The 71833-nt window shown below is 48.1% G+C and overlaps 2 protein-coding genes and 1 long non-coding RNA gene across 5 annotated transcripts; 2 read left to right on the top strand and 1 right to left on the bottom strand.

Moving 5' to 3' along the window:
* The first annotated feature begins 22437 nt into the window (after positions 1-22437).
* Positions 22438-29850, top strand: LOC123168085 (uncharacterized). The gene is made up of 5 exons (XM_044585949.1): positions 22438-22834; positions 22955-23546; positions 25268-25675; positions 28853-29046; positions 29362-29850. The coding sequence occupies exons 2-5, from the start codon at positions 23051-23053 to the stop codon at positions 29605-29607; spliced, it is 1344 nt and encodes a 447-aa protein (XP_044441884.1). The 5' UTR covers positions 22438-22834; positions 22955-23050; the 3' UTR covers positions 29608-29850.
* LOC123168086 (uncharacterized) lies at positions 28032-50874 on the bottom strand. The gene is made up of 3 exons (XR_006484205.1): positions 50611-50874; positions 49162-49379; positions 28032-28314 (listed from the first exon to the last, which is right to left on the bottom strand). It is a non-coding gene; the product is annotated as an uncharacterized lncRNA (long non-coding RNA).
* LOC123168084 (protein ROLLING AND ERECT LEAF 2) lies at positions 40597-46162 on the top strand. 3 transcript variants are annotated; one of them, XM_044585946.1, is made up of 6 exons: positions 40597-40773; positions 42654-42734; positions 42822-44427; positions 44517-44734; positions 44818-45041; positions 45374-46162. In XM_044585946.1, the coding sequence occupies exons 3-6, from the start codon at positions 42879-42881 to the stop codon at positions 45975-45977; spliced, it is 2595 nt and encodes an 864-aa protein (XP_044441881.1). In that variant the 5' UTR covers positions 40597-40773; positions 42654-42734; positions 42822-42878; the 3' UTR covers positions 45978-46162. The 3 variants fall into 3 exon arrangements, with proteins under 3 accessions (XP_044441881.1, XP_044441882.1, XP_044441883.1); XM_044585947.1 differs by having other exon boundaries at positions 40622-40766; XM_044585948.1 differs by lacking the exon at positions 40597-40773 and adding an exon at positions 40888-41034.
* Positions 50875-71833: the final 20959 nt, after the last annotated feature.

The raw sequence follows: 71833 nt of genomic DNA, 5'->3' as shown, positions 1-71833 counted from the left end.
ACGGGTTCGAGAACTATGTAGACATGACCGAGACACATCTCCGGTCAATAACCCATAGTGGAACCTGGATGCTCATATTGGTTCCTACATATTCTACAAAGATCTTTATCGGTCAAACCGCATAACAACATACGTCATTCCCTTTGTCATCGATATGTTACTTGCCCGAGATTCGATCGTCGGTATCATCATACCTAGTTCAATCTCGTTACCGGCAAGTCTCTTTACTCGTTCTGTAATACATCATCCCGCAACTAATTCATTAGTCACATTGCTTGCAAGGCTTATAGTGATGTGTATTACCGAGAGGGCCCAGAGATACCTCTCTGATACTCGGAGAGACAAATCCTAATCTCGATCTAAGCCAACCCAACAAACACCTTTGGAGACACCTGTAGAGCATCTTTATAATCACCTAGTTACATTGTGAAGTTTGATAGCACGCAAGGTGTTCCTCCGGTATTCGGGAGTTGCATAATCTCATAGTCAGAGGAATATGTATAAGTCATGAAGAAAGTAATAGCAATACAACTGAACGGTCAACATGCTAAGCTAACGGATGGGTCTTGTCCATCACATCATGCTCCTAATGATGTGATCTCGTTCATCAAATGACAACACATGTCTATGGTCAGGAAACTTAACCATCTTTGATTAACGATCTAGTCAAGTAGACGCATACTAGGTTTCTGGTTAATACAATTCTAGCATGAATAATAAACATTTATCATGATATAAGGAAATATAAATAACAACTTTATTATTGCCTCTAGGGCATATTTTTCAGTTTTGGCACTCAACTTGCTGATTCCCGAGGTGACATTGGGGTAATCTATGCATAGGGGTTGATGCACGTTTTCGTCCTTGTTTCTCCGGTAGAAATCTTGGGGCACTCTGAGGTTCTTTGTGTGGGATTGAATATTATGAATCTGAAGTTGTTTGATGCATATCGTATAATTGACCCACCGATACTTGTGGTGACATTGGAGTATCTAGGTGACATTAGGGTTGATTGATGTGTATCATGTGGTGTTATTTAACTACGAACTCTAGGGCTGGTTGTGACACTTCTAGGAATAGCTCAATGGATTGATCCGAAAGAATAACTTTGAGGTGGTTTCGTACCCTACAAGCAATTTCATCTTATGTTCTCCACAATAGGAACTTTGGAGTGACTTTTGTTGCACGTTGAGGGATTTCCATATGATCTAATTATGTTGTCATTGTTGAGAGAACTTGCACTAGTGAAAGTATGAACCCTAGGCCTTGTTTCCAAGCATTGCAATACCGTTTTTGCTTACTTTTGTTACGAGTTATCTTGTTGTTTTTATATTTTCATATTACAAAAACCTATATCTACTATCCATATTACGCGTGTATCACCATCTCATTGTCGAACTAGTGCACCTATACAATTTACCATTGCATTGGGTGTGTTGGGGACACAAGAGACTCTTTGTTATTTGGTTGAAGGGTTGTTTGAGAGAGACCATCTTCATCCTACGCCTCCCACGGATTGATAAACCTTAGGTCATCCACTTGAGGGAAATTTGCTACTGTCCTACAAAACTCTGCGCTTGGAGGCCCAACACGATTCTACAAGAAGAAGGTTGCATACTAGACATCACAGGCGTGCCAGCTGCAAGTGTGGTGGTGGCGGACGTCCCGGTCAGACTAGAGGGCGAGTTGATCGCTTCGGGGACATGGAGGCTGCAGTCGAACAAGATACGGATCCTGTGGTGGTTTTGGTTGCGCTGCCAGTGGTGGCTAGGCACTGTGGGGACACACTAGAGGACCAATTGCGAGCTGTGGATAACGCGGTCCAGGACGTCCCAACTGGGGGAAGCCCTGAGGCGAGTGGAATCATAACTGCAACAGATGCCAACGGTGGGGTGCGTGGCGAGCTACCCCCACTAGGACTGATTTGATTAGCGGCACGGAGGTTAATGTGGAGACAGGCCGGAGGGTGATGATGGCGCCAATCATTGAGGAGATACGCCCTGCCGCTTCAGAGAACATAGAAGCAGGGGTACCCGTGGCGCGTCGGTAGTAGTTGGAGGCGAACGAGTTGATTCTAGACATACAGAGCGACACATCGTCCAAGCAACATGCAATGGTGGTATGACTGCTCAGGAAGCGGAAGCATATGAGAAGCTCAAAAGTGGTTCCGCTCCCAATTGGTGAACAAGATTGCTCCGCTGAGGGAGTCCTGGATTAGGGGGTCCTCGGACAGCTGGACTATATCCTTTGGCCGGACTGTTGGACTATGAAGATACAAGATTGAAGACTTCGTCCCGTGTCCGGATGGGACTCTTCTTGGCGTGGAAGGCAAGCTTGGCAATACGGATATGTAGATCTCCTCCCTTGTAACCGACTCTGTGTAACCCTAGCCCCCTCCGGCGTCTATATAAACTGGAGGGTTTAGTCCGTAGGACAACAACAATCATACCATAGGCTAGCTTCTAGGGTTTAGCCTCTACGATCTCGTGGTAGATCAACTCTTGTAATACTCATATCATCAAGATCAATCAAGCAGGAAGTAGGGTATTACCTCCATCGAGAGGGCCCGAACCTGGGTAAACATCGTGTCCCCCGCCTCCTGTTACCATCCGCCTTAGACGCACAGTTCGGGACCCCCTACCCGAGATCCGCCGGTTTTGACACCGACATTTGTGCTTTCATTGAGAGTTCCACTGTGCCGTCATCATAAGGCTGGATGGCTCGTCTCGTTGTCAAGGACAACATCACCTCTGGGGGAGCCCTGGCTGTAGGCCAAACTCTCCGGCTATGCGGTTTCGTCATGACCGCCCGTTCGGCCGTTGCGCCGACGATGACTTCTCGGGTCATCGAAAACAGCCTCCAATTCGGCTCAGAATTCGCCGAGCAGTTGGATCCAATGGAGCTCTCTTCCTTGAATGAGCTCTTGGATCGCATCACCGCCTTGGGAGTCGCCACGGACTATGATCAGATCGGGCTTAAACCCGACCAAAGGGAGATTAACTCCCTGCCGGTCACCCATCGGATAGCGGTGGTGGAGGAGCAATGCAGCGATTCTTCCTCTATCTTGAGGACAAACTATGTCCGGATTCCCGAGCTCTCCGAGCCGGATACCTGTCTACGGGAGGACATGGCCCAAGCCTTGAACCTAGAATCAGGCAGCGGGCCAGACCTATTGGGCAACATCCCGGAGCCCGAACTGCCAAGCTCGGAAACTCCTCCGCCCCTGGGTCTCAGATCGGGTCAGGGTTCGGACCTAAATCCACCCACCCACCCAGATATAAATGATCTTTCCCACATTAGACAAGAGCCCCAAGAGACAGTACACCACTATTGGGCCAGATTCCTCCTTGTAATGAGCAAGGTTAAGGACTGTCGTGAGGAAGACGCAATTTCATTCTTTTGCAAAAATTGCACGGACAGGGGAATCCTCAACGCCATAAGTCGTCGTGACATAGCACACTTCGTTGACTTGGCGGCCATAGTACGGAAGTACTGTGCGATGGAAAGCGCCTGGAAAACCCAAACAAAATTCTGGGATCCTCCGGCTCTCACAAAACCCCCCGTCTGAACTAAAAGGGTGTACTCTCGTAAGTCACCCAATCCAATTACAAAGAAACAAAGGCCCACTATAGGGCGCGGAACCGTATTGGAGGGATGGCTTAATCGGACATGCAAAATTCACAGTACGGCGGATACCATGCCAACACACAGCCTTAGAGCATGTTGGGTACTCCGGCAGGTGGCCAAGAGCGGTGATGATCTCCTCATCAACAATACCGCAGAGCACCATCCCGCGGAAAACAGCAATACAGTATTGACAGTCTTCGAGACCTTCGCCTCAAATAATAGGCGTAAGCGAGCACTCCGCAGCCTTGCCGAAGTCTACCGCGTGGCAGCAATAAATCCATGGAGTGATACGGCTATCACCTTCAATGCCAGTGATGAACATAAATTCCGAACAGCCCGAGCACCAGCCGCCTTGGTCCTTAGTCCAATTGTGGACGGCTTCCGGCTTACTAAAGTGCTCATGGACGGCGGCAGCAGATTAAACCTCATCTATGAGGAGACTCTTCGAAAAATGAAAATAGACAAAAGCCGCATTGAGCAAAGCAACACGACCTTCAGAGGAATCATCCCTAGTCGGGAGGCACGATGCGCTGGGAAAATCACACTAGATGTGGTATTCGGCACGCCGGAGAATTATAGGTCCGAAGAAATCACATTCCAAGTGGCCCCGTTCAATAGCGGATACCACGCCCTTCTAGGGCGGGAGGCATTCACGATCTTCCAAGCTATACCCCATTACGGGTACATGAAGCTCAAAATGCCCGGGCCCAATGGAATCATCACTCTAGCTAGTGATCCGGACATAGCACTCCGCGCCGAAAATAAAACAGCCGCACTGGCCCTCGAGGCGTTATCTGAAGCCCTCGCGGACGAAGAATTAACTGTGGTATGCTCCATAGTGGACAGGGACGACGTGATACTCGACAAAAGATCCAAGTCCACCTCTTTTAAACCAGCGGATGAAATAGTCAAATTCCAAGTCCATCCAACGGACCCTACAAAAACAACATCCATCGGGGTACAGTTAAACCCCACAGTAGACGCCGTGCTACGGGAGTTCTTGCGCGCGAATTGGGACATCTTCGCCTGGCATCCTTCAGACATGCCAGGAATCCCACGCAGGCTGGCGAGCATAGCCTTAACATTCTAAAGGGATTCAAGCCGGTCAAGCATACTCTTCGGCGCTTCTCTGAGCCTAAGCGACAAGCCATGGGAGAGGAGCTAGCCAAGTTACTTGAGGCCGGATTCATTCGAGAAATAAAACATCCGGACTGGCTAGCAAACCTGGTGATGGTACCAAAGAAGGACAAATCCTGGCGCCTATGTGTCGACTTCAAGGACCTTAACAAGGCTTGCCCCAAGGATCCCTTCCCCCTCCCTCGCAGCGATCAAATTATCGACGCTACCGCAGGACACGACTCATTGTGTTTCCTCAACGCATACTCCGGATACCATCAAATTAAGATGGCGGAGTCCGATCAAGCCGCAACGGCATTTATCACTCCATACGGCCCCTTCTGTTTTAACACCATGCCTTTCGGGCTCAAAAACGCCGGTGCAACCTATCAACGCATGATTCAGACATGCTTGGAGACACAGATCGGCAAAACAGTGGAGGCATACGTAGACGATGTGGTCATTAAAACCAGACACGTCGAATCCTTAATAGACGACTTGAGGCTCACGTTCGACAATCTCCGAACATACGACATTAAGCTCAATCCGGAAAAATGCGTCTTCGGCGTGCCCGCCGGAAAGCTCTTAGGCTTCATCGTCTCCAACAGAGGAATCGAAGCAAATCCGGCTAAAATCCGAGCTCTGTCACAGTTGGCCATCCCAACAGACCTCAAGCAAATCCAGAAACTAACTGGATGCGTGGCTGCCTTAAGCCGCTTCATCTCCCGATTAGGAGAAAAGGCACTGCCTCTTTATCGCCTTCTTCGACGCACCGAACACTTCGAGTGGACAGGTGCGGCCACAGCCGGATTAGAGGAAATAAAAGCCGTTTTGGCCACAAACCCAATCTTGGCCGCGCCAAATGTCGGCGAACCAATGCTGTTATATATAGCGGCAACACACCAAGTTGTAAGCGCAGTGCTCGTCGAACGAGAGACGGACGGACATAAGTTCCCGCTTCAAAAGCCGGTATACTATGTATCCATTGTCCTCACTCCATGCAAATCACGGTACCCACATTATCAAAAGATAGCATACGCGATCTTCATGGCATCGCGGAAACTACGACACTACTTTCAAGAGTGTTCAATTACAGTGCCCTTTGAAGTACCACTCAACGACATAATAAACAACCGTGAGGCCACGGGCCGGATTGCTAAATGGGCTATTGAGCTCCTCCCGTTCGACATAACATACAAACCACGGCGAGCCATTAAGCCACAAGTACTGGCTGATTTCGTCGCCGAATGGACAGAAGCCGAACTCCCTAAAGAGTACGACGCGTACTCCAATTGGATCATGCACTTTGACGGCTCTAAAATGCTGGCTGGTCTGGGGGCTAGCGTCGTCCTGACATCCCCCATCGGAGATACAGTCCAATACGTACTCCAAATATTATACACAGACTCCAACAACGCAGCAGAATATGAGGCCCTGTTACATGGTCTCCGGATGGCAGTTTCCATGGGCATTCAACGCCTGGAGGTGCGTGGGGACTCGAACCTCGCAATATCTCAAATAAATGGAGACTTTGATGCCAAGGATCCAAAAATGGCGGCTTATCACAACGCCGTCCTCAAAATGTCAGCTCGATTCGAGGGGCTCGAATTCCACCATGTGGTCCGGGAAAACAACCAGGCGGCGGATATCCTCGCCCGCATCGGCGCTAAGCGCGACCCTGTCCCGCCTAATATCTTCTTGGAAAGGCTATTTAAGCCATCCGTGGTATGGGAAGGAGAGACCGGTAACAATAGTCCGGACCCGGTCACAACACCAGACACCGAACACTCTGACGTAATCGGAGGCTCTGCCACCGAAATAACACCTTCGGCCCACGTGATTATGGCCGTCATCGCCCCGTGGACAGAACCCTTCTTGGCTTACCTAACTAGGCAGGAACTACCTGAGGACCCAAACGAGGCACGTTGCATTGTGCGACGGTCTAAAGCCTACAAGGTCCACGAGGGAGAGCTTTATAAGAAAAGCGCTACCGGAGTCCTTCAAAGGTGCATCTCCGAAGAGGAAGGACGGCAACTTTTGGCAGAAATTCATGCTGGACTCAGCGGCCACCACGCCGCAGCTCGGGCCCTTGTAAGCAAGGCCTTCCGTACATGTTTTTATTGGCCGACAGCCCGAGCAGACGCACAGGACCTCGTTCAACATTGCGTCGGTTGCCAGCTTTTCGCAAACCAAAGCCATATGCCACCTACCGCTCTCCAAACAATCCCCATCACTTGGCCCTTTGCGGTCTGGGGGTTTGATATGGTCAGACCCCTTAAAGGGGGAAGCCATAAGAAAAAATACCTATTGGTCATGGTGGACAAATTCACCAAATGGATAGAAGCCAAACCAGTTAAAAAGGCCGAATCCGGACCAGTGATAGACTTCATATCCGGGGTTGTACACCGTTATGGCGTTCCCCACAGCATCATCACCGATAACGGCTCGAACTTTACAACCGACGAGGTAAAACTTTGGTGCAGCAACATGGGCATCAAGCTCGATTATGCTTCTGTCTATCACCCGCAAACTAACGGTCAAGTCGAGTGAGCAAATGGTCTTATCATGAGCGGCATTAAACCTAGATTGGTGCGATCCTTGAAGGAATCTGATACGCACTGGGTAGAGGAGCTCGACTCTGTACTATGGGGGCTGCGGACCACGCCGAATCGCACTACCGGATACACATCGTTTTTTATGGTATACGGCGCAGAGGCGGTACTGCCCTGCGACATAATTCATGACTCACCTAGAGTGCGCATGTATGAAGAGAAAGAAGCCGAGCTTGATCGGCAGGACAGTTTGGACGCCCTGGAGGAGGAGCGTGACGTGGCAAAAGCCTGTCCCGCATTCTATCAGCAACAGGCTCGAAGGTATCAAAGCAGAGAAGTACGGGCCAAAACTTATAACATTGCCGAACTCGTTCTACGCCTACCGGAGAAGAAAAAGAACAAGCTCAAGCCCAAATGGGAAGGTCCCTTCGTTATTGACCAAGTTCTGACCGGTGGAGCGTACCGTCTGCGGGATGCATCGGACAATCGACTCGAACCAAACCCATGGAACGCAGCCAGACTCCGAAGGTTCTACGCCTAGTGCCGGACTCTATGTTCGTCTCCTTACCTCTATCAATTTTTTTATATATTCGTTATCTGTCTTTTCTTTCTTTCTTTCTTCCCTTTTTTCTTCAAGGCCTTAAAAGGCTAAAATGTGTCTTGACTACACAATCTTGACGCGCCAGCCGCGCTCATGATACCTGGGGGCTTCTTATACAGAAGCTTAATATAGCTACGTCCCGGGCTCTAGGCCCCACACATGTGTTACTTTTCACATGTACCTTTTTTCGCCATTATATGCATCGATATGACTTAAGTTTTAGCCAAGCTGGGTTGCCTGGCTCTTGTGTTTATGCCCTACGTTCCCGTTAATTCAGCTAGGGCATAAGGGGAGCACCTCTGCGATTGTTACTGCCGGGTCAGCCGGATGTGTACCTCAGACTGGGTGAAGCCGAAAGCTAGCGTTCTTAAGGGAATATTCGGTCGGTGAACAAAAGACGATTTTTATTTATTGTACTACATGCCCCCAGATGTTTATATCCTACGTCTCTTTTCGCAGTTCGGACATACACATTAATGCATGCGTACCCAGGGAAAGGAACCCTTAACGGAACTATTCTCCCTGGAAGATGTTTCTTACTATCCATGTAATATAACATAGCTGGTTGGGTACTTGTCTGTTCAAGCACTTATGACCCCTACGCCTGGTTTCCACGCATACCCCGGTTTTCACATAACTAAGCGGTTATTCGGATACACTCCGGACTGTCGGGTCCGGAGGTCGAAGCAAAAAGGTCCGCCATGACAAATGATTTACAATCCGGCTAGAGACAATACATGTCACTTGAAGTACACGCTCACATAGACTGACTAAATTCTTCTTCTATACCATCCAACAGGCTGTCTAGCCTACAATCCTGTTGGGAATACTTTGCGGCTAATTCTACCTGGTCATACACCAAACTGACGGGGATCTCTTTCCCATCAGACCCCACAGGTCCGACCTCGACCATGTGGTTCGGGTCAGCCTTGGTATATCGCGTCTTCACCGTGGCCCAGGCTTCCCTTGCACCTTGTCGGCAGGCTGATATCCTCCATAATCAGAAGCGCCGCCGCGCTCCCTTGAGCTTCTTTACAAGCTCCCCCATTTCTCCTGGCAGGGAGGCGGATGGCCACAAGGCTTGGGCAATGCCCTGCATCACCTGCCGAACTTGTTCGTGCAGTTGGGAGAGCTCTGGCAGAAGATCACCTACAGACCCGGGCATTTCCTCGGCGGGACGACCCGTCAGCATACCTACAGATATAACTCTGTCAGTCGGTTTCTTCGCCGAACTCTTTAAAAGTTCATTCAAGCACTTACTGAAAATGCCGCGTCGAAGCCTCTTATTCTCCTTTACGGAGTCAGCAAGCTGGGCTCGAACATCTTTCAATTCAACGCCCAGCCGGGTATTGGCGTCTTGGAGATCGTTTTTCTCCCGCCTAACCCGTGTAAGCACGTGCTCACCAGCCTTTAGCTGTCGTTTAGCATGTTGCTCATCCCCTCGCACGACCTCCGGATTCACTCCGGAGTCATCTGCAGAATCTATTGTTAGATTTGCACGCATGCCGCATACTACCTTGTACATGACATTCTTTGTAATGGAAACAAGTGTTACCAGATGGGGCCTTCTTGGACTCCTTCACTGCGGCAACTGCGGCCTGAAGCTGGGCTTTGCACTCCTCCAGCTCCTGAGACAACTGGGTATTCTTCTTCGTACGAACCTATGCAAACAATGATCCTTAAATCAGTTGTGCCAACTGTTTCAAGTCTCAGGGGCTACTGATATACATAATTATTAGATTTTCTTACCCGTATATCCTTTATATACTGGTCCGTGGCTCTGGCAAGACCATTTTGAGCAGCTCGGATGTACGCGTCTCCTGAGTTGAAGGCATCAAACGCCTCTTGGGGGAAACAAGCGTCGCGGAGTACGGCCCGGCGACGCCTGTGATTCATGGCGCTCTCCACTTTGGAATTCGTAGCGGACAGCCTATCCGCATCCTCTATAGGAGGAACATCCGGTGTTGGCCCCATGTTAGCGTCTGCCCCTAAGTCCGGCTCTGGAGCCCGACTGGTGGAGGCGCGGCCGGCAACCTCTCCGGATATAGCCCGGCGAGCGTTTTTCCTACTAGGAAACATGGACGTTATTATATTTTAAAAGATGACAACCACGGAGCGAGGTTCTTTCTCATACCTCTGCGACGGCGTCTCAGTCCTGACCGCCTTCCTTTTAAGCCTACCCGGCTTCGGTGCCCCTTGTTGGTGAGTCACTGCGGGTTCGGCATGGCGTCCCGAGGGCCTTCCCTGTAAGACACCATATGTGTGCGGTAGGTGAAGTGCGGGAAAAGGGATCCTTCTCGGAAGTTGGGACTCCGGTTTTACTTACATGCGATGCAGGGAGTAGTCCAGGATAATCGGCTATGATGGCCACCAGGGCACCGTCGCAGCTTAATTGATAGAACGTCCTGTCAATGAACTCCACAAATGTGTCCGAATCTTCTTCGAGTCCGGTGTTGAGGGCCCGGTCAGGGTCCTCTGGTTGTGGAGGCGGGCTGTGGACCTCCCTCACAGCTTTTCGCAGTTCCTGCTATGAAATGGCAAGGTAAATACTTATGACGAAGAATGCGGGAAGATTTGGAGTAAGAAGTAGCAGCTCACCCAGTTTGGGGGGTTGTACATGGAGAATCCATCTTGTGGCTTAATGCGGATGAACTCCTCTTCCTCTCCTTTATATAAATCGGACAATATTTTCGCTAGAGCAGCGATGGAGTCCGGTCCCTTACGGCCGCAGCGGGTAGCATCGTCTTCGCCATTGAAGTACCACATGGGTTGACCCCGATATTGAAGTGGCTGCACCCCCCGCATTATACATATTGACATAACCTCGATTATTGTCAATCCTGATTGGGCCAGCGTCTTTATCCGGCCCATCAGGTAAAGGACTTCTCCGTTATCTTCCTCCTGGGGGCTCCGAGGGCGCCAGCTGCGGCGTTTCTTCAAGGGAGCATTGTCGAACTCAGGAAGGCACATCCGAATAGGTTCCGGAAAGGGGGACGTCCTCCATATAAAACCACTCCGAAGGCCAGTCTTCGGAGTACCGGACAGGTATCCGGTCCCGGCGATGCGCCATATCTCGGCTCCGCCCACTTGATATATTGACCCCTCCTGTGTACGGGGTACGAGGCAGAATAGCCTCTTCCATAGCTCGAAATGAGCTTCGTAGCCCAAAAACAGCTCGCAAAGGGCGACATAGCCAGCAATGTGTAATATGGAGGCGGGAGTAAAGCTATGCAACTAGAGGCCGTAGAACTCCAGGAGCCCGCGGAGGAACGGATGAATTGGAAATCCAAGTCCCCTTAATAAGTAAGGGACAAGGCATACCCGCTCCCCCATGGATGGGTTGGGAAAGCTCTCCGCTTGCTCCCCGCCGTTGTAGGTGGCGAGTCCGGCTCGAACGGGGACCATATACGCTGGAGGGAGAAATCCCTGGGTCTGTAACTCAACTAATTGGCTGTGGGGGACGGAACACTTCTTCCAATTGCTTGGCTTTGGGCTACGGGAGCGAGAGGAGGAGCTGCGATGGCCGGCCATGATGGGATGGACTTTTCCGGGCGCGCTCCGATGGATACTCGTTGTAGGATTCCCGTCTCTTTAAATAGAAAATTTACTTACATGGTTAGGGTGGCAAGTGTAAAAATGCCCCGACTTCTCGCATTCGCTCGACAAATGGAGGATAGCCATTATTGGGCGCAGAAGCCAAAGAATGCAACATTTATGGGAAGCCGGACACTACTCGACAGGTACTCAGAATTTGGAGAAGAACCCGCCTTGCAATGCCGAAGACAATCTGCGCGTCGGACTCATCGTCATTGAAGCCTGGTTCGGGGGCTACTGAGGGAGTCCTGGATTAGGGGGTCCTCGGACAGCCGGACTATATCCTTTGGCCGGACTGTTGGACTATGAAGATACAAGATTGAAGACTTCGTCCCGTGTCCGGATGGGACTTTCCTTGGCGTGGAAGGCAAGCTAGGCAATACGGATATGTAGATCTCCTCCCTTGTAACCGACTCTGTGTAACCCTAGCCCCCTCCGGTGTCTATATAAACCAGAGGGTTTAGTCCGTAGGACAACAACAATCATACCATAGGCTAGCTTCTAGGGTTTAGCCTCTACGATCTCGTGGTAGATCAACTCTTGTAATACTCATATCATCAAGATCAATCAAGCAGGAAGTAGGGTATTACCTCCATTGAGAGGGCCCGAACCTGGGTAAACATCGTGTCCCCCGCCTCCTATTACCATCCGCCTTAGACGCACAGTTTGGGACCCCCTACCCGAGATCCGCCGGTTTTGACACCGACATCCGCCCCTTTTGAAAGAAGTGCAAGCGTCGGCTTTGCGTCCGGAGGTAGAGCCATTTACACCTCGGCGCACCACTAGAGGTCCCAAGCGAGCTACGACATCAACGCTAACAAAGGCCACTCAAGCGGAGAATGTTCTCATGAGAGCTCTTGGAATGGCTCCCGATGACTTGGAAGTGGATAGGGAATCATATCCGAGCTCAAGGAGCTCTTTGACTCCCCCCTCAGGGAGCAACATGTGCGAGTCATAGCAGCCCTCTTCGGGAAGGACATGCCGCCTAGGAGCGAGCTTGGGACGAACTTGAGCACGGTGGTGGGCGCGGCCTAAGGGCGCGCTTGGAGGAGGTGGGGATGCAAACCATACATATGCATTAAAACCCCAAGGTACTTTGCTGGAACGTGCGAGGGTTAAACAACCCAGCAAAACGGAAGGCGGTCAAGCAATTTATTACTTCGGCGAGAGTTAACATAGTGTGCTTACAGGAGACTAAACTTGATGTAATTGATCGTTTCATAGTGATGTAATGTATCAGTTTGTCCTTGGACATCTTTGATTACCTGCCGGCGTGTGACACTCAAGGTGGAATTCTGGTGGCTTGGGACACAACGGTGATGGACATTGAAAATATCAGCCGTGATACAAACTTCATGATCGATTCCCCCTCCGGTAAGGCACCGGAAAAGGCCTCCAAATGGGATCACAGAAGAACAGAAGTTTGCGGCGGTGTAAAAAGTGTTTTGGGTGGCTCTCTGTTGGTTTGGGAATATATGTGAATTTATAGAGGTGGAATTAGGTCAATCGGAGTTGCATGGGGCCCACGAGCTCAGGGTGCGCCCTGGGAGCTCGTGGCTCTCCGTAGCTCTTTTGTCCTCCTCCCCAACATTCTAGGGTCCCTTCTGAGCTAGAAAAAATATAAAGTTTCATCGTGTTTGGACTTCATTTGGTATTGATTTTCTGAAACCCCCAAAACAAGCAAAAAGCAGGAAACTGGCACTGGGCACTGGGTTAATAGGTTAGTCCGAGAAAATGATATAAAATAGCATAGAAATGCATATAAAGCATCCAAGATTCATAATATAATGGCATGAAACAATAAAAAAATTATAGATACGTTGGAGACGCATCACTCCTCCCCTCCCAATCTATATATACTTGAGGATTTTGCTCTTTTGGACACACAAGTTTTGGAGCCTCCTCTAGTTCTTCTAGTTCTAGTTCTAGTTGGTCCTAGTTGACTAATTAGAGCCAGGCTAATCCTCTTGCCCTGATAATTAGAAGCCCGTGTGGTTCTAATCTCCTCCCTCTAATTCTCCGGCGACGATTAGCTCTAGATAGTGAGGCGATGTCGGATCGTGAAGGTTGCACGCTTGCAACCAAGTAGAGAGGCCATGTTTTCGGTCTTCCGTTCGAGGGACAGTTCATGGGCGGTTCGCGGGGTCGCTCATCAACGGTTCGAGGGACTCCAAGTACGATCTACACCGACACGTTCTTCTTCCGCTGCAACTCGGTGAAGGTAACGATCGTGAGCCCAACCCATTATGCATCTTCATATTGATCTTGGGTGTGCATAGGCATGACTTTTTTCTGCTATGTTTCCCAACACTCCAGACACTCAGCCAACCCAGGACAAGAGGGGGAAACAGCCAGAGAAGGCATGGACAGTCCATCCCCGTATATGAGGGACCGTACTTCTTGTCGCACAACAAAAGCAACGCAAGAGCCTCAGAAAAGGAAAAAGAATGCATTTTCGTTCTTCCACCAGAGGCACATATTTGCTTCTCCTAGAGACACAGGTTTGCTTCGCGAGACGACACAACTGGGCCTCTCGGAAAAGGAAAAAAATGTTTTTTCTTCCGCGAGAGGCACATGTTTGCTTCTCATGCAGGCACAGGTTTGCTTCGCGAGAGGCACAACTACGTCTCCCAGGAAAGGAAAAAGCTTTTTTTTTCTTCCACGGGAGAGACAGATTTGCTTCTCGTGGAGGCATAGTTTTTGCCTCCGCGAGAGGCAGAGCTATATTTCCTGGAAAAGAACAAAAATACTTACTTTTTTTTCTTTCGTGAGAGGCACAAATTTGCATTTTGTGGAGGCACAGCTTTGCTTCGCGATGTGCCTCTCGAAAAAGAAAACAAAAACTCATTTTTCTTCCGCGAGAGACACAAATTTGCTTCTTGTGGAGGCACATTTTATATGTGCATCTAGAAACAGGAAAACGCGTTTCTTTTTTTCGTGAGAAGCACAAATTTGTTTCTCATGGAGGCATAGATTTGCTTCCATGCCTCTTGGAAATAGATTAAAAAAAAGTATAGAAAAATCGTGCTTCCGGCTCAGTTTATTTTTCTTCTGTTTTTTGGGTTTTTTGTGATTTTTTTCATTAAAACTAATAACATGGAATCTAGTTTCGAAGATCTCGACGTGAGAAATCCAACAATGAATAACGTATGTGATTTAGGCGCATGATTTAAGAAATTAAACATTTTAGATAAACAAATCTATGAAAAAAAATCTCAAGTTACGACAAGTGACACATATGTAGTATGACACTTGTCGCAACCTAGGAAAATGGGAGTGATTTTTGTAAAAAAAGTATCCTTAATTAGTGATTTCGATAGAACTCACAATAAGCGGGATACCTAGACGCCGTGTGCTTAAACATGTCAAACTTACACTATCAGTCGAGAGGGCCGGGGCTCCTATTCTACCGGTCCAGCAACACACGCTCTTTTGCCCAAAAAAATAAGCAGCGCACAAACCCTCCGAGCCGCTGATTAAGAGAACCCGTGACTCATAAATTCGAAAAAAGGTTCATCAATTTAAAACAAAATTATGAATTTTAAAACAAAGAAAAATAAAAAGGAAAAAAGAAATAGAAAGAGAAAAACGAAAAAAATAAGAAAAATTGGCCAAACAAAAACCCATTTTTTTAAAATAAAAAACCAAACAAAAACTGTTGCGTTTTCTAGCATTGCATATCAAAAAAAATGTAATCTAGGCACAAGAGGTCGGGTGTCCCACTTGGTTATCCGTTTGGCACTAAAATCGAGAGTTGCCTAGTTCGAATCATGTCCAGTCCAGCGCTCGTTTTTGGAGCTTAAAACGGAAAGAAGTGAATGGGTCCGGAAGGAGCGGATGGGAAGTGAATGGGCTGCCCAGAGCGGATGGGAGGGGGGCGGGGGTGCGCCAGTTTGTAGAATAAACTATTTGGCGCCAGTATGTTTGGTAGAGTGCATGGAAATGCACTTCCTCCTCGACCCAAAAGTAGCCGTCACGGGGCCTTCTTAGCACGCACGAGTTCAGACCAAATACCCTTGTAGCATGCAATGGGCCAGAAAAAAGCGGATGGGCTGGCCCAGAGCGGATGGGGGTGCGCCAGTTTGTAGAATGAATTGTAATTGGCGCTTATATGGCGCGGGTGTGTTTGGTAGAGTGCATGGAGATGAGTTCAAAAGTTTCCTCCTCGACCCAAAAATAGCCTACACGGGGCCTCCTCAGCATGCACGAGCTCAACCCAAATACCCTCGTAGCATGCATGAAGAGAGAACACCTCAGCAGCCGTTCGCTGGTTTTTGGAGCTTAAAACGATTTGGAGCTTAAAACGAAAAGAAGTGAATGGGCCGGAAAGGAGCAGATGGGAAGTGAATGGGCTGGCCGGAGCGGATGGGGGGGGGGGGGGGGTTGCGACAATTTGTAGAATGAATTGTAATTGGCGCTTATATGGCGCGGGTGTGTTTGGTAGAGTGCATGGAGATGAGCTCAAAAGTTTCCTCCTCGACCCAAAAGTAGTTTGCACGGGGCCTCCTCAGCATGCACGAGCTCAACCCAAATACCCTCATAGCATGCATGAAGAGAGAACACTCAAGCAGTCGTTCGCTGGTCTGCATGCATAGCGAAGCAAGCGATAATGTGTTATAAAAAATGTTTAGAATTTCCGAAAGAAACATAAAATGTTCAGAATACCAAAAAATGTGCAAAGTTTCAAAATTTCTTCAAAATTTGATTATTTTCCCCAGATTTTCAAAATTTGTAAAATTTTCAAAAAAATGAAGGTTTTCAAAAAATGTTTAGATTTTCAAAAATGAATTAGAATTTCAAATTTTGATTGAATTTTCAAAATATGTTTGGATTTCCAGGAAAAATGATTTGCCATTTTTTTTAAATTTTGTTTAAGCTCTTAAAAAGATCAAGCTTTCAAAATTTGTGTAGATTTTTGTTCACTTATTTGAAAATTGGTTTAAATTTTTGTTCAATTATTTGAAAATACTGGTTGCTATAGTGCTGACCAACATGTCTAAAAAGATGCAAGCTGCTAAATAGAATATGTCTCAACACATACGCCGCTGTCAAACAATAGCAAATGCATGTACTCAACATGTCTACGCTCAACATGTTTCAGAGAAGAACCACTAGTAGAAAAAGAGGCTTCCATACGCCCCCATTAGTCCCCAAAATAATCGAACCGCGACCAAAGGGGTCTTTAGTCGCGGTTCGGGAGGAGACCCGCGACCAACTATCTGGGCCCAGCGCGCTCGGTCGACAGCTGGCGGACGGGAGGGGCTTTAGTCCCGGTTGGCCTGGCCAACCGGGACTAAAGGTCCTCAGGCTGGCCCGAAGGCCTTTAGTCGCGGTTGGCCAGACCAACCGGGACTAAAGGTTAGTCCTTTAGTCGCGGTTGGCCAGACCAACCGGTACTAAAGGGCCCATCAAACTCTACCCCCCCCCCCCGGACCGCCTTTTCAGTTTTAGAAAAACCAAAAGAAAATGATGGAAATGTCAAAAAAATAAAATAAAATAAGTTTCTCATGTGATATGTGGTCTAGTTGTTGGGAAAATTAACAAATATGAATTTCGACTTTATTTGCAAAATCTCTCTGGAATTTCTTAAAATGGGCATAACTTTTGCATACGAACTCGGATGAAAAAGTTTTTTATATAAAAAATCATCTACTCGAAAAGTTACATCCGAATTTAACCAGGGGAACTCTGTTAAACATTTTCAAAATCCTCAAAAACCTAACAGAAAAAAAGATATGGGGCTTTTAAGATCTGGAGAGGCAAAAAATTTCAAATTGTGGTCAAACTGTGGTCAAACAATGGTCAAACTAATTATTCTAGAATATTAGTGTTACTAAATAATTATTTTAGTTTTTTTTAAATTTTGGTCAAATCTGGTCAAACTGTGGTCAAACTGTGGTCAAACTGTGGTCAAACAATGGTCAAACTAATTATTCCAGAAATATTAGTGTTACTAAATAATTATTGTTTTTTAAAACAATAGTTTCAAACTCAAACAGTGAAATGTGTCACTTCATGCTCAAGCTAAATTCCTGAGGGTTAATAGAATTGACATCCTACTATTGTCAGGAAAACAACAAGTGCAGACTTGGAAACGAGGGAGAATAGAACACGGAAGTTAAGCGTGCTCAGGCTGGAGTAGTGAGAGGATGGGTGACCGTCCGGGAAGTTAGATGATTTGGAATGATGAGGGGTGATTAGAGATTAGAGGATAAATTGAGCAGTGATGAGGGATGGTGATTAGAGATTAGAGGTTAAAATAATTCAGAAATTTGAAAATAAAAAAAAATAAAAAAATTCGCAAAAAAACCAGGTTTAGGGGGGCTAAAACCCTAAACCTGCGGAGGAGGCCTTTAGTCCCGGTTAGCCACGAGAACCGGGACTAAAGGTCCTCCGCCCCGACGGACCCCTGGCACCCACGTGGACGGGCCTTTAGTCGCGGTTAGCCACGAGAACCGGGACTAAAGCCTTTAGTCGCGGTTCGTAAGAGGCGCGACTAAAGGGGGGGTCTTTAGTCGCGCATATTTAGTCCCGGTTGCACAGCCGGGACTAAAGGCCTTTGCGAACCGGGACTAAAGGCCCATTTTCTACCAGTGAACAACCATGCTAGGTTGGGAATGCTACCAAACACACCCGCGCCATATAGGGTTTGGGCTCTCTCATTGAACGGATATGCTAGTTCGGACAAACCAAGTGTCGTATAGGGTTTGAGGCTCGCCCGCTGGACAGATCTGCTCCCTCACTGCTATTCGGACAAACTAGTAGTGATTTTGGGGAAAAACTTACTCCCTGGTATTCTATAGATTAGAAAAACATATTTTTAAAAAATCATGGATTTGAGAAACAAATGTCCACGGATTTGAAGAAGTTCAAAATTTGATTAAGAAAATCCATGAATTTTAAAAAGTATGCAAATTTGAGAAAAATTGTCCAAATATTTGAAAATTGTTCATGAATTTGGAAAAAAATTCATGAATCTAAAAAAAGCTCACCTGTTTGCGAATTTGAAAAATATTCATGACATTTTTAGAAAAAAAATGTAAAATGTAAAATGACAAAGACGGAAAAAGAAAAAACGAACGGATAAAAAAGAAAAAAGAGAAAGGTGGAGAAGGACAGAAAGAAAATAAAGACGAAAAACCTGAACAAAACAAAACAAACCGTATAAAAAATGCAGAAAATAAAAAAGAAAAACCACACAGAAAACGTCTAGAAGCTTTCCCGTGCCAAACTTGCGCACCGACTTTGCTTAGAGGGAAATGCTTGCATCCGGCCACATAAAAACACATCGCGCGTCGACCACCTCCCATGGACGCCACGCGTCCCAGGGCCCTGCACACCGCCTCTCCTTTTTTCTCCTCCTTATACTGAGCCGCTATGAGCCTCTCTTTAGTTTCCTCGAGTGTGACGCCTTTCTCTCCTACCTCGCTCCCTTTATCTACTTCTGGATCTCACCCGTGGATGTCTATCTTCCTGTGAAGCAGGCTGCCCCTCAGGCACTCCCCCAAACGCTGTTGTTGAAGCCATCATGGGCCTTCCCAAGTTGCGTTAAAACACGGCGACCGTTGATGCATGCTAGGGTGACGACGATGATGCGGGCGTTGTGTTGTTGCAAAGGCTGCAAAGCCGGTTGATAATAATGGAGGCCGGGTCATATTTTTGAAGATTATGATTTAGGTCATATATTTTCAGAACTTTTTAAAATATTATTTTCTAAAAATCTTGCACTCTATCGGTCAAGTCGGCGGGGGCTCCTGTTCTACCAGTCCAGCAACACAAGCCCTTTGCTTGAAAAAATACTCATAAGCAACACACAAACTTCTAGATGGGAATGGGCTGACCTGGATCTGGCCTTGGACATGGCCCTGTGGTCCCATGATCAATAGGTAAGGCCATGGGTCGGCCCATTTCATCAAAATTGCGGCCTCGCAGATCCGTTGGGTACATGAGGCCGACCCAAAATATAGTGATTTCACTCTTACAGCTCTGTTTATACTTTCCAGTAAAATGACAGGATATAATCTTTTCACATATCTAATTCCGTCTACCCGCTAATTTTGTCTGATCCATTGACTCTGTTTATGTAAAGGAATAAAGTCTAAGCAAAAATGCCACACCTTGGGGCGACCTGCTCATTTTAGATACTAAATGATGCCCCGCGCGTTGATGCGGGAAATCTTGCGAAAACAAATGCATAAATAGTTGCTACAAAAACATCTACAACTAATGGAAGGAAAATGTAATCTGAAAACATACAAGGTGTATTAAAATTGAATTTCAGTTAAAATAATATCATTTCAAAGAAAATGTGAAGCGTCAACTACATAGATATGCTACAATCGCCCAACACATTATCAATACAAAATCTAGTGCAAAGTATAAATTGTGAATAATTAACATGCATGAATTTTTGATGTGGCACCATTGCATGCATAGTGTAATGCAAAAATGGGATTGATGACTTGACTTGCTTATGTGGCATGGTTGTATTGTAAGAAAAAATAGGTAGTGGGTTGTAATTATTTAGAAATAGAAGATATAGGGATCACGTACATGTGTGCACTAGGTGATTAGTGCTAGGTGATCACATGCATGGGTGCACTAGGTGATCACGTACATGTTCGCACGTCGTATGCCCAAAACGATTGAAGATTGCCTACCAAATATAAATGAGATCTGAACACGAATTAACAATTTACTTTGTACAGTATTTACTCCCTGTATCAGACCGGGTCGACCCGTCTGACCCATCGGGTTGCACGGTGCCCGCTATATTGACCCGCCTAAACCCTCCTAACCCTATGGTTAAACTTCGTGGCAGAGAGAGAGAGAGGCCAAAAGAGGTCGGCGAGGCGCCGTGTGAGTTCAAGCCCCAAACTCGCCGGCCCCTCTAAACTTCTAGAAGCTTTCCTGCGCCAAATAGGGTATTCCTTGGCGCATAGACTTTGCTTATAGGGAAATGTTTGTACTCGGCCACCTGAAAACACGTCGCGCGTCGACCGCAGAGGCCCCGCACACTGCTTCTCCTTTTTTCTTCTCTTCCTTATCCTCAGCGGCTATGAGTCACTAATTATTTTCCTCGAATGCACCACCTTTCGCTCCTACCTTGCTCCCTTTGTCTACTCCTGGATCTCAGTCGTGGATGTCTATCACCCCGTGAAGCAGGTTGCCCCTCACGCCCCTCCCCCAAATGCCATTGTCGAAGCCACCATGTGCCTTCCCAATTTGCGTCAAAACACGGCGACCGTTGTTGCATGCTAGGGCGATGACTATGATGCGAGTGTTGATAATAATGGAGACCGGGTCATATTTTTGAAAAAAATGTTTTAGGTCATATATTTTTTGATTTTGTTAAAAAATGTTTTTTAAAGAATCTTGCTTAAACAGGTCAAACTTATTACACTCTATCCCTCGAGTGGCCCGGGCTCCTATTCTAGCGGTCCAGCAACACGCACCCTTTGCCTAAAAAAAGCAGCACGCAAACCTTTCGAGCCGAGTCGCCAGCATCGTGAGTAATGAGACCCCATGAAATGGGGGTCCTATTCGCGGCCCAGGAACGCTCGCGAAAAAACCACACCTAAAATTTGCGCCATGGGGAATCGATCTCACACCACACAACCCTGTCGCTGCTTAGCTAAACCACTAGACCATCAAAATGCTAGTGAACAAAAGCAACGCGAATTGTGTTAGAACTAATGCGGCCACGCTATTTATTACTCAACCATTTACTATACCACTTAGATTTTTAAGTTATTTGAAAACAATTTGGAAAATGTCTATTTTTTTAATGAAAACAATTCGTTAAATTTCTAAAAAGGTTCATGAATTTCATAAAAGTTCATCGATTTTGAAAAAAGTTCATTGATTTTTTTTAAAAAATAGTGATGTCATGTGTTTGTTTCTCTGAAAAGGTGGGTTGGCCCTTAGGGCAAACAGTAGTGCCAGGTTCCATTGTGGAACGGTCGTTTGCCGGTGACCTTTGTCCACTGTAGTACGAGTGACTGGCGCATCACATCCAATCTCTCATGTCAATGAGTCAGTTAGAAAACAGCTCCAAATGAATCCGAAAAAATTTCATCGGATTTGAAAGTTCACCGATTTTGAAGAAAAGTTCATCGAAGTTAAAAAGAGTTCACCGATTTTGAAAAAAAGTTCATTCAATTTTAAAATGTTCATCGATTTTCAAAAAAAAGTTCATTGGATTTGAAAAAGATTCACCGCTTTTGAAGAAAAATTCATCGAATTTGAAAAAAGTTCACTGATTTTGAAAAATAAATCATCAATTTTGGAAAAGTTCATTCGATTTGAAAAAAAATATCAATTTTGAAAAAAATTCATCAAATTTGAAAAAAGTTCATTGTATTTGAAAAGAGAAGTTCATCGGTTTGGAAGAAAAGTTCATGAATTGAAAAACCATGCATTTTAGGAAAAAAATAAAAGAAAAAAGGAAAATAAGTAGAAAAAACAAGAAAAAGAATAAAACAATGTGACGAACAAGTAAATAGGGAAACGAAGAAAGCATCCACGAGGTCGCGACTTCGATCCCGTGCCCGACAACTTCTTTTGGAATTTATCGAAACAGAGGCGATGCAGGTTGCTAACAAAAACGTAATGGGCCGAGTCCAGTTAACGCGCTGCAGGCGCCGGCTTGCAGGATACACAGTTGTAACCGGCGCCTGCAGCGCCAAATAGGAGGCCCCGTGAAATCCCTCAAAAACAAAAAAAATCCCGTGACTCCTTCCTGAATGAAAAAGGAAAAGGCAGGTTCAGGGTCCCACCTGCAGGGTCAGAAACTTTGCCGTAGTCCTCGTCCATCCTCCACTATTATAATCGCGCGGACGAGACGACGACAGGCGTCGTACCATTCAGCCCGGTCTCCGATGCACCCCTCGCTTTTGACCATCCTAATCACGCCGTAAAGCGGTAAAATCCCCCACCTGATTCAAAACGGCGCCGCCTAAACCCCTCCTAACACCCCGTGGTTAAACTCCGTGGCCGAGAGAGGCCAAAAAGTGGTCGGCGACGCGCCGTGTCAGTTCAAGCCCCAAACTCGCCGCCCCCCTAAACCTCCCCTCCCCTCCCCTCACGAGGCGAGAGAGTGTGACGACGAGGCTCACCAGGAGCGGCAGCAGCGGAGTCAGAACCAGCAGGCGGCGCAGCCCCTGCAGCAGACGGCGGTCGAATCGCGGGGGAGAGGTCGCCGGCGTGAGGGAGGCCCGTCCCGGCGACGCCGCGCGGCCGTTTTCTCTCCGCGGTCCGGCCCGTCGATCTCGTTTCTCAGCCCCCGCTGCTCTCCACCGGCCGATCCCGCGAGCCCAGGCCGCAGATCGTTCCATTCCGCGAGGTATTTCCGGGCGGCCCCGCTGATCCGCTAGGGTTCTTCTAGCGACGCGCTCCTGTCCTGTTCCTGTTCCTGTCCCTGTCGGACCTTATACGCACCGGGCGATTCTCGTGCTGCTTGCAGGGGAGGCGAAAGGGAGCGCCGCCTTTGGACCAACCGGGGAAAGGCGAAGGGGGGAGTGGAGATTCTTCGGGTTTCGGCTTTAGGAGCTCCCGGCTCATGGATTTCTTCAAGCTCAAGAAGTTCGGCAAGGCCCGGAAGGGCTCCAGGCGTGAGAGAGAGGCCCTGGAGTGCGACGAGGAGGCCAACGGAGGGAATGTGGCTTCGGAGGGCGACGTCTTCGAGGAGAACCCTGAGGTGGCCGCAGGGGCTGGTGTGGCCAATGGGGGAGGGGCTGGTGTGGCCAACGGGGGAGAGGAGGTTGGGGAGGAAGAGGAGGACGAGGACGACGATTTCATCACCAACGAGGTGAAGCGGAGGCTCAAGGAGATGAGGAAGAACACCTTCATGGTGCTCATCCCGGAGGAGGAGAATGCTGAGGTGGAGGAGGATGAGGACGGGGAGGAGGAAGAGGAAGGGAGTAGCTCCAGGGAGTGGATGGAGTCCGACGTCGCCGAAGGGTTCCCGCTATGTGGCTTCGACTCGCTCTATGATAAGTACTCTCAGAGAATGGTGGCGTTTGATAAGATGATTACACAGATCTTTAAGGATTCAGGTGAAAAATATAGCCACATTGTAGTCTCTTGTATGGGTGCTTAGAGTTGTTGCGTGTTGACTTGAATGCCACATTGCCACGCAATGTGTTTTACTTTGTTGCTGCTATCTGACTGGCCATATTAGTTTCGAAGCAACATTTCAGTCTTCATTTGCTACATAACGACACTATTTTATCCACCTAGAAGTGCATACCATCGATTTTGTTTTTTGGTATATGATAGATTCTAAAAATCTGCATTGTGAAAAATATAGCACATTGTAGTCTTTTGTATGGTTGCTTATAGTTTTTGCATGTTGAGTTGAATGCCACACAATGCGTTTTACTTTGCTGCTATCTGGTCTGCCATATTAGTCTCAAAGCAACATTTCAGTTATCGCTCTATTTTTGAAACACAACTGCATTATTTAGCCCATCCAGAAGTGCGCACCATCGTTTTTTGGGGGTATATGATAGATGCCATAAATCTACATGGTGACTGAGCATCATATGAGCTGTAATGATCAGCCACAAATAGATTCTTGTGCTAACTGACGGTTATCATTTGGTATATTGTCATCTTCGACAGATCTATTGTTTGAGCAATTTCATATTTTTCACTTTTTGGTGCTAAGTGTGTGCCTCCATAAAACTTTTGTTGTCTTTGTCCACTCCAAAAATTTGTCGCGTACTCATAAATAACTCTTTCAAACGTCGCTAAAGCGCATACCGTTTCTTTTCTGCATGTGTTGCTGCTTATCAGATTGTTAGTTGGGACTTGAGGATGACCCCCCCCCCCCCCCCCTTTCTTGTGTAATACGCTTCTCTTATGTGTGTATAAAATCTTATGAAATTAGATGATTTGTTTACTACTCTCTAGAGTGCAGATAATCTATAAACCACACCTTTCAACTTTCAAATGGTTGATAACAAACTTCTCAGGGTTACTCAACATCTCAAAAAGGTGAACCACACCTTTCAACTTTCAAATGGTTGATAACAAACTTCTCAGGGTCACTCAACATCTCAACAAGGTCGCCTAAATCAGCATCCAAATTGGCATCTGCTATCTGCACTCTATGTGAAATAGCAGATAGAATTGACATCTTCTATCCTTAGAATCCCACACAATGTGTTCTATTTTGTTGCTGCTATCTGGCTGGCCACATTAGTCTTGAAGCACCATGTCAGTTATCGCTCTTCATTTTTTACATAACTACATTAATTAGCCCATCCAGAAGTGCGCACCATCTATTTTTTGTTGGTTTATCATAGATTCTGAAAATCTACATGGTGACTGAGCATCTTACGAGCTTTGATGGTCAACCATATATAGATTCTTATGCTAGCCGACGGTTATCATTTGGTATGACTGTAGTTGTCATCTCCGACAGTTCTATTGTTTGAGCAATTTCATGATTTTCATCTTTTGGTGCCGAGTGTAGGTTGCCTCCATAAAACTTCTGTTGTCTTTCTCCTTGTACTTAAAAAAACATGTCGTGTACTCATAACTCTTTGGAATGTCACTAAAGCGTGTACTATTTCTTATCTGCATGTGTTGCTGCTATGTGATTGCTATTTGGGACTTGAGGGTTGCACCTCCTCTTTCTTGTGTAATATGCTTCTCTTATGTGCGTGTGAAATCTTATCAAATAAGACAATTTGTTTGCTATTCTGTAAGTGCAGATAATCCACAAACCGTTCCTTTCAACTTTCTAATGGTTGATAAACAAATTTCCCAGGGTCATTCAACATCTCAAAAAAGTCGCCTAGATCAGCATCAAAATTGGCATCAACCTTGCGCAGTCTATCATTCAAAAGGAGGGATGAGCTTCAGGAGGACTGTGAGAATCTTCAGCAGCAGCAGAGCGAGGATGACCCTTACCAAATACTCGAGACTGCTTATGTTGCACAGGTTTCTTTAAGCTGGGAGGCTATTCATTGTACTTACATGCACCTGAGTCTGATACTGGCAGCACAGCCGGAGAACCCCACCACCTATAGCTGTGCTGCTCAAGCATTTCAGCAGTTCCAGGTTCTGTTGCAGAGATTTGTTGAGAATGAACCATTTGAGCAAGGTTCACGTTTTGAGATATATGCACGTTCTCGGAGCTCCTTGTCGAAATTGCTTCAGGTTCCCACTTTTCAAGGTATGACACTTGGATTATAGTTATTGCATTTTTTAACACAAATGTGTCCTATCATTTGACAATGAAATTCACTACTGATGCTAGTGCAATCAACTCTTGAGTCCTTGTGGCAACTTATTTGATTTGTTATTTAATCTATTTGCATTGCCACATTGCAACTTGTTGTGATAGCTGTCATTTTTTGCTTGGTCAAGAATCAGCGTCTTATTCTGAGTTCTGATGGATCACACAGTGACAACCAACACACCACACTTAGCCTTCTGAGTTCTGATATATGTAGCGGGCAGTGACAGGCTCTAACAGTCATAAATACACATCATGATCGACTGTGTGCATTACATAATTGTTTGCCATTGGAGTACATCACAAGACATAAGTACATTGCAGATTTAGAAGTACTACTGCCTAGTTTTACTTGACACAAGGCCTAAACCGTCCATGAGGCAGGGGCCGTGTGACGAAACTAGACGACTGGGATCTGGATCGGGGGTGGGTATGATTGAGGATTCCTTATTGCAGGGGTGGATGTCGCCATAGATACGTCCAAAACCATCGGGATTTGGACTTATAGGGTTTGTACAGCACACGGAACTTCCATTATGGGACAACACTAATATCCTTCGAGCCTTCCTTTTCTCAGCCGTCGCTCCAAGATCTAACGCTCCAGGGGCGATCAAAACTAGCTTCCACTTAAATGCCAAAGTTGACAATCTATAATTTCTAATCTCTGCCCACAATCTCGATTTGATGGCTCTAGTTGCGCCACGTTACCCTCTCCCCTCGTTGCACTTTGTTAGCTCAGTTTGTTTTGTCTCTTTCAAATCTACTTGTAAGGTCCCCCGCCTACCAGCTTTGCAGACTCACCCAATCTCCATACTGGGTCCAGCTTGTTTCATGCTGACTTTGTGCACGTTTTGGAGCCACCACGGTCCATGTGAATCTCATAAGGCCATCGATGGGACTCCTGTGAGCTCTGGACTGAGAAAAGAGTGAGGTCGTTCATTTCACTTTCACCAAGGAGTTTGATAGCTACCCTGAGGGCGTGGAAATGAATAGCATCGAAGATACTATATATAGTATGTTGTGACATCCTGACAATTTTACTTGTTTGCTGTATTGGTTTTTATTTTGTCATGTACCTGAAAGATGAACTATGTTTTTACCGATACATCTTATATCAAATTGTTTTTTTCTTAGTGATCTAAATGATCTTATATTTCTTTACAAAGGGAGTACATTAGTAAGTACATTCTATCTGATTATGTAGACTGGTATTCCCCTTTCGTACATGAACGTGGTACTAAGATGTAATAGAAAGATGTATTTTGAAAATACCGGTAGTGAATGCACAATGGTTTGTGGATACATTGGGTATGGGTAAGTAAACTAAGACGGAGAACAACTCAGATGTCCAATATGATCTAACACTGTTCTGATGTGCATTTGTTGGTATAGTCGGTACTAGAGTAACAGCTTGGATGTTTCAGTGAATAGGTCATATCTTAAATGTCACTTACGGTGAAAGCATGCCTAATAGTTTCGGATTCAAATGCCACTTATTTTCAAATAAGAAGGTGCATATGGCATTGTTTTTAAGGCATCCCGCTTTGGACATAGGCAGCACCTTAGAATTTTAACCACCTTAGGCGCTTAGGCATCAAGGCGGTGAGTGCTTGCCTTGGGACACCTTACCACCATAAGAACATTGGTATATGGTTATAATTGTTTCCTAGCACTTCCTCTAGCCCAAATGGATGCAGTTTCGGGTTTCGTTCAGTCAAAATTTGGCTCCCAATATCTGTTCAACTGTTTAGTTTGGATACATGAATAACATACACCGTCATTTGGTATTGTTTGCGACAGGCGTAAATTCGGTCTTGAGAAGTAACTCTAAAATTTTGCTTGTTATAAATATAGTACAGTGTAATTTACTGGTCACTCTGGGAGCCATGTTGATATCCAGGAAGTTGTATCTGAAAAAATGGCGTGATAAAGCTCATGCTTGTACGAGACAATGTTGATAGTGAGATAATTCTCATATTGTTGTGAGGCTGCATGATTCCTACTGTTGATAATTGCTATGTGTATGCTGTTCTATACATGGAAATATGTCCCCCCATAAGTACAAGCTAATTTGCAACAACTTCAGTTATTCTTACTTCCCCTACAGTCTTGATTATGGTGGAAATTGTTAAGCTTTACTATGTTGTAGGGGAATGGTTGGTAGATCTCAGACATCTTGTTTATGCTTATACACACATGGATTATTTTTGTCATATCAAATGAGATCATACTGGGTCCCTTTGCAGGTTATTTTGAGTGTGGTTCTCTTTGGCTAGTACTAGGTGAATAGGACAGTAAGTAGATTATCATTGAATGGCGTACACATAATGCACATGCTACAAGCCAATTAAATCTTCTGTACACTGTGGCACCATTAATGGTTGATAATGTATGGTTGGTGAATCTGGGTTTTTTTTCTGTTTCGCATTCATCTGTGGCCAGTCAGTTTTGTAACATCATTCAATAACTTGGAAGATGGCAACACTTGAACCCTAAGAGCCACATGTTGCCTACTTTTAAGATCCATACATATGCCTAGCGTATGACTAGGTGGCCAACAAGTTTAGGAGCTGTACCTGCAAATTTAAGATTTGTCAGTTGCCATGCCCATGAACTTCCTCATTGATTGCATATAAATTCCAAGAATTTTGTCAGTCTGGACTGGCCGCAGGACTTGGTTAAAAGTTCTATTAACTAGATGCTGCAGCTAATGTGTTAGTTGAAACAAAGTATTTTACTTCCATATAATGCTTTTGCTAAATGAGCGATGGATTCTTACTGATGTGATGTGCTTATGTGTAACGTAACATAGCAAAATCCTTTGATCTGATTTTAATTTCATCATCCAGTAAGGCAAGTCCTGAGTGCAATACTCTTAATGTTTCTATTTTTGCTGCATCGTAGTTTCATTTCCTTGATATGGAGAAGTAAGCTTTTGTCTGTTATGTTGTGCTTATATTTTAGAGCTATTTTTTCTATCTTTGCATCCTGACTGTCACAGAGTACCCTTCTACCACTGCTTGTCTAACATACTTTTGGCATCTTTTTGTATACTTGCTGCTATACACATTTTGATATGTCATATAGCTTTTTGTTCCTTTTTTGTCTATTCAGTTGCAGACGGGAAAGATAATGCTGAAGACCAAACGGAACCAATCTTGGCACCTGACCTCATGAAATTATTAGAGGAGTGTATCTTAACTTTTCGTGTTTTCCTGAAGAAGGACAAGAAAAAGAGCAGTGTCCTCATGGGCGTTCATGGCCATACTGGAAGTTCGATTCAGCAAGTTCAATCCTCTCTGGATAAGGTTAGACTTAATAACTCCCGTCAAAAATCAGTTCTGTTTGTCACCGGGTATTTTTCCAGTTCCTTGTTGCTACCTTCCATTGCATTGCATTGGTTAAATTAAATATGATCTCTTTGTTCAATGATGATAATACTATTGAAATCCACCTATTAGTAGAATGCATTTTTCCTAACGCACCTGTGACGTTCATTGAATATGGAACGAACTTTTGAAGCATATTTTTATGGATATGGTAGTTGCCCTCAACACATGTGCGGTTGCAGCGATCCTATGATACTATTTGCATTGCTAATGCATATATCTCCAAACCCGCAGAAGGAGATGAAGGTGAAAGAGCTGTTCAAGAAGAAGAAGGGATGGAAGAGCAAGACCTGGCCGACCACAATGGAGGAAGTCCAGCTGCTGTTTGCCCTGACAGACATCAAAGTGGTGTCGAGGGTCCTGAGAATGGCAAAACTGAGCAAGGAGCAGCTACTGTGGTGCGAGGAGAAGATGAGCAAGCTGGACCTCTCCGACAACAAGCTGCGGCGGGATGGATGCCCTATCCTCTTCCCCTGCTGACGCATTCTCTTTGGCATATGCTAGTTAGTGTTCGTTTGGCCCCTCTGCAGAGCAAGCGAGCATAGCTGCTTCCTGAGCTGATATATGTACATCTTAGGCTGGAATGTTTATACTAAAGCCAAGTGTAGTACTCCCGAGCATAGTTGTGTTGCTCTGCATTAGTTTGGGGTTTTTATGCAGCATGGCAACAGCCTATGGAAACCAGCTGGTAAATTCAGAAATAAACATCTGGTAAATTCCGGACACCGTTGCAAGCTGTGAATGGAAAAAAAAATTCAGCTGGACATGCAGGTATTGGCACATGAAGAAGGCTTGTCTCATGTTGGGGCTTGGGACCAGAGCCGTGCTGGACCCCCGCAAGCCAGTTTCTCAGCTGAATGGTGGGCCTCCTTTGCAAGCGAAGCTAAAATGTGCCGCGCATCATCACAACCAGAACCAGCATCAGCCAAAGCTCATGAACGCAGCAAATGGCTACCACCAAATTCCTGCTGCCACGGCCTTCAATGGTGGGGGTCATCAATGCGGCTGTGTGTGTGTGCCTGCACTGCATGCATGCAGTGTAAGCAAACTGATCCTTCACTGTGCCCTGCGATTCATGTGCCATAAAACTTCACTGTGCAGATTCACATCTCTCTCTCTCCCTCCATGGACCACTTTGACATTGACACTATCACACTAGCATTACTCTTTACCTGCCGATCTCATATGGAAACTTTGTTGAGACTTTCCTTGAGAGCCGCATCTGACGGCGATGGCATCTTCCAACTGTAACCTTAATGGAATTCCTCGGTGTAATGCAGGGCTTGCCAACTGGATGGAGCAGGTCATCTGATGAAGGCAGGAGTAGCTATTCTTCAGTGCTGAGTGCTGACTGACAGAAAGAGCAGAGACACTTTACTAGTTCGATCCTTTCTTATACTAGTTGCTCTACAGTTTTCACAGCAAACACGGTTTCTATTTTTTCTCAGAGAGAAGAAATGCAGGTGGTTTGATTTCATAAAACGGCCGTTCTGGTAGGTAACATGGATGAGAAAAAAGAGTAAACCAAATACAGGACATGGACTGGAGAAGTACAGATGAACTCATTTGGATCTTAGCTCTTGTAGCCATGCCGTGAGCAGCCGTACTTGAAGCCTTGGACTTCCTGGCATTACTGGCAGTGAGTGACTTGTGCGTGCACCAATCAGTCCAGCTTGCAGTCCAACTAGGCCAGTACTACACATACAGTGTGCAACAGTACACGCAGTATAACATGAGCAGCAGATCTACTCGCCGGAGGCACAGTGCCATCATAAACCCGTGCAGGTGCGAGGCCCTGGTTTTACTGATGGGAGGAGTAGAAAATAGTTTACTGTCAGCTTTTCTCTTCTGCAGGGTTTTCTTGATCATTTGCACCAGCCCCAGCCCATCTTACAAAAATTGCATGCCCAGTACAACTACACTGGTAAATCGCATTTTCAACGCAAAAGGCGCTGTTAGAGAAAAAAGCGAGCCCGATCCAATGGATGACAAATTGACCGGCAGGCCGAGGCTACAGCACGGACGCATGTGTGTTGATTGGACACTGCACTGCTGGGTGGAGTTTAGTAGTAGGAGTAGTACTGGTTGCTCTCGCAATCGCAGATAATTCGAGTCTTTCTTTTCCTCTTTTTATATTTCACTGTGATGGATGGTCCACATGGTATTGATGGAAAGAGCAAGTTAAGATTCTTGCTGTGTCCTCAGGGCTGGGCATTTGATTAAGGGTAAGTTCTGACCTGTGCTGTGGATCTAGCGGCAGTAAATCAATTAATTAACTAGCAGGGAGGACACATTTGGCCATGTTTCTGGCAATCATGTCTTCTTGTTCTGATGATCCACGAGACTTTGGGGAAAGCGTGCGGTGGCTTGTTGTGCTTGTCATTTCTCAGGTTCTACTCTAAGCTGACTGCAATGCTGACCGGCTGGAGTGATCTAGCCAAGTGCTGGTGTGAGATGAAGAACTGTTACATTCCCTTGTTTGTTCTCTTTTCTTTTCAAGCAAGAGATGGGCACAAACAAATTAAAATAAAAAGCTCTTACTATGCCAGGCAAAGACCTTATTTGTCTGGTTTAGCATGCACATTTTGTGGCATTTCCATGTATAGTGTCTCTTCAATTAATAACCACCTAAAAATTCCAGCTTCAGAGTTATTAGACGGGCAATTCTGAAAGACTATATTTGTTTTGTTTTTTGCATTCTCAATTTGCGCTTGGATAATCTATATATCACTATCCGAAGACGCATAACCATTCATCTGCATGCACAGTTCCGTAATGATCATGGGAGATAGTAATAACTGATCGAAAAGGCCGTCTTTCAGTGAGAAAACCGGGTGAAAAGGGGGGCCATCTTTCAGCCAGCAGCATTCCTATCTTGCCAAGTTTCCTTTTGGGAAAAAGATTATAGTAAAAGACAAATAAGGATCACAGCTCGTTTGTCGACCTATGGGCAGGGGCAGGGGTTTTGGACGAACGGGCAGGCACCAATCTAAAAGCATACTAGGGCAAGATAAAGGCTCGGAAGGAGCAAGGACATGCGGAGGAATCTTTCACCTCTTTTGCTTTTCTTGGTTGCTCTTCTGAGACAGGCATGCAGATGCATGCTAACAAACCGTGCTTTATCTTTTTTGAAAATTCCCATGCACGCTCTTCTCCATCCGCGTCCATACGATGGAAGAGACTTTCCGAGCCGCTTTGGGGGTGAAAAAAGAGAGGAAATATTCTTCTTTGGCAGAAGAAATACCATGTGTCGTGTCATGTCGCAAGTGTCCCGGCTGAGAAAACAAGCTTCGTTTTTAACCATGAGTGCACGTACGGAACCTTCTTGTCGTCGTCGCCGTCGCCGGGTTCGGCCTGCACCTGGTAGGCTGATACCGTGTTCGTGGATAGGACGGCGCGGCGTCCATGCCAGGATATTCTTTTCTTACTTTCTGTGTTTTTTTTCTGTGTTACAAACTACTCCTAGATAGACAGATGCACTGGGGGAGATAAGAGAAGAGAAGCTTGTAGGAGTAGTAGATGGGAGAAGAAGGAACACATGGACGGTGAGATTATTATTCCTTTATTATGCTACAAAAAAAAAGAACTAGTGCAAGCCACACCACTTAGTGCATGCGCATAAACGAACCTTCATCTGAAATTGAGTAAGCCACAAAAGAAAGATGGGCATCTATTCTATTCTCTTGGGTCGGCCTTGCTTTTCCTCCATAATTTTTTTTCCAAGGCCAAAATTGCGTGTGGGGTTCACACCTTACGCATGCATATGCATGCATGGCTGCCAGGTGGCACATGCAGTGCTACTACATTAATTACTTATTTTCTTTCCCTGGTCAGAGTAATCCATTCACGTATAGGAGAGGAAGATGATCAGGCCGGTTTCTTTCGGTTTGCATTTGGAAGTGTTTGTTAGAGCCTTCGAGCGTCTACAGCTGCAAACCCGCCTTATACTTCCGCGAAGGCCGTCCGGTTATTGACAGACTCCTTAAATGGGCATCAATCGTCCGGGCTGACCGGCACCCCTTATATCTAACCCAAATATTGGACAGATATGGGGCGTCCGCACACACTCGCTACGTCGGACCCGACAGTCTGACTCCACCGCAAATTGCATCAAATCCATCAAAAATTTCTCCTCCTCCCACCGCCCTCCAACCTTTCTTGCGCCCGGAGCCTCGTCGTCCTTCTCCCTTGCTCCCAATCCTCACCACCGGTCCCGGTCCACCGCCGGAGATGTCGTCCAGCCCGACCCAGACCGCCGCGATGGAGACACGGTCCGCCTCGTCCGCCGGCGATGTCCCTTCGTCGGCTGCGACCTGCAAGGCGGAGAAGGTCGTCCGAAAGTTGCGGCGACGCCGGAACGAGAGAGGGAGGCGGCGGCGACGGCGCAGGGAGGTTTGGACATGGTGGATCAGTTGTCTCCTCCGACGCGCCCGGATCACCGACCCCTTCCATCCGAGCGTCGACGCAGATTACGCCGTCCGACACTGTTGAGACAAAGGAGGATTCGTCGGCCGGCTGGGCCATTTCGGAGAGCTTTCCGCCCACGCAGATGCCGTCGGTCGACGTATGTGACTTGCCGCAGCTCGTTCGGGCGTGGATGAGCACGGGCATCGGTTGGTTTCATTCTCCCATCGAGAGGTTATGATACTAGCAAGAGTCCTATTCTTCTCCTCTCGATCCTACCTTGGGGGGGTGAACAAAAAAGTTTGGGTAGAGCCGGATCTAAGTGTTGGCTAGGTGCAACCAATCAATTGGGTTGGACGATGTTGTCGTGTCGAATGAAAAAGCCACCGTGCCAAAGGATAACCGCCAAGTTATGGGAAACAAGTGGGAGAAGGGAAGTGCCTCCCGTGACGCCGCGGCTATAGAAATGTCGTCCACATGGACGGGCATTTTTTTGGTGAGGGAGAACAAGAAGGAGGAGAGGTACAAGCTCATGTTGGATGCGCAAAAAGAAAGTATGGAGTGGGATCGGAAGAGGGCGGAGAAGAAACTCAAAATTGAGAGGAAGAAGATCGAGTTGGAGAAGCAAGAAGCAACGATCAAATGGGAACTCGAGAAGGCCAAGACATTTGGCAACATAGAGCTTGAAAAGGAGATGTTGCTGTTAGAGTAGTCATTATGGTATACGACTTCTAGTCCAAGTCAGTTTTGTACCCCTACCCCAAGTCGGTTTGTACCCTCTTATATACTCTTGTATGCCGCACCAAATCATCAATAAGCAACAGTTTTATTCAGCTTTCATGGTATCAGATACCGGTCCCAGGGTTTAGGGTATGGCTCCGCCAACGCCGCCGCCCGGCTAGTTCGAGCGCCGGGCCGCACTCATCGCCAAGGCTGCCAACGCCGCGGCCGCTTCTCTCTCGGCCCTCACCATAGCTCCACAAAACTACCCTGCACCCATCCTCGCCGCACCAATATCTCTTGCTGACACAATCTCCGACGTCAGCCCCTACATCCCCATAGTTCTTGATCTCGCCGCCCACAACTACTATCATTGGAGACATCTCTTCGATCTCCACCTCAGCCGCTGCAACCTGCGCTCGCATGTCGCCGCCAACTGTCTTCCCTGCCCCGACGATCCGCAATGGTTGAAAGACGATCTCGCGATCGTCCAGTGGTTCTACACCCGCATCACCACCGAGATCTTCAACATGCTCGATCACGATGGCGCCACCGCTGCCAACATCTGGCACTCCCTCCGTCAGCTCTTCCAAAGCAACACCGACGCTCGGAAAAACGCTCTCCACACCGAGCTTCGCAATATGGTGCAAGGAGACACCCCGGTAAACCTGTTCTGCCAGCGCGTTAAGACCATTGGTGATGAGCTCCGCGAACTCGGCGATACAGTTAGCGACTCACAGCTAATCAATATCGTCGTCGTCGGCCTCAGCGAAGACTTTGACAAGCAAGCCTCGTTCATACCGATGATACGGCCCCCTCCTACCTTCGCTGAAGTTCGTTCCTTGCTACAACTCGCGGCGGAAACACAAGCTCGCAAGGACTCTCGCCCCAAGGTCTTTCATGCTGCGGCTCGTCCTCCTCTGTCGTCTACACCAGCGCCGCCTTCCAGGCCGGCTCCTGCGCCGGGCCGTCCGCATCGTCATCTGTTGAACCGCCCCCAGGCTGGCGTCCTAGTCCGAACTACCGCGGCAAAAACCCTATCTACAGGCCGCCGTCGACTCGTTCGGTTCCGCCTACGACATCACCAGCACCGAGTCCTGCACCACCCACCAGTGCTCCATCTGCGGTTGCATGGCGGCCTCCTCATGATCCTTGGACGGGGCTTGTTCAAGCATGGCCCATGCCCTGGTCCGCTCCGTCCACCCTCGGTGCTCCGCCGGCATACTCAGGTGCCTGGCAACCCGGCCTTCGGCCGCCTACTGGTGCTCCCGGGGTTCTCAACCCCCGACAGCCGGCCAATGCCTATCACGACGCCCCGACGTATTCTCCTTATGGTCATTACAGCACCGACGGCGGCGCCTACTACACACCTCAGTCGGCCCTGCTCCCGACGCCACCCCCACCACAGCCGGCCAATGCCTACTACACTCCCCAGCCGGCCCTACTGCCTTCACCATCGTATCCGCCGGCACTGCTTCCGACGCCACCCTCACCTGCGACGCCGAGCTGGGATCAAGCTGCCTTTCTCCAGGCCATGAATAACTTTGCTGCACAAGGAAACTCAGGTACGGATTGGATCTTTGATTCAGGGGCCTCTAGTCATATGTCTGCATCTAGTAATTGGTTATCTTCTTGCACTAAATCTCCTTTTCCTTCCATTATCCTTGGAGATGGATCATCTATTCCTATATATTGTGTTGGTCAGGCTCAACTTCCCTCTTCCACCAAACCTCTTTTACTTCGCGATGTTCTAGTTGCACCCGCCCTCATTAAAAATCTTATCTCTGTTCGCCAATTTACTTGCGACAATCTAGTTTCGGCTGAATTTGACCCTTTTGGTTTATCTGTGAAGGATTACCTGACCAAGGCCGAGATCGCTCGCTTCAATAGCTCCGGTGATCTTTATTCTCTTAATGGAGTTCCTGCCGCCACCCCTCCAACATCCATGCTGGCCTCCGTCGATCTCTGGCATCGTCGCTTGGGCCATCCCAACCCCGCCGTCTTAGCTTCTATGCTTAGTGAATTTACCATACCATGTAATAGGGACTCTCATAATTCTGTGTTTTGCGAGTCTTGTCAATTAGGCAAACATGTGCGTCTTCCCTTTAGTTCCTCTAGTTCTTGTAGCACTTATCCCTTTGAATTAATACATTGTGATTTATGGACCTCTCCCATTGCAAGTGTTTCGGGTTTTAAATACTACCTTGTTATCCTAGATGATTTCACCCACTTTGTCTGGACTTTTCCTCTACGCAACAAATCCGAGGTCCATTCTCTTTTCCTTAATTTTCAACGCTATGTGTCTGTTCACTTCTTCCTCCCAATTCGCTTTATCCAATGTGACAATGGTCGCGAGTTTGATAACATTAAAAATCGTACTTTCTTCTTACAACATGGCATCCTGCTTAGGTTCTCATGTCCCTACACCTCCCCTCAAAATGGTAAAGCAGAACGCTCTCTTCGCACCCTCAATGATATAGTTTGCACTCTCCTCATTCAATCATCTATGCCTCCCAAGTTTTGGGCTGAAGCCCTACACATGGCCACCTTCCTTCTAAATATTCGACCTTCTAAAACTAAACCCAACACTACTCCCTATTATTCCCTCTTTCTTTCCCACCCCGACTACTCCGCGGTTCGTGTTTTCGGCTGTCTCTGTTTTCCCAATGCCTACGCCACTTCTGCAAATAAATTGTCACCACGCTCTATCCCATGTGCTTTTCTCGGCTTCTCTGACGAGCACAAAGGCTATCGCTGTCTCGACCTTCACACCGGACACGTTCATGTCTCTCGTCATGTCACGTTTGCTGAGCACATTTTTCCTTTCTCACAACACACTACTACACCATCCAACACCCCTAGCTCCGCAAACACCCCCTCTCCCCGTCCTTTCCAACTATATACTCCCCTACCTGCCGAACACAACTTATCACCACCACCATTAACACCCACCATAGCCAATCCCAACCATACACTCACCCCACCCGAGACGTCCCCAACACCCCCGACCCCTGCTCCCTCCCCAACACCCCCGGCCCCTACTCCCACTCCACCACCCAGCCCTGCTCCCACTCCACCACCCAGCCCTACTCCTTCGTCCGACTCTTCCGCTGCGCCGGACTCACCAGTACCCACCTTACCCCCTCGTGCTATTCCTACAGCAGCCCCGATTAATGATCATCGCATGCGTACTAGGGCCAAATCAGGATTTCATCAACCCCAAGACCGCCTAAACCTTCATACCTCCGTATCTCTCACTTCTCTTCCAAAGAATTACAAAACTGCTCTACTTGATCCCAATTGGGCCGCTGCCATGCAAGAAGAATATAATGCTTTACTTCAAAACAACACCTGGCAACTTGTTCCTCGTCCTCCCAATACAAATATTGTTTCTGGAAAATGGATTTTTCGCCAAAAGTTCCACTCCGATGGGAGCCTCTCATGATATAAAGCCAGGTGGGTTTGTCGTGGCTTTTCTCAGCAACAAGGAATTGATTACGAAGAAACCTTCTCTCCTGTTGTTAAACCTAGCACCATTCGCACCGTTCTTAGTGTTGTTGTCTCCTCTTCATGGCCCATTCACCAACTTGATGTTAAAAATGCTTTCCTCCATGGTTCCCTTCAAGAAACTGTCTACTGCCAGCAACCTCTGGGTTTTGAAAATCCATCCTTTCCAACTCATGTATGTCTTCTTCAGAAATCTCTCTACGGTCTTAAACAGGCCCCACGAGTTTGGTTTCAACGCTTCTCCTCCTTCATTCAAACAATAGGCTTCACTCCATCTCTCTCCGACACCTCTCTTTTTGTGTATCATCAAACTTCTGACACTGCCTATTTACTTCTCTATGTAGATGATATCATTCTTACCGCCTCCTCTCAAAAGTTCTTAAATCATATTGTCTCTCTTCTTAGATCTGAATTTTCTATGACTGACCTAGGACTCCTTCATCATTTCTTAGGCATTGCTGTTGTTCGAGATTCCTCCAGCCTTTTTCTTTCCCAACGCCAGTATATTCTTGATCTTCTTAATCGTGCTGGTATGCTTGACTGTCAATCATCTCGCACTCCTGTCGATACTAGTTTTAAACTTTCGGCTACCGGTGAACCCTTTTCCGATCCTACTCTCTATCGTAGCCTAACAGGTGCTCTCCAATATCTCACCATTACTCGTCCTGAAATCTCTTTTGCTGTTCAACAAGCATGTCTCTATATGCATGATCCCCGGGTTCTTCACTATAATCATGTTAAACGCATTCTTCGGTATTTAAAAGGAACTCTCAATCATGGTCTCCACCTCAATAATTCTTCTCCAAACTCGCTTACCGCATACTCTGATGCAGACTGGGCTGGTTGTCCTGACACTCGAAGGTCCACTTCCGGTTTTTGTGTTTTTCTTGGTAACAATTTGATTTCTTGGTCTTCGAAAAGACAGGTTACAGTCTCACGTTCGTCGGCCGAGGCTGAGTATCGCGCTGTGGCACATGCCGTTGCAGATACAATCTGGATTCGGCAGTTACTCTCCGAGCTACACAGGCCTATTGAGCAGGCCACTATTGTCTACTGTGACAACATATCAGCAGTCTACATGACCAGCAATCCAGTTCAACACCGACGCACAAAGCATATTGAGATTGATATTCATTTTGTTCGTGAAAAGGTTGCTCTTGGTCAGGTTCGGGTGCTTCATGTTCCCTCTACGGCTCAGTTTGCTGACATTTTCACCAAGGCACTGCCTACTAAGCCGTTTCAAGATATCTGTTTCAGTCTCAACGTCGTCGAGCCTGCCGTTGATACTGCGGGGGGATGTTAGAGTAGTCATTATGGTATACGACTTCTAGTCCAAGTCAGTTTTGTACCCCTACCCCAAGTCGGTTTGTACCCTCTTATATACTCTTGTATGCCGCACCAAATTATCAATAAGCAACAGTTTTATTCAGCTTTCAGTTGCAACTCGCACGGGACGCGGAGGATGCGAGGATCATGTTGGCGGATGGAACCCTCTTGGATGAGCATGCGAAGGAGTGGCTTGCGGACAAGAAGAAAAAGATCAACGACCGTAGAGAGTACGAGGCGGTGAGGGCGGCTGCGGCACGGATGCAGGCGGAGCAAGACGAGTAGGACGCATTCCGCCTGCAGTACGACACATTCCGCTCGGAGCAGGCGCCCGGCCAGTGATCCGAGGCCATCCGCCACGCTCGGACATTGAATTAATTTGGCATGTTCGGTTTGTTGAAATATGATTTGCTCTGCTTTATTTCGAACTTTTAAATTTGGACAATTTGTATCGTATGATCGACGTGCATGGATTTGAGGATGGGAATTTGAGGTATGTGGATGTGCGGCGCAACATATGAGGGGCCGGCGGGCGCAGTCCGCGGACGCGCCCAGACGCGCCCGCGGGCGTATAGGGGGCCGGATTTGCCGATTCCGGCTGTAGATGCTCTTAGATGGCGTTTGTGAGTTTTCTCAAAAAGAAAAAGATGGCTTTTGTGAGTTTTTTTATAAAAATAATTATTATTATTTGGGTTTTGTTTTGTTGGTACAACTACAACTGAATCGTGGCCTAGTAGCAGGGAGCGTGAGAAGCGTGAGGCGTGCAGAGCGGCATGCATGCATGAACCGACTTGATCACCATATACTACTAATACTTAAGCGAGAAGCTTCGTTTGTTTGGCATGAACCAAAACATGGTACTCTTTGATTCGCAAGAATTTAATTTGCATGAATCATACTAGAACTCTTCGATTTGCATGAATCATAGAACTCTTCGATTTGCAAGAATTTAATTTGCATGACCGATCCAATTTCCCACACCCATAACACCAAATCTCCTACTAATGCATTGAATTGAAGCCTGGAGATCGCGAGGCATCTTCCCACTCCCTCACAAGGATCCAAAACCCATGGTCATGGTCATACTTCAGTTCCTAATTTGCGTAGCGCCACAAGTGCTGTCGCATTGCATACCTCCAAACGCCATGAATTTTCGCACTCGTCACAAGTTCTTAGTGAAAAAACACCCCCACCCCCACCCCCACCCCCCCTCTCTCTGTAATAAGTAACAAAAATGTCAAAATTCCCGTGTGAGAAAAGACAGTTCTCCAGGCCGGAAGTTTCCTCAAGTGCACAAACAAACCTACTACTGGGAGCCCAATTTTTTCCATAAAATGGCAGAGAATAAATGGGCAGTAGGGCTAAAAAAGAGGAAAATGAATGAGTAGGGCATTATTGGGAAATAACAGCAAGCGTAGGGTCATACCCCAATTTCATCCACCCCTCCGCTTTTCTCTCCCCTCTTCCTTCGGTGACCTCCCCTCCTTTGGAGTCTTTTGACCGTTGTTGCCCCTCCTCTCTCTCTCTTCTCTCTCCCCCCCCCCTCTGCCACTGCCACTGCCACCCACACTCCTCTCCGCCTCCTCTCTCTCTCCCTCCCCACAAATCTTTCTTCGACCCCTTGTTCTTGTACACACCCACCCAAGGGGTCTGAGAAGGTCCTCCTTCAACTTCAATCCCAGGTAACAGGTATAGACCTCCCTCCCCTGATCCTATTTTTAATCTCTTCTTGTGTAGGTTCGCATTGCCTTGCCCCTCCTTTTGTCCCCACCTCCCCTTTTGTTTTGTTTAATGTTGGCCATTGATGCGGTTGGATGAGAGGTTTCCTGGGCCAAAGTAGAGAGAGAAAGTGCTGCCTGCGTGTTTGTGTGCTCGAGAGAGAGAGAGAAATGTTCTTCATCCCTAGAGAGAGAATTTCGTGATTCCCCTCTTTGAGCGCTCCAAGAACATGTACGTATCTATCTAGTAGTGTGCCCCTGGTTTCTTCTCTCTCTCTCTCTCCCCCTCCCAGCAGTCTCCCTCTGCATCCCTCTCTCTGTTTTCCCCTGTCTTTGCTTCACCCACACTTCAGAATGATGTGTTCCTGTACTGTGCACCTGATCTTTTTCCATGCGATTTTATTTCGCCTGCTCTTTAATGTCGCCAGACGAGAATTCAGCGGCAGTTTCTGTTTGATTATTGCTGCCACAGCTGTGGTGCTCTCTTCTCTTCTTTTTTTACTGCGACAGTTGTGATGTTCTCTTCTTTTTTACCCGAGATTTCGTGGTCTCCACCTTCCCGTCCTGCATCAGAATCAGATACCGTGCTCTAGTTTCTTTCGGTTCTGTAGCGGATAACGGAGGTAGCGTAATGCACTTCCCTCTTCCCAGTATCTGCTCCATGATTTTTATTTTTGTTTTTATTTCCCCTTCAATTCTCCTTGCTTCATCTGGTTCTGAAAATTTCAGAGCCAGGATTGCCTTGCCTTCAAGCGTTGTGTTTTTGGTTGGGGTCCGTAATTTATCCATTCGTTCCGTATCTTGGTTCAGCAAGATGCAACGAGCACCGATGCGCCTGTGCTTTGTCCTGTCCAGCAAATCCTTAATTTTTTCCATTCCCTTCCGCGGTTCCACTCGCAGGTTGGCAGGAGCAATTCAACATTTGGTTGGAGGATTGGAACTAGTACTCTTTCCCCTTGTGGCCTTGTGGGTAGTTTACCCAGAGACAAGTGTTATTATTACCCATCATCATCTTCCCAGCTTTCTTGTAATTTTCTTCTTGTTACAGCAATTTTTTTTTACCTTTTGCCCAACTGCTTAAACACCAGAAAATCAGTCCACCATAGAGCTGTGGGAATTTAGTCCATCCAGGGACAATACTTCTGTTTGCCTGCGGTGCACTTCTTCGGAAGCTGACCCCTCATTTCACCTTCAACATATCTTTGCATTGTGCTTTTCTGGTTGCTTGTGATTTGTGGACGGTAAAAGATTGTTGTTTGTGCTGATTTCACTGCACGAAAGAAAGAATGCTGTTTCGAATTCCAATGTTTCATTAGTTTTACCCAGCACCGTCCTGACTCTGTTATCTTCAGTGTACTGAACTGAATCCCTATATCTTCAGTGTACTGGACTGAATTCCAGTTTCCCGTGGCCATGATTACGCAAGTAGGCAGTAGGACCGTTTATGTGTTGCTGGGCCAAGGGTTACATTCCTAACTTTCTTGCTTTTTTAGCCCTCGTTTAGGAGGAAGGAATGTCGCTGCTAGCAAACCGAAAAATGTGTAGGGTATGCTTTGTCAGTGGGGTATTTCATTTCCAAAGGGACATCTTTCTGTGGTGTTGTAGCTCTCACTGTCTTTTGAGAAGAGAATTTTTTGGGTCTTGTGAGAGGTAGTTGCATTTCACGTTTGATCCCAAGTAGTCAATCTCAACACTCCTGATTGATTGCCTGTTGCTGGTGATTAGCCTATCACTGAGTTCCCTTTTGATACACAATTTGATCGCTCACATGCTTCTGAAATGTCTGGAATTTGCTACTGAATAAATGTCTGGAATTCGCTTCTGAAATGTCTGAAATTTGCCTGATTGTAGGTTGGTACGAATCATCTTCCAATTCATTGGCTTCAGCTGCAATGCACAGGTTGCCAACAATTGACCACTGTACAGTATCAGGTAATTTCTGCACTTACACATGATACTTGGTTTATTGGAGCTGAAACTTACCTGTCGCGTTCCTTTTCTGTGTTTTGACATGTTAAGACTCCGAAGTTCTGGCCCGGGCATGACATATTCTTGACAACACAAGGCTCTGGAGACATGGGATGTGCTGCTTCCAGATTGGAAGATGAGGAGGCTGTCAAGATGTGCCGGGACAGGAGGGACTTCATCAAGCAGGCACTGGATCAGCACAACCGTTTTGCGTCCTCTCACATCGCCTACATCGAGTCCATGAAATGTGTCTCGATGGCCCTGCAGCGGTTCGTTGCTGGAGATGATCGGCACGAGCTCATTTTTGACCCATTCATTTCTCCTGTCAAGCAACAGAAGCCAGAGATGCTCGGCCTTCCTTATGGTTCGTATGAGAAGAGGACTGTTCATGTCGCGAAGTACTTGATGTCAGGACCAAACCCATCAGTGTCAGTTGAAGAGGCTCCACGGCCCGTGGAAACAATCCGTGTTGAGTCACATTACCCTGTGGATGGCTATGCTGGCACAGATAGATTCTTCCCAGCCAATTCCTCACCGATGAGGCCATCTTCTCACTATACACCTTATGACAGGCCAAGCTATGTAGCTCCATCACCCCAGGAACCAGTGAGGAATGCTTATTACATGCCACCTTATGACAGGCCAAGCTATGTAGCTCCATCACCCCAGGAACCAGTGAGGAATGCTCATTACATGCCACCTTATGACAGGCCAAACTACGTACCTTCATCACCCCAGGATCCAGTGAAGAATTCTTCTTATTACATGCCACCTTATGCTCCATCACCCCAGGAGCCAGTGAGGAATTCTTATTACATGCCACCCTATGAGAGGCCAAACTACGTACCTCCATCACCCCAGGAGCCAGTGAGGAATTCCTCTTATTACACGCCACCTTATGACAGGCAAAGCTATCCACCTGCTCCACCCCAGGATCCAAGGAGGACATCTTATTACGCATCTCATGACAGGCCAAACTACCCACCCTCATCACCCCAGGAACCAGAATCATCACCGTGGGACTCCTTCTGGAATCCATTCTCGTCGCTGGACAGCTATCCGTACCCGCGCCCTCGGAGTAGCTATGACAATGTGGTCACTGACGATGAATTGGCACGGTTACAGCGGGTAAGAGAGGAGGAAGGAATCCCAGAACTCGAAGAGGAAGATGATGAATGTCAAAAACATGAACAAATGCACAACAAAGAGGGGGAGGGGGAGGGGGAGGATGATGATGATGAAGAAGAATCTGATGAGGATGATGATGAAGAAGAAGAATCTGATGAATGTGAGCATTCAGATGACCAAAGATGTATGGCTTCTAACGAGGCTCGCCCAGGAAAATCTGAAGTCAATGTCAAGCAAGAACAAAAGGGACATCAATCCAAAGGTGTTCAATGCGCAGGCTCATCCGAGCCCCGAAATGCAGTAGACCATGAGATCAAGGCACATAAGAAAGAACTAATGAGGAACAAAGTAGCAAATGCAGAAGAAACCCCAGGTTTCACTGTGTATCTGAACCGAAAGCCAACGAGTTTGGTCGAGGCTATGAAAGATATTGACAGTCAGTTCTTGGGGATCTGTAGCGCTGCTCAGGAAGTCTCACGGATGTTGGAGGCAAGTCGAGCTCAATACTCAACCTCAAATGATCTCTCTGGTACCACTTTTATAAACCAATACTGAAGTTATTATTTAAAATGTTTCAGATTTCAGTCGCTGAACTTCCTCATGATTTTTTTAATGCAGTAAAGATGCTAAACCCAGTCGCACTTTTGCGATCTGCATCAATTCGATCATCATCTTCCCGCTTCCTTCTTGCTTCCTCTGGCTCAATAGATGATCTTTTTGACAATGATACAAGCAGCTGTTACTCTGAAGAATCTTGCAGCACAATGTCTGGAAGTCATCACTCCACTCTTGATAGACTGTATACATGGGAGAAGAAATTATACAAAGAAGTGAAGGTATGATCTTTGTCACCGTCACGAACCTATACCAACAGATCAGTAGAACCGACTAGCGGAAGTCATGCCTTTGTCACTTGTAGGTGGGTGAGCGATTAAGACTTGAGTATGAGAAGAGGATGGCACATTTGCGGAGCCAGGATGTGAAAGGGGAGGAGCCTTCTTCTGTCGATAAGACTCGTTCAGCGTTGAGAAGCTTACAAACTCGGATGAAGGTGTCAATACAAACTGTTCAGTCAATATCAAGAAGAATTGAAGTTCTAAGAGACGAGGAGTTGCACCCTCAACTTATGGAGCTTATCCAAGGGTATGCTTCTGCTCACCATTGAGAAGTTAGTACAATTTTTATAAGCCGACATTTCATAAATAATATGTTAATTGGTCAAACAATGGGCATAGTCCAATCAAGTAAGAGTAGATGATGGCCAGCCAGGCAGTCACGACTTAAAAATGTCACAGTTCCTATACTTGGAATTTACTGATGATATGATACCGCTAAAATTTTCAGCAAACAAAGGGTGAGTAGCTGTTGGGTTATTGATCATAGTAGGCATGCTGATGTAGGAATGCACGTGAATTTGAGGGATCTTGCCTGATCGTAGCCTTTGATAATGACAGAGCTGTTGTTGCATTGTGCAGACTGTCGCGGATGTGGCGAGCCATGGCTGAACGCCACGAGGCTCAGAAGCGGACCATCGACGACGCCAAGCTTCTCTTCCTGCAACACCGCGCATCGGCCGCGACCACCGTGGCTCTCGGTCCTCCAGAGGCGACGACGCCGCCTCCCGCCGCCGTCGCGCTCGAGTGCGAGGTGCGAGCCTGGCGCGGAGCCCTGGACGCCTGGCTATCGGCGCAGCGCGCGTACGCGCGCGCCCTGGCCGCCTGGGCACGACGCTGCCTGGGCATTGGCGCGGGCGCCGCGGCGCCGCGCACCGTGCCGCCGGCGTTCCTGGTGTGCATGGAGTGGGGGCTCGTCGTCGAAGCGGCTTCAGAGGCGCGGGTGATGGACGGGCTGGACTTCTTCGTGGCCGGCGTAGGGTCGGTGTGCTCGGGAGCCGCCGCGGGCATGGAGGGCATGGCGGGGCGCGTGCTCTGCGCCGGCTTGGGAGCCGTCACCGGCGCCATGGCCGAGTTCGCCGCGGCATCGGCGGACGGGTACGACGCCGCGGTGTCGGCGGCGCTGGCCGCGCGCGCGCCGGAGGGCGGGGAGGAGGAAAACGCGGGAGGACCGCCGCAACAGTAGGAAATTCCGCAAAACCGTGGATACTTTTTTTTTTTGGAGTTGGAACCGTGGTGTTACATGTAGCTAGGAAGTTGAAGCATGCAGTCACATGTGTAATTTTGTAGCTAAAGATGCAATTGCATGGCTGATTATTGGGATGGATGGTTGCCCCAGTTTATACTAGCAGCAGTACCAGTGTTACCTTACCCCTGGTGGTTTTCTTCGTGTTGAAGTCTGAATGGTTTTTGGTATTCTGATTTTCTTTTCTACTGTATAAACTGGTACCTTACCTTACCCCTGGAGGGATGACGCCGGAGTAGTGCCCTAGGATTAGAACTTCTTCGCACATGGTGAGTGTGCGTCATCTGGGCCGCATCTCTATCGGCAACGTCGAATTCAAGGGTAGCGGGACGGGGGAAGCCTCAACAAAGAACATAGGAAACCCAGCAACAAAGATGATGCTCTTCTCCAAAGGATGGAGATCACAGAAGAGTAAGGAGAGGTGGTGGATCTCTCGGGACTGATCGGGACGCCCACACGGGAGATGCTTTGGGCGATGATTCTCAGGCCTTGTGTCTGAACTCCCTTCAGCCATACGATGCTCTTCACAGCCATGCAAGTTGCCTGGGGTTGCTCAAAGGAGGTCAAATTCAGGCCCTTGGATGACTACACATTCATAACTGAGTTCCTATGCTTTGGGAAGTGGAATATTGCAATGCATGAGGACCATGGTTGTTCAGTCATCAGCCGACAAGGTTTAGTTCAATTCAAATGAAACATATACATTTACCCCTATGAGGGGCCTCAGGCAAGGGGATCCCTATCGCCTTGCCTGTTCTTGATTTTGTGGTGAGGGTTTATTTAGTTTTCTAGTACATGAGGAGATCGGCGGTATCCAAGGGCTTAGGGTGTGCCGTAGTGCACCATCAGTTTCATGCTTGTTATTTGCTTACGACTCCCTAATATTGAGGAGAGCGGATGCGTCGAATGCCACGACACTCCCAAATGCTCTAGATATGTATCGTGCAAGCTTTGGGCAGTTGGTTCGCAATGCAAAGACCATTGTTTTTTTCAGCCCTAATACGACCATGGAGGTACGAGATGAGGTATGTGCATAGCTTAACATTGTTTTAGAGGCAGTGACTGATAAGTATTTGGGATTACCACCATTTGACCATAGTGATTGCTTCCAACATCTTTTTGATAGGCTTTGCGCACTTATCAATGGTTGGCTATCAAAGATGTTGTCTCTTCACTGTAGGGGGGGGGGATGTTATCTATTAGTTGGAAAGAGATACTTCTGAAGGTAGTTTCATAGGCAATCCCAGTCTATGATATGTTTGTTTTTAATATCTCGGAGTATATATGTAAGGCCGTCTATGATGCTATTGCTAGATTCTGGTGGGTTGGCACTCAAGGTAAACGAAAATTGCATTGGAAGGCGCGGTGGAAAATGCGTGTTCCAAAAATTAAGGTGGCATGGGGTTTGAAGACTTACATTGTTTCAAAAAAGCAATGCTAGCAAAACAATGTTGGAGATTATTGTCTGAACCATAATCACCATGTTCTCAGGTCCTTCAAGCTAAGTATTATCTAGATTAGGACTTCTGTAAGGCTATGTTGAAGAACAAATCGTCATACACATGGCGGAGCATTCTATTTGGTTTGAAAACTCTTAAACACGGAGCTATATGGCGACCTAGAGATGGTGCAACAATTAATTTTTGGAAGGACGATGGATCCCGATGAGCCAAGATCACACCATAATTACTCATGGGGGCAGTGTTTGTTACAGACAGTTCATGACTTAATTGATCCAATTTTAGGGAACTAGGACGTGCAAATGATCGAGGATGGTTTTGGCCAGTTGACGTTGTGAGAATTCTTCAAATCCCTCTACCTTCACATGGTCAATCAAACTTTATTGCATGGCACTTTACCAAGTCAAGATGCTTCACCATGAGATCGGCGTACCATGTGGCTTGGAGGAAAGAGAATATAGATTGAGGGTCCGACTTAATGTGGGAGAAGGAAGCATGGGTCCACATCTGGTTTGGAACTTTTTCTGGGGAAGATCTATATCCTCGAAAGTTCATATTTTCAATTGAAGGGTTTTGCGCGACATAGTTCCCAGGTGTTGCACGTTGGCGGACCAACATATAAAACTCTAGTTGTCTATACAGTCTATTGTACTGATCGGGAGGATCTCTGGCACATGGTTTTTATTTGTGACAGAGCTATGGAGGTGTGGGAGGAACTTGTCTTAGGGACTATACCGAATCAGTTGTTGTTCAAGAGCTATCTGGGGCAACGATCCTTGAAGAGTTGGTATGTGCTGAGCTCCCAGCAGGAACGGGCGTCCCAATTGTAATGGAATTCGTACTATCATGGTGGCATGATGGTACATCTAGTGGGATTGGTGCAAAATCGCCCATGAGGTGAAAACGCCCCCTGTACGATAGGCTTTAAGCATCAAGGGGATTGTGGCGAATGTGTTAGCAACATAGGTAAAGGAAACAACAAGATAAATGAAGTGGATTGGACTGACTTCAGGAACTATAAAACTGAATGTTGATGCTAGCTTCCATCCAGAGTCTAGTGCAGCGGGAGCTTTGCTCTGGGACTCAAATGAGAAGTTCATTGCTGCATCTTGTTCATATTAGGAGTTCTCCATGGACGTCTTGATGGAGGCATTCATGTTGTTCGAGGGGCTGCGCTTGGTAGATGAGTTGAGGATTTTACTCGGTGGTGGTAGAATATGACTCAATGGAGATTGGGCATGCCATCCTAGATCCTTTAGAGTGCCGAGCTTCGGGGTCAATGGTGATCGATGATTGGCTACATTGTTGAGTTCTTTTGGCAGGGCAATGATTGCACATTGTGCCCGAGAGAGCAATGTTGTTGCACATTCACTAGCTCGCAGCAAGTTATAAAGAGAAACTTTCAGGAATGACGTGAACATCCTCCAGACTTTCTAATCCCATCTCTTGTAACAAACATGGCTATTGTTTAATTAAGGTTGACATAGTTAAAAAAATGCATGATTTTAGCAATCTAGAAAACTCACTTTGGAATTTACTTTTAAGATCTAAGCCCAGGAAAATTCTTTGCTATGCTTTGGCTTGGCTAAGACAATTGTGACAGATTGAGTGTAATTTTCAGAGAAAGAATCTTGTTAAAGGTGTGGTTTGAAGCAAGAACTTACTTGGTTATAATGGCGAACTCAGAGGTTGAGGTTAGCCAGGGCGAGGACGATGACAATGCTTGATAGCTTCGCAGTCGCTAGTGATGAGTAGGTGAGGTACCTTGCTCCATTGAATAACCCAACAATAACCCTTGTTCGTCCCAATCTTGGGTCGGACACTGCTTGATTGGTTAAACTTTGTACCATTATGTCTTCTGCAATGGAACCTTGCTAAATGACTACAATGCCATACGAAGACAAACTTGGTTAAATTCCAAATTTATTGAAGTGTGTCAATGTGTTTTACAATATATGGTTAGAAACTAGACAACCTAATTCTACACAAAAATGAATTTATAGGAGCGGCTCCAAACGAGGCCCACATAGATCTTGTTGAAGCTTTAACACCCTCTGGAGTTGCTTATACCATATTTGAGACTTGAGACCGGGAGTTCGATGAAAAAAGTTCATAATAATACTTCTAATGGAAGACTGCAGAATTCTATGATTCTTTTATCTTGATACCAAAATGAAGTAAGCTAAGTCAAATAATCATTTTTCTTGAACCAGCAGGAGTGCTACATGTCAATTCATTATGGGAGGAAAATGATACATCGCCATAGAAGGCGCGAACCATACAACACCAAGAGGCACAACCGAAAAGGAAGAATCTAAACAACCTAAGGATCAAGATCCACAAGCAAGAGATGACCAAACCCAACCTAAGGTAGAGCAAAAGTATGCCATACCGCACGAAAAGCGATAAACATCTGATGCGAGAGCCTGAACGCCAGTCAACTACAACACGACCTAAACACGACAACCACGATCGCCTATGATGACCTACGACGACAACGGCTGACGCACACAAGCACCACAAGGACTAAACAACAACCAACCATAAGATAAACACTTCTTGCAAAATCCAAGGCCATTCTAATGCTACCAGATCGGTCTTTACCAAAGCCGTAGAAGAGGGGTCGAGAAGGTGGACAAGAACCAACTAGAGGGGAGCAAGAGCACAAGAAAGCACCATGATGAAAACCATCGTGACTGATGACCTAAATCTGGAATTGCCGCATGATCTGCGAAAGATATCGAACCGAAATGACGTCCACACCATCACAAACAAGAAGCCCTCGATCATAAGTGACCAATTACCAAATCCCATATTCACCACCGGCGGGAGACGAGCTGACGACAAATGACCAAATCGGCAATGGAATCAACGGGGTGGAGAACCAAACGATGAAATTCCACTCACTACTGGTCGGAGACAAGCCACTAGGAGGAAGAACCGCCAGATCTGGAAGAACCTCCGCCAGATCTGGTAGAACCCCCACCAGATCCGACAGAACCTCCGCCAAATCTGGTAGAACCCCCACCAGATCTGACAGAACCTCCACCAAATCTGGCAAGTAACGATCGAGACAATGTGGTAGGGGGAGGGGCGAGGAAATGAATGCACACCTGAATTAACCTGATACAGCAACCATTGCATCTCGACATGACCCCTGGAAATCCATCGAAGCAACACCAAGAAACCATGCTCAGCTAGAACACACGCGCCCAAACGACTAGAAGAAGAAACCCAAGATGTCCCTCCGCTGCCGTCCTTGGTCGCCGCGTGGGCTTTCCCACCGACAACGTGGCGGTGAGAAGGGAGTGGTGGTGGCAGAGGCCTGGAGGCTAGGGTTAGGTTTGCTACTCCTCGCCCCATGGGGAGCGACACGGGGTTCGGGGACGAAGGTGTCAAATAATTATAGCCAACAAATAGTCTTTGATAGTGGGACCTAAGAAGTAAATCCGTACGGGATTGAAGGAAATGCGCACACTGTGTGAAATAAGGGGGAGAGGACAAGGTGATGCTACTAGAGGCATCGAATTGATTGAGATTGCCGTCGGTGATTAAAAAAGTACAGATTGTCAGCTTGGGCATTTAAGTGGAAGCTGGTTTCATCCGAAATACTTTTTAGGGCAATTTGTCCAGAATAGATGCTTGTGGAGTGTTAGATCTTGGTCGGACCGCTGAGAAAAGAAGGGCTCAAGGGATGTGAATGGTGTCCCATATACGACAACACGGTTTTAGGCAAATATTGGACGCCACGTAACACACGCACACAAACTGAGTATGAGCATCTATAGCCGCAAACAACAAATCCGGGCTCTCAGAAGCCCGTGGACCCACCCCGGGCGTGTTTGCGGAAATGACCGGCCACACCTCAAATTTGCTCGCATCTGATACCTTATGCTTCAAACCTTAAATCCATACAAAACATGCAAAAGAGGAAAACTTGCGTACTACATAGATTAAATAATCCGCATTACCCTAGTCCTCATCAGAGATGTCCACGATCTCCGTACTCGACTCTGGGTACATGGGCGGCAGTTGCAACTCCGTCTCCTATGGCTCCTCCGCATCGGCCTCCGCGTCTAGTTGGTGAAAAGCGTCACTACAAAAGAAATACACTTCCGTGATGATACATGTTTGTCACAGTAGGTCACGTTTCCTGTCATGCATGTACATCCATGACGATTTTATGACAGAATCAAGATAGTCATACCTGTGCTGTCGTAGAAGTGTTCCATGACATTACCAAAATTATCATCACAGAAGTGTTCACTTCCATGACGATAAATGTTGCATCATGGAAGTGCTTTTGTCAAGGGTGACCAACACGTGGCATCCACCGTAACGGGTCACTGTTAAGCTATCGGGTCCAGTTTTGGATCGGATAACCCGCTAACAGCCACGACCAATGCCGATTTTCCATGCGTAAAATTCTCATTGGCCGACGGAACCACGTGTCAGCTCCACGTTGGCACAGGTGTCACTCATCCAATGTGCGAGATGCGCCTATGATATGTTGACACGTGGACCGGCCCAAAAGTGGCCCATAAAGATTAAATGGGCCGGCCCAACTAAAGGCCCACAAGATTTTGCGGACCATAATGGGTCGGCCCAGCTAAAGGACCATGAGATTTTGCCGACCATAATGGGCCGGCCTAGCTAAAGGCCCACAAGATTTTGAGGACACTAATGGGCCGGCTCGTTAACAGGCTGCCATGTTTTGAGCCAAATGCCGGCCCATATTTGATCCGGTCCATTAACAGCCTGCCACGTTCCGGGCCTAATAATAGGCCCATATGAGATCTGGCCCATTAAAAGCCTACCACATTCTGGGCCAAATTACGGCCCAGATCAGATTCGACCCTTTAAGAGGCTTTGGGCTAAATTATGGCCCATATCAGATTCGTCCCGTCAACTGGACTCTATGCTTTTGGGCCCACTTGCTAAAGGCCCATTTAGTAATTCGGCCTATTAAAGGCCCGTTTAACATTTCAGCCCTATATTTATTTCAGCCTGTTAAAAGCCCGTCATATAGTTGGGCCTAACTACGGCCCGGTTTGCATCCGGCCTGCTCACAACTGATAATCTGATTGGGCCAAACAAGGATCGAGACAATTTTGGCGTGTTAACGGCCCGTGATGTGATTGGAACAATCATGGGTCGGGGTCTATTTTCGGCTTGCTGTCTTTTCAGCCTACTAAAAGCCCATTGAGTTTTCTTGCGAAAATAGGGCCGACGGTTTACTCGGCCTATTAAAGGCCCGAATCTACTAGCGGGCCAGTTTACATTTAGGCCTGTTAACGGACCAAGATGACTGGGCCCATGATGCGGATCATACATGGTGATTTGCATGACGGCTCGATTATGTACCGTAATTTTACGGTTTGGCCGGTTTACTGCAAAGACAAGATATATATATATACAGTAAAATAACTACATCATCGTGAATAACAAAAAACCTAGACTATACAATAAAGAAATTATGGCATATTACATCCATTGGGCATCAAAGTTCGCCACTATGATAATAAAGCACAAGCAGACAACAGATTACATACACTGGGCATCAAAGATCGCCACCAGTGCAAATAAACACGCCGACAAAATAATATACAAAACCGACAACACTTCAATAGAGGTCAAGAAAGGTTAGCCCTGCTCGGGAGCTGCAGCGCAAGCAGCTGAGCAAGCTGATGAGACTGCGCTTGTTTGACACTTATATCCTCCTCACTCTGAAAGATAAACAAGCAGACAGATGACAAGTTTTGCACATATAAGTATCAGTGCTGACAATTCATCACATTTCTTACTGACAAATAAAGTGACATAGTTTAAAATAGCATTAACATAATATGGTATTGTTCAGGTTAAGATATGGCAGGAAATGACATCGTGAAGGAGTTGGCAGCTTCACGACACCACTGGATTACAGATCAAGAACTCATAAATATCAATGGCTAGTGTGTTGTCAATTTATCCCATTTCAGATTGGCAAATAAAGAGATGGTTTAAATAATAGTAGAATGATATGACATTGTTCATAGTTAAGACATTGCAGAATATGACATTGTGCTGTAGTGGGTAGGTTCACCACACCACTGGATTACGGATCAAGAACAGAAGCATACATGAAGTGCAAAAGAAGATCACTTGCTATGTATAGTTTAATTTACATGGTATGAAGAAGGAACTTGGTTGTACAACTAAAAACTTAAATTGAGAAGGACAAACTTTTCTTTATGAACTACATAATAAACTTTAAACATGCAATTTGATGCAAACACCAAAAAACAGCTGCTGCAGTCATGCCTAACCAAATATACACAACAAAGTTTGAAGGCTTGAGAAGGACAAACTTACATTATTGGTGAAGACAGGCTCTATAAAGCCCTTGTCCATGCTGATGGGGGGGGGAATTCAAGAAGTTTACCACAGAATCTTCTTCATAAGCATTGCCTTTATTCTATATTTTGTTAAGAGTAAATATAGATGTGATAATATAAGAAAAAATGGAGAATATTTAAGATAAGATGAAGAGTGATGCTACATAACCAAGTAGCTATAAATGTAAGTACAGCGATACAGGCAAAAGGTACAGCCAAGAGCAATGCAGAGCTAAACTTCTTCAGTACCATCGGTGTTATCCAACCTTATGGTAAGAGTAAATATAGATCTGATGTGTAGAAAATGGAGGGCAAAGGAAAATAAGTTGCAGAGTGATGGTACATGAACAACTAGTTGTCAATATAAGTACACTGATAAAGGACAACAGGTACTTACAAGAACAATGCAGAGCTAAAAATTCTCATTGGCATTGGATATATTCTACACTAATGTAACCATTCATACAGATCAGATAATTTGGAGCGAACAATTGATAAGCAAGCTATCATGCATACTGCTGTCACATAATGAACCAGGTATGAATGCAAGTACAGTGATACAGGACAACAGGTACTAACAAGAGCAAAGCAGCGGGCAGCATATTTGCGATATCCTGTCGTCCTTTTCAAACCGGAATTCTTCTTCGAGCAGATTTCCTGCAAAAGAGATCCGTAAGGCACATGCGGAAAAGTAGAAGTTCAAATTGTCATGTGATATCATAGACAGTACCTCATCCTGGGAACGAGACCAGTGCATAACAAGGTTTTTCCATTCAATGTCTTCTAAATTTAGCACAGGAGACTTCACCAGAAATTCGTTTATAGACTTGCCATCAAAGTGTGATTTCCTCAGGTAACACCGATACTGCTGCAATGCTTCCTTGAAAAGCGCAAGCAAGCTTTGCTCGTCATGACTATCCAGATTGACCCTCGCCTACTTACAACAATGTAATGTAAATCATTGATGTGTTCAATCAGCAGAAAACAGGAAAATAATCACCATGAATAATAGCACTTACACGTAAGTGGGACAGGAAGATGTGAAAATGGTGTTTGTCTTCACTATAATCTTCCCATGATGGGAATATATGCACGTAGTCCCTAACAACATTGAAAGCATTGTCTTTTAAACTGGGAATAACTGGAATGGGGTTCCAATCTGCAGGAATTGGCCGTCTCTGCAGTTGGGATAGGTCTTCGGCCGGTGGACTTGCTGTACTTTTTGCTGGAGTGGGATTTTTCTATGGTACGGCTGGTGCTATGGCAACTGAAATCGGCATACCTTTTGCTGGAGTGCAGGTCCTGTGTGGTGGGGCTAGTGGTGTGGCCAGTGAAGTATGGGTACAGTCTGCTGGAGTCGGTCCTACGTTTTGTGTCACTGGTTGTAGAGCCAATATAAGTGGGGTGCTGTCTGATTTCTCCGGCACCACCACATTTTTCAAGGACTTTGCTGGTGCTCCTTTAGGTTCGGCAATCACCCTCTTCCTTTTTTATGTTTGATGCACAAGAATAACATTTGAGTGAAAAACATGGTATGATGACAGATGGAATATGTATTGATAATGGATGGGCATGGCATCTTGACATATATGATGAGTAAACTAAGCATATGGCGGTGCAACAAAGTAGAAGAAATGCAAGACAACTTATGCAAGATACGTGCAATCAATAAAACCTCGCCAAATTTGAACAAGCACCTTGATGGGTGAATAGGACATGCCATCTGCCTTTGACTCCTCGAGGTCAGAATAGTCATTAGGATCATATTCTGAACAAGAATCTACAGGTGGGGAGCGTATGAGTTTCATTGCATCCAGAATGGCACTCAATGCCTTGGTGCAAATTTTGTAAGTCGTGGTAGTGTTCCACAATATTCTTCTGATGTGCGGATTCTGATATTCACTGTGATTACGTATAATATCTGAGAAGCATGAAAACATAAATAGTAGTGAGATTATCTTTGTAATGCAGAGGATATTCTAATATAGGGGCGCCCTGTAAACCCTTGTGTGCTATCACTGCATTCTGATGAAAGAGCCCATGTGTGCTGTAATATGGTGCGTGCATTAATATAATCTGGCACAAGTACACAAAAAATAGGCTCCAGAAGTAAGGATAGTTGGCAGATGATAGGTTCATAATATACTGTATAGAGAGTTTATTGCCAAACCATGATAACAAGAGCACACAACAACTAGGCAGATCATAGTGTACATAAAAGCGGTACACCATAACCAGGATATATAAATCAGGAAAGTGGAACTGGCTGGAAAATACGGTGTTGTATTGCCACTAATAATTGAAAGCCTATCGATCACGTACAGGCCAGCTCTATCAGCTGTTGACTGTAGATGTCCCTACTCCCCTTCCTGACAAGGAACATACTGTACGTACTAAATACAGAATAAAAAAAAGAGGAACATGTTAAAGAATAGAAGAGGAAGCATATTATTGAGGTTCCGCTTCATTGCATACAATGTTGGTTGCCCACTCATGATGAATCACAGCACCCAAAGAAATGCAATTCCATCCTATCTCTCTATATGTGGCCACTTGCATTTGGAAAATCAAGTGGGAGCATTACCTGACCAATTAAATGTGTGTCTGTTAACTAATATCAGTATCATATCACAATTCGTATTTGAAGAAGTAAGCTTTGGACGTATGATTGGTGTGTTGTTTAGCTTTAAAGGGCGAACAACTGCTAGTGCGACACAAAGTAGCTACACAGATCATAGTGTAGATATAACGGGAAAACCGTAAGCATCACAAGTAAAATCAGCAAAGTGGAACTTGCTGGAAAATATGGCTACTATTGCCGGTACGGCTAGAAAGGCTTCGGATACCAGCTCTCTTCAACTGAAGGTGCGGTACTATTAATATCAGTGTAACTCTCAAAGGCGACACAGCTCCCCGCATTTCCTTGCTAATCTTATAGGATTCAAGTGGGCAGGCCACTACAATTCCTATTCCTATGTTTACAAAATCCTACGAATCAAAGAGGCCCGAAGAGTTCAAAGTGTCCATCACAACCGACCGTATAGACCTCTACACTGCAAATGTCCCTGCTCATCTTCACTACAAGGAACATACTGTACTACTATCATACTCCCTCCGTTCCAAAATATAAGTCTTTGTAGAGATTTCCACTATGGATCACATACAGATGTATACAGATACATTTTAGAGTGTAGATTCACTCATTTTGCTCCATATGTAGTCCATGGTGGAATCTATACAAAGACTTGTATTTAGGAATGGAGAGAGTACTTATTAAAGAAGAACGGAAGAGGAACATGCTAAAGAAGAGCAAGCAGACTTTGGATAATAAAATGTTCGTTGCGCAGTGCCCACACATGATGAACCAGAGCGCATTAAGAATGCAACTCCCTGCTGTCTCTCTATATGTGGTGCACGTGCTTTTCGAAAGTAAAGTAGGAACATTAGCTGACCAATTAAACATTATCTGTTTTAGTAATATCAGCATCATATCAGATTTGTATTTGAGCAACAAGTTTGGAATTATGAGTGTTGTTTAGCTTTATGGATTCAGGAGCAGTGCTAAGCAACTATGATGATGGTACTGAATATAAAGGCATGTCTGCATGCAAGTCGCGTGACTTTTGTCATTTGGGTTAGTCGACCATTTCAGGCGGTTGGATGAAGATCCTACGTCTCCTAACCCTTCTTCTTCCTCGTCTCTGATTCTTCCCATACAGAACACCGCACGGGCCGCCGGCCGAACCACCGGCCCCGAACCCCCCGCCCTCCCCTGAACCGCCCCCACCGCCTGTGTTCCTCGGCCACCCCACCCCCACCCCCGCCCCACCCGCGTAGAGTTTACTTTGTTCGGCGAGGCCCCACCACCGCCCCCACAACCACCATCCCCACCCGAGCCCCTTCCTTCCCACCGGCGAACTCGGGCGAGCTCACAAAAATCGACTGACCCAATTTTGAAATTTAGTCTACTGTCATTTAACTAGTGTGGAATATAAAAGGGGAAAACCATAAGCATTGTGAGTATAGTGTTGAGTGTGCCACGACGGATCTGAAGGTGCAAACCGGACAAAGGCAACTTCGCAACCAATGTTTGCTTTCAACTAACAAGTACGTGATGGACAAGAAATCAGAGTAAAGCAGTGGCGATCTATTTTCTTGATGCGATAAATAAGTTGAGCAGATACGAAATAGTACCGCCTCTGGTGCGGCGCCGTGTATGCATCTGCTGAAAATTTGACAGTGCTGCAGTAGCGATGGCTGTCGGCGGCATGGAAGCAGATCTAGGAGGGTAGACGGTGGCAGCGGGGCGCGGTGGACGAGACGGTCGTAGGAGCGGCACCGGCAAAGTGGACGACGGCAGGGATGAAGCGAGTGGACGGGATGCAAGGATCCCGGTCCGAAGCCGTGGATGAGAGAGGTCGATCTCTTGTAATGGACGACGACGTCGGGGTATCAGCTCTGGCATGGTGGAGGAGGACGGCGGTGGATGGGGTGGCGGACGGAGGAGGCTGGGGTGGAGAGGGTGTTTTGGCGCCCACGGAGTACTAATGGGGAAATGGAGGGAGAGAGGAAGGGGGGAACCATGTCTTTAGGGCGCGCTTGTCCAAATGCGAGGCAATTTACAAACTTAGCCCCCGTTTAAAATTTCCTACATCACAGCAATATTAGTCGGTTGGGGATAGGACGGTAATCTCGCATACACCGAATATTTGCCGACAAGAGTTTGTTTTGGCGCCCACCGTGTATGAATCGAGGAGGGAGTCAATTTCGGCCGAGGAGACACTGTGTTTTGGCGCCCACCATGTATGAATCCGGGTGAGAGGCGGTTATGTCACGTTTGAGTGAAATTACAAATCTACCCCTATCGAAACCTATAGAAATCGAGCCGATAGGCTTTGCGTGTCAGGGATAGGCAGTAATTTCCATCTCACAGATTTTGGTTTCGGGCGGTTACTGCGACTTTCCCCACTTAGTTCAAATTTTTACAGAGCAAGAGTGCACGTTTACCATGCCAACTCAATTCGAATCCATTTTGTATTCTATTTTTGTTCGGGCAGGATCCATTTTTGATTGGAATAAAATTCTATATACATCATTTTTTTATCTATACTTTCAAAAGCACAACAAAGAATTCTGCTCCTTTATATATATAATATGATTTATAAATACAATGATCTCAAAATCATAAGGTTGAATTCAAAAATTTTAAACCAAATATGTTCTACTAAAATGTATGGATCAGTAATATCTACATATTAAGTAACATAAATGCGCGTGAATTCATATGAGTATGCATGTTTGATAGATCAATTTTGGTTCGAGTATGAATTACATGTATCATCATCTCGAATTCAAATATTTGAATCCCTTTTATGTTGACTCCTTTCACACCCATCTCTCTCGCATGCTCCTTCATGTAGCTATCACTCTCTTTTCTCCAGCTCACCCGCACGCTCACTTCATGTTTCTCCTATTTTCGCAAACATGGTATCTCGACGTCTGCCTTGAGAAGTGTCACACTCTCCCTATCATTATACATTACACGGTTTTCATTATCTCTCACGTCTCTACTGTTCTCTGGTATCACTATGTACCTAAGCTTTCTTTTTCACCGCCACACACACAATCTCACTCGTCTTTCACTTTGTCTTTCTCTCTATGGGGTTCTCTCACACACCCTATATCTCTCTAGATATGACTCATACCACTAAAATTACTCTCTCTCGCGGACACAACATTTGTTGCGGTCTCCTTTCTGTCTCCATCCCAGTTATAAAACTGACATTATTCATTTGTTTACCGATTAGACAAACTCCCCCCTCTCTCTCTCTCACACACACAACTCCTGCTTCCACTCCCCTTCCCGACTACCATCTCTCTCTCACACACACACAACTCCTGCTTCCACTCCCCTTCCCGACTACCGTCTCTCTCACACACACACAAAACTCTCACTTTCGCACCCCGACTCGTATTTATCTCACAAACATTGATCTACTAGCCTCCAGATAGGTTTATACACCCGCACACTCGTGCTTCCACTATCGCATACATGTCTCTCTCGCTCTCCTTGTATCTATGTAGATTTTTCGTCCCTTCTTGAGACACGCCCTCTCGATCATGCACACACACACTATCGCCTCATTTTAAGCTGATACCTCTCGCACACACACTCTTTGTGTCTTTGTCACACATGCACTCCGTCCTCCTCCTCTCGCCCTCTCTCTCTCTCACACAACACACACACACATGGGCTTTTTGCAACAACTAGCAAGATGCCCATGCGTTGCACGGAACATCAAGATGCATTTGTATGAGTAGTTTATCTTGTGGGAGAAAATGATGAACGAGGGAAGGCCTTATTTGCAAATGTGGAGAGGGGTGTGGGTATCTTTTTGCAAAATTGCCATAGTTTCCTTCCTATCCATCAGATATAAATCGGACGGCTTATATTGCAGGATGGCAGGCACACCATCATCACCAACTCTGTTTTTTATCTCTACTCTTATAAAAGGCATAGTCGGTGATGATAGTGTGCCCGCCATCCTGCAATATAGGCCGTCCGATCTATATCTAACGGATAGGAAGGAAACTATGGCAATTTACCCGCACTCCTCTCCACATTTGCAGACAAGGCCTTCCCTTGTTCATCCTTTTCTCCCACAAGATCTTGATGTTCCGTGCAACGCACGGGCATCTTGCTAGTAAGAGTAGAAATTAGAGATATACCACTTCTCGAATCTTGAAACCAACCACATTCCTCCCTTATCTCATCAAAACCGCCAAAGGAATATATTTTGAGTGAAACATAACATATTTTTAGTGATATACGTATTTCAAAACTAGACTCTTTTTTCTGTCAAATCGGTCAATATGTATTAATCTACTTTGATCGTGTGGCAACGCATTGGCACATTGCTAGTAGTAATTACTATTGTATAAATTTTTGGACACCAGACAAACGGTGGAGTACATATACGAAGAGAAGAGGCGCACGCACGCAGTCGGTCTCTCGCTGTCTCGCACACATGAGAGTTACGTAAATGCACCATTAATAAATAAACCCTAAAACCCTAGGTGCACGATTGCTGCATGCGCGGGTACCGGGTACATGGTGGAGCGCACCTTTGTAGGAATAGTCAGCTCGCGCGATAATTTGATCCATTGGAGTTGATGGTCAGGACCATAGGTGAACGACCTGGAGGCGGTGGCTCGCCAGTTGCCACTGATCGAGTAGCCACGTTTAAAATATAATTTTTTTAGCGGGGTAAGAGTTCTGATTTTGAATGGTGCGTTATAAGTACTAAGTAGTTTTTAGAACGATTGGTATGGAGCGAAAATGGAATTCATAACTACTACCTCCTTGGCGTATGGTTGTATGGGTTTATGTTACGAGATGTTAAACCTGGTAGTTCTAGGGCAAATACTATGGTTTCGATGTTGGTTTTCAGTAATGAAAATCGGAAGGGGGAAGCCCTTCTTTGATAAAAAAAAACTACTACCTTCGTCCTGGTTTACTAGTCCCCATCATATTTTGGGTCAAAGTTTGTCCATGAATTTTACTTGTAAAATGTGAATGGAAAACGAGATTTTGTTATACCCAAACAAAAAAGGACTGGAGGGAGTGATTGCTCTGACACGGACACGACCTCTCATAGCCCAGGCATTGAACCGGCTCGTTAGCCAAGAGGGCCCCACTCGCTGCAGGCCAGGCTGAACACGCCTCCTCACCGCATGCAACCGGCTTCAGACTGCCCCGCCTGCCTCCATTGAATCCGCGTGTGTGCCCGCAACATGTCCTTCCATGAGCCGGCCGGCATTTTAGAACACAACGTCGGTTGGCTCCTCTCGTCCGCTCGCTATTTAAACGAGGCCAGACGCCTGGCAAGAACCGCACCACACCGCTGCTCCCCATATCCTCCCTGCACCATTTTCTCCACTCTCCATAACATCCGGTGAGCAGGAAGATGAGTTCTCCGGCATAAAAGCCGGTTGGGTGCCGCGACAAGCCAGGCAACTCTCTGCCCCACCTCCCTCCCCGCCCAGGCCGTCAGTACCATGGGCGAGGCTGCAGGCAGGCAAGCGGAGGAGCAAGCCGCCGCTCCAAGCTAGCCCCTGGTGCATCAACTTGACACTCCAAGCCTGCTCGCAGAGGAGTGGCCAGTTGCTGCATGCCAGCACACGGGGGACCACGAGGAGTGTCAAGTTGCTGCATGCCAGCACACGGGGGACCACGACGTCCAGTGCACCGTGGTTGGCCGTGCCATCCGACGCAAATGTTGGCGGAACCGTGACATGCCGGCGGAGGTGGCCAACACGTTTGCAGCCACCGCCGACACCGAGGAATAGTAGACCACGGTAGCCGCCGCCGCTCTGAACCCATGAATGCTACGACCACCGCGTCGCCGGCATAGACACCTGGTGTGTTGCCCGGTTTGGCTCAAAACATCATGGACCTTAACCGCGGCCGGCATTAGAAATTATACCTGCTTCCAAAAATTATTTGCGATTAGTCAAAAAATGACCAAAATATAATTAATTACGCTTGGTCTTGACTTGTTGTGCTCGCACTGGTAGTAGCAACTAGAGGTTTTTCTTTATTTATAACTCTCCTCACAATTTTTTTTGCTTTGAAGTGAATCATGGTTGTGGACATTATCTATGAATGTGGAGATATCTGTGAACATGAGTTTGTTGTGGAAGTTGAACTTGGAATGTTGGGCTTGCGCGTGAACTATACCATGTCCAATGCTTCATCTGTTATTGTTTGGAAAGTAATTGCTATTATTACATGACCCGAAAAAAATTATTTTGTGCCACATCAGTAGATGCACGGACATCACAACAGGCATGCTGACTGGATAAACATTTGAACCTAGCTATTATGAAGGAAAATTTGTATTGACAACAGTTTTAGATAGCAGGAGATGCCTAGCCTGCTCTGCCTCTGCTAGCTTCTTTCTGGCTTCTTCCATCTCTTCTTTGGCTTGGGTGAAGAGAGCATCTGATTGCTCTTTTCGCTTCTTCAGGAACTCAGCTACATTCTCAAGGGCTGCTGCATGCTTTCTTTCAGCCTTTACTAGAGCCACGAGGACACGAACAGTTGACGACTCCACCTGGCTTATGTGTAATCCAGCATCATCTGGGAATTTGCACCTTGTGTCTAATCCAGCATCATTAGGGAACGGGCACCTTGTGTGTAACCCAACCTCATTTTGGAAACATGATCTCGAGGTTGACCATACTTCCCTCCTCGCAGGAACTGCATCCTGACATGAAGTTACTTCTCTTTTAGATCAATACTCAGAGCAACCCAGATCCATTTAGTAGAAGCCAGATAAATAGGACTCGGAGAAGCGAATTCAAAAGGAAAAAAAAAACAGACTACAAGGTGAGAACACCCACTTCCTACAACAAGCTAAAAATGAAAGCATTGGGACGATTAAGACTCTTCTTATTACACATCGAAGAACACGAGGCTAAGAGAAACATAAACTACAACATATACACATCGAAGAACATGAGGCTAAATGAAAGTAATTGAAAGGGTGTTACTTACCAAAGCTTGTTTTACAGATTCGGTGCAACTCCTCTTTAACTTGCCACGCTCCTTGAAGATGTCCCCAATATCCCGTGTTTGGTCTTCATTGCTCCTCTGCATGTCGCACTCGTGGTTTTAAAATCTCAACATGGCAAGAAAAATATACTAGTAATACTCACGCACCTTGTGGGCAACATTAAAGCACACGTCTACCATGTTAGAGCATCGCCAACAGAAGCGTAACACGCGACGCTTTAAAAAAGCGTTTATAGCGCCGGAATAGCCAGTTTTTGCGGGCCCAGAGTGCTGAGATAGAGAAGTAGAGATAGAGAGTAGAGACTAGTGAGTAGAGACTAGAGAGTAGAGACATAGATAGTTCTCATCATAGATATAGCATAGATAGATAAAAAAATAGATAGTTCAACTACTCCTTGTCGTCTGACTCCTCTTCGGTGATGTCCTCCTCCGACGTCTCAATGTAGTCGTGAAGATACCAATTGTCGTCGGAGTCCCAGGGTGACGCTGCTCCTAGCCTCATGTTGAATTGAGCGGCCGCTTTTCACGTATGCTTGTCCTCGCGATAGGCGGCTCGCTCCGCCCTCCTCTTCTCCCTCTCCGCCCTCCTTTGCGCGTAGAGCTCGCGCTCGTCGATGATGTCCTGCGGGAATCATTGGCGCCACAGCGCCATGGCTTCCTCGTCCATCTCGGCGATGCCAAGATGGTGGTTCCGCCTCCGGTTGTCGCGATAATCCCCGTCACTGATAAGCCGCGGCAGAGGCGCGAGCTCCTGTGCCCGCTCCCGCGTTGGCGCGTTGGGGAAGTTCAATGTTCTATGAGGCCACCGGAGGTGCCACGTCGCCGCGTCATACGCGCGGGCTCCCTCATGGGCGGTGTCAAAATTGCCGAGGCCAAGGCGCATCCCGCGGAACCGGATATCGGCGGAGAAGCCGCCGGAGGGGCGCCCGCAGACGCCGTGGTATCCCCAAGTTTCCCGACAACGCGGCGGCATGGTGGCGCGGCGGCGGCAAGGCAAGAAAGAGCGGAGAGAGAGCGGTGGCGAGGCGCAGAGCGGGGAGAGAGCGGTGGCGAGGCGCAGAGCGGGAAGAGAGCGGTGGCGAGGCACAGAGCGAGGAGAGAGCGGTGGCAAGGCACAGAGCGGTGGGAGGGCGTTGGATTTTATAAAGCGCGCCAGACGCCGCGCGCCAAAACTAGCAAGCGCCCGACCGCTTTTCCCCCCTCGCGCATGATCCTTTCCCGACGTCCCTGCTATCTCTACTCTCTTCTCTATTGTTATTTGTCGGCGTCCTGGGAACAGGGTTCCCCAGACTTGCCTGCCTGCGGCCCACGGCGTGGCTCCACCAGCGGCCCCGTACGGCCCATCTTCACCAACGAACACTCAAGACCCTCGCGAGGGGCCAAGCCTCGCGAGGCGGACGACACAAGACCTCCTCGGGAGCGGCCTCACCAGGCTGGCTCGCGAGGGGCGGAGAGATCAAGGCAAGGAACACCTCGCGAGGTTCAAGTGACGCGAGCCATGACGACTGGTGCTAGGCGGGCGACAGCGCGCACAGTGTCCTCGTTTCCTCTTTGGTGCTAAAGGGGCAAGCGCAGGCGAGGAGTCCCGAGGCATTAGGAAAAGGTTTCCATATCGGTGCAACGAGACCAAGACCAGCAGGACGATAGGACGAAGGTCACCGTGGAGCCCAAGACGGCGTCACCACCAGAGCCTTTGGCAGGCGAAGACTACTTTTGTTAGGATAGCTTGTGCTAGCAGTCCCCCTTCAAACTGGCCGTTGTGGCATCCCTTCCCTCTCAATATTTGGGAAGAGGACCAAGGCCTCTATAAATAGGACTAGCCACCACAGTAGGAGGCAACTGATTCAAATCATCCTCACCCACACAAGTTCATCGAGCACAAGAACACCTCCCCTCAGGAGGCTGTTCTTCCCTTGTACTGTTCATCCTCAGCCCGAGAGGCAATCCACCACCACCACACTGGAGTAGGGTATTACACCACAACGGTGGCCCGAACCAGTATAAACCTCGTGTCTCTTGTGTTGCGGGTTCGTCGAGCTAGCCTTTGAGATCGTGGTGAGGCAGAGGGCGTGATCAGGTAGGGAGAGATCTTCGCGCGCACCCCAGTGTTCGAACCTCAATGGTTTTGCCGGAACCCGAAATCCGACATTTGGCGCGCCAGGTAGGGGTGCGTCGAAGCTTTCTTTCTGCCGATCCGCGTCCCGTCGCTTCGTCGTCTCCATGGCGGACGCTCGTCGAGCTCGCGCTGAGCGCCAGGCCGCCCTCGCCACCCGCGTTGCTCAGACGGCCCCTGTCGGTGAGCCTCCCCGTCGTTCTCCGTCACCTGCCACCAACGCCGCCACCGGCCCGACGGGAAACGAGCAGCAAGCATCCTCACTGCACCCCTCGGTGCGGCGGGATGGCCGCACCGCCACCCCGTCGCTGACTCCGGCCGGCTCATCGTCTCACGCTCGTCACGCTCCCACGGGCGCGCAGGCCGTGCTGCTCATGGCACGCGAGCTCCTGCGCTACCGCCCTGTCGACAACCTCTACGAGGACTGGTTGGACCGCATCGCCGAGCTCGTCAGCGCCGCAGGGGGCTCCCCTGCGCCATCTCTCTCGCTGCCTCGCCCTCCGCCAGCTGCAGGCGACGTGTCTCATGGAGCGCCACTGCCGCCGCCTCTGCACCAAGACGGCGTTCTGGCACCAAGGCGCGCGGCCCCCCGGCGTGACCCACCGCGTCGGGCGCCCGTGCGCGAAGAAGGAAGCTGCCAAGAAGTTCCTCGTCCGCAAGAAAACGCTCGCGCGCTCCCAGCACCACTATGACAAGACCGCGCGCTGCCCGCGGCGGCGGTGCGCGGGCATCAAGGGTAGGCTCCACGTCAGCAAAGGGTCCCGGTGGCCACCGCGGGCTGCCGCGCCTTCACCCCTGAGCTGCGTAGCGTCGCGTGGCCATGAAAGTTCAAGCCAGACCTGCCTCCTCGCTATGACGGCACCCCCGACCCCGCGGAGTTCTTGCAGCTCTGCGAGCTGAGCATCGAGGCAGCCAACGGCGACGAGAAAGTCATGGCGAATTGGTTTCCCATGGCTCTCAAGGATGGCGCTTGTTCGTGGCTCCTGAACCTGCCCCCAGGCTCGATCTCCTCCTGGGACGAGATGCGCAACCACTTCGTCGCCAACTTCCAGGGCACTCGCGACCGCCCTCCGGCCGCGAGTGACCTGCGCCGCATCAAGCAGCAGCCAGGAGAGACCCTCCAAAAGTACATCCAGCGCTTCAACAACGTTCGCCTCAAGATCCCCAAGGTGACGGACGAGGCCATCATCTCCGCGTTTTCTGATGGCGTCCGCGACGTCAAGATGAAGGAGGAGCTCGCCATCCACGAGGAGCTATGCACGGCCCTGGAGCTGTTCAACCTGGCGACCAAGTGCGCAAGAGCTGAGGAAGGGCGCCTTTCCCTCCTCGAGCTCCCAGCTGCTGACCCCGAGGAGAAGAAGGCCAAGGCCAAGGACGTGAAGCGCAAGGGAGTGGCCATGCTTGCAGCGGAGCCAGAGACGAAGCGCGGCCGAGACATTCCCGAGTCGTCTAAGAGCAGCCGTCCGTTCCGCGCCTTCCACAACGAACACAGCCACAACACCAACGACTGTCAAGAGCTGAGGGCCATTCGAGATGGGCGCCTTGGTCGACGCCCCGAGCACAATGACTGGGGCTACGGCCGAGGAGGAGGACATGGCGGAGGACGCTGGGACGATCGTGGCCCACGGCAGGAGTGGCGCGACCGGCCTCGCGAGGACCGCTGGCAGGACCAACCTTGCAAGGGCGCCTGGTGCGATCAGCCTTGCGAGGACCGCCCTCAGGGCAATGCTGGGCTTCCACCGCTGCCGCCACCGCCAAGAAGGAACGACGACCACCATCAGGACGAGGGGGCTGGGGGCTTCCAGGAGCCGCGTGCTATCGCCTGCATCTTGGGCGGAGCTTAGGCCCCAGCCTCTCAGCGTATCTTCAAACAGTTTGCTCGCGAGGTGAACGCAGTCCTCCCCAGGCTCGAGGCCACACACCCGCTTAGGTGGTCCCAGTGCGCCATCACTTTCAGCTCAGCAGATCAGCTCAAATGCGCGGCCACCGCTGGCGCCCTCCCGATGCTTTGCTCGCCCGTCATCAGCAACGTGCAAGTCACCAAGACCCTCATCGACGGTGGCGCAGGGCTTAATGTCCTGTCCGTCGAGATGTTCGACAGCCTCCAAGTGCCATAAGATCAGCTTCAGCCTACCAAGCCTTTCTCAGGAGTAACCGACGGCTCCACCACCCCGATAGGGCAGGTCTGCCTCCCTGTCACCTTCGGACAGCGCGACAACTACCGCACCGAGCTCATCGACTTTGACGTCGCCCACATCCGTCTGCCGTACAACGGCATCCTCGGGTACCCGGCCTTGGCTAAGTTCATGGCAGTGACACACCATGGCTACAACGTCCTCAAGATGCCAGGGAGCGGCGGGATCGTCACAGTCCCCTACGAAGAAAGAGACGTGGTGTGCTCCCTCGAGCGCGCCTTCCAAGCAGCGTCAATCGAAGACCCCGACAGCAATGCAGCACAGTACCCTCCTGAGGTCGTCCCCAAGAAGAAGAAGCAACTACTCCAAACCGGGCCTCAGGAGAGCGGCGCCGCAAGTGGTGCCTCGTTAGGATCGGCGCCCGCACCTGGGGTGCCTCCCTCCCTCGCATAGGAAGGCGCGCCCGGCGCCCTCCTCGGGCAGGGCTCGGGGGCTCTCTTCTGGAGGGCCCCCGACCTTGCCAATATCATGAGGGAGGCGCTCGGGCACCACCTGGAGGCGTGCTTCGCCGCCCGGTTCCCTCAGGAGGACACCGGGCGAGGAGCGCCCAACGCTCGGGAGTTCATTGCCAAGACCACTCAGGAGCTGCAGGAAGCAAGAGCCATGCGCGGCGACCGCCGCTCACCTAGCGCGGCTCCCCATCCAGGCGAGGATGGCGGGTTGCGCGTCTGCATCGACATCCCAGGGCTCAACAGGGCCACATCTTAGGAGCTCTTCTGGCCTTCGCGCGTGGGACGCTGCAAGGGCCCACCTCACGGCTACGTACGCATGCCTTTTGGCCTGCCGAGTGTGGCGTTCGCCTTCCAGCGCAACCCGCGGAGCATCCTGGCAGCTCAGGAGGCCAGGCATCACGCAGTCCTGGCGGAGATGGAGACGGTCCTCAAGGAACCGCCTGGACCCCCGGAGCCTCCCGAGGCTCAGGATCCCGGTGGCTCATGAGGAGCAAGCCCTTCACCACGCATCTTCAGCTGCCCCAACATTCCTTCAACGACAAAACCAGGTGACATTTTCCAAGTTTATTTAGCTGGGAGCGCCCCTCAGGCTGCATCATTCCCAGGCCGCATAGGTCCGTCCCTGCGGCATGTATCCTTTTATGCCTTTAGCTTACTCTGTTGGGGGCGCCCCTCGGGCTGCATCATCACCAAGCCGCTCGGGTCCAGCCCAGCGGCATGTATCATTCTTGCATATACCTGAGCTAGTTTGCTTTCCATGCGTAATCTATCTATGAGTATCACCTGCTTGATTGTCACCTACCATGGGAGCTGCTCACGCTGGCACAACGCTTGTGCTTGGGTCCGTCCCTGCAACGTCGACAAATCTGAGCGGTCGAGCTCTGACCAGCGGCACGCCCCGCGCGCGTCACCTCACCAGGCCCTCAGTGCCTTCATTCTCTTATGAAGCAATCAGTGGCCGGCTGGCAATTACAATGGCAATCTGTGCCCCTCCTCGTGCTGACTTGCAGGAACCTCCCGAGGACAACAACGGGCGGTACCGCGGGCTCCCTCTTCTCCCATGCGGTTCGCTTGCGCATTGAAAGGGGGGCTCCTGAGCATCGCGACTCAGGAGCTCCTACTGGCTCTCCAGCCCTCACCCCCTGGCCTTGACCACGGCATCGCGACCTGGCATACCAGCGGCGGCTGAGCTCACTCGAGGGCCGGGACCTGAGGACATAGAGCACAAAGGAGAGTGTGGAGAAGAGGGGAAAGCACGCACGGGCCTAACCTAGCTGCACCACGGCCGCCAACGCACGAGTCTGGCGCAACACAAGGAAATGACTCCAGACTACTAAGATAAGTTTCGCACTCGGAATCCACCAATTGCTACGACACGGGATTCTCACTTGCTGCAGTCCTGTCACGACAACGCCGCCCCCCCCTTTCTTACCTCTCGATGGCCGCTTGCACGCTAAAGGGGACCTCCTGAGCATCGTGTCTCAGGAGCTCTTACGGGACCTTGGGCCGCTCACCTCTTGGCCTTGACCACGGCATCACGACCTGGCATACCAGCGACGGCTGCAGCCTGCCTGGGGACCGGGACCAGTCAGCATAGAGCACCAAGCCGTCGCGAGGATAGAAAGGGGAGACTGAGCCGTAACAAGACACGCGCCCGCACAATTTCATAATAAGGTTAATGTCAACAAAAGACATTACAGGCCCTTTACACACCCCCGCGGGGCTCTTCCCGATTCCTTGCAGGGAACAAAAGAAAGGAAATTCAAGGAGCCCTATCTACACACGCCAGCGCGGCCGACGCCATCATCAACAGTGGGCCAGGGGGGCCGGCGCCAACCCCATCTAGATCAGTGACGGCGGCGGCCGGACGCTGCGTCCTTGCTTCGGACACGGCGAGAGCTCGGGGGAACGTAGCTGTTGTCACTCGTCTCCGGAGTCTCGTAGGGCTCAGGAGAGTCGCTGAACTCCCAAGCATTGCTGCTGCTGCTGAAGGAACCACTGGCGAGGCAGCCCTGACGGCCCTGTCCGGGGCAGCACTCCAAGCGATGGCCTTCCGCGTCGAAGACCTTGAAGAACATGGTGGAGGCGCCGTCGTACTCGAAGTGGATCGCAAGGGCGCCTTCTACACGGCAGACCCGGGCGACCTCACCCCAGCCTCGGGTCATGAAGATCTTGCCCGAGGAGATGACTTCAACTTCCGCTCCGGTCGCCGGGGCGTCGTAGTCAGCGTGCTGCAGCCAAAGCTCCAGAGGGCCCCTCGGCGGCATCTCGGCGGAGAAGAACTGGGGGAAGCGGATCCAAGTGCGCGGAGGCATCGCCGCCCACAGCACGAGCTTGCGCGAGGAGTCCGCGGCGTGGGCTCTTGGGGCGACAGCGTGCGTCACCGCGGCGTGGTGACCGCGGCCCCGACGCGGGCGGCGACGCTCGTCGCCTCTTTCTCCGGAGCCCTCAGCTTGGGCGTACAGAGGCAGCGGGTACCCGGGAGGAGGTCGCTCGCACCAAGGCCTCGTCACCTCTAGCCTCACGACCACGTCCCGGCAGTGGCTCGGCCTCTTCTTTGGCGGAAGCGGCCCAGGCTCGTCGCGGGGGGTTTTCCCCTTCTCTGCGGCCGAAAACCTCCGAATAGGCGCCATTGGTGTCGCAACTAGAGATGGAGCAAGGGAGAAGAAACGAGCGGAGCAGGAAGAGATGGGCAACAGGGCTCCGCCTCCCTCCCCACTTATAGCCCAAGGGAGGCCAACCGTCGACCTCCACGATCGCACGTAATGATAACCCTTTTTGCATGCAGCAGGGACTTGTCATGTCGGGCAGTCGCTGAGGCAGTGTGGGGAAGTGGAGACGCCCACGACCCATCAATCGCCACACATCGACCTTTGGCTTCGCCTCGAAGCCAAGTCCGAGCGCGCCTTGGGCCCGGGGGCTACCGTCGGCGTCCTGGGAACGAGGGTCCCCAGACTTGCCTGCCTGCGGCCCATGGCGTGGCTCCACCAGCGGCCTCGCACGGCCCATCTTCACCAACAAACGCTCAAGACCCTCGCGAGGCGGATGACACAAGACCTCCTCGGGAGCGGCCTCACCAGGCTGGCTCGCGAGGGGCGGAGAGATCAAGGCAAGGGACACCTCACGAGGTTCAAGTGACGCGAGCCATGACGACTGGCGCCAGGCGGGTGCCAGCGCGCATAGTGTCCTCGTTTCCTCTTTGGTGCTAAAGGGGCAAGTGCAGGAGAGGAGTCCCGAGGCATCAGTCAAAGGTTTCCATATCGGTGCAACGAGACCAAGACCAGCAGGACGGCAGGACGAAGGTCACCGTGGAGACCAAGACGGTGTCACCACCAGAGCCTTTGGCAGGCGAAGACTACTTTTGTCAGGATAGCTTGTACTAGCTGTCCCCCTTCAAACTGGCCGTTGTGGCATCCCTTCCCGCTCAATATTTGGGAAGAGGACCAAGGCCTCTATAAATAGGACTAGCCACCACAGTAGGAGGCAACTGATTCAGATCATCCTCACCCACACAAGTTCATCGAGCACAAGAACACCTTCCCTCAAGAGGCTGTTCTTCCCTTGTACTGTTCATCCTCAGCCCGAGAGGCAACCACGACCACCACACTGGAGTAGGGTATTA

Source organism: Triticum aestivum, chromosome 7D, assembly GCF_018294505.1.
Source record: "Triticum aestivum cultivar Chinese Spring chromosome 7D, IWGSC CS RefSeq v2.1, whole genome shotgun sequence".
NCBI classification, from domain to species: domain Eukaryota; kingdom Viridiplantae; phylum Streptophyta; class Magnoliopsida; order Poales; family Poaceae; genus Triticum; species Triticum aestivum.
Note: the sequence above shows the minus strand (reverse complement) of the source record. Positions and strands in the feature narration are given on the sequence as shown.

Excerpts from the sequence above, each read along its gene's own strand:
- LOC123168085 (XM_044585949.1), top strand. The coding sequence starts at position 23,051 with ATGGATTTCTTCAAGCTCAAGAAGTTCGGCAAGGCCCGGAAGGGCTCC. Across the intron at positions 25,676-28,852 it reads TCAGGTTCCCACTTTTCAAG|TTGCAGACGGGAAAGATAAT; the intron begins GTATGACACTTG and ends TTGTCTATTCAG. Across the intron at positions 29,047-29,361 it reads TTCAATCCTCTCTGGATAAG|AAGGAGATGAAGGTGAAAGA; the intron begins GTTAGACTTAAT and ends CCAAACCCGCAG.
- LOC123168084 (XM_044585946.1), top strand. The coding sequence starts at position 42,879 with ATGGGATGTGCTGCTTCCAGATTGGAAGATGAGGAGGCTGTCAAGATG. Across the intron at positions 44,428-44,516 it reads AACCTCAAATGATCTCTCTG|TAAAGATGCTAAACCCAGTC; the intron begins GTACCACTTTTA and ends TTTTTAATGCAG. Across the intron at positions 45,042-45,373 it reads CTTATGGAGCTTATCCAAGG|ACTGTCGCGGATGTGGCGAG; the intron begins GTATGCTTCTGC and ends TGCATTGTGCAG.